Here is a 72,089-nt window from a genome sequence, read left to right as displayed (position 1 = left end):
AAATGGGACAGGAATATTAGACCCTGAACAAGCAGACTCAGGGTGAGTATTTACCTAAGGCTGTGAAAGCAATCCCCCACCCCTGTAGTCAAACACTCACACCCCCTCTCCCTGCAGAACTTTAGTGCTGATGCACTATAATTTGAGCTTTCTTGGCAAACTTTCTCCACCAATCCTGAAAAAGTGTAATCCTATTATATAGAAATGAAATTGTGTGGTATTGTAGTTTATGCATGTTCCCAGTGATAGTGGTGAAATATGTTTAAGCATTGTGCACATCTTGATACCGAGCTGATTCTAGCTAAAGCTACTGTGAGAGATGTAACTCTAAGCTTTGCAGTAACAGTTGAAACATTGTTATCAGATCATCTTTACAGACAGGCTTGCAAAAACAAGATATGACAGGAAGCACCAAGCTGCAAGTAAGTTTAGAATAGCTTACTGGTCGTCTTATAATGCAATGACAAAGAAAACTGATAATCATACCTCTGTTTAACTTTTAAATGAATCATACATTGTTATGTGATGCTTTTTATGCTTGATTCAAAAAGGTAAGCACCTCAATGTTTTTTTATTACATTAGTACTAGAAAAATTCTGCCAGTGCTCATAGTTATATTGATCATTCTTTTGTTACAACTGCAATATTTATAATGCAGTCATACTGTCCACATGAATTTGGGCCTGACAAAACAGTGTCCTTTCCCATCAAAGCTGATAAAAGTGTTTTAGCCTGCCTAAACTGGCACGAAGTATGACTCAAAAACAATAGTATACAACATCGAAAGAAAATTCATAATCCCGCTCAAAATGATTCTTATTAAAGTTAGAAGAAATAAATAAAGGAACTTAAATACAATAGTAAAAGGTTTCTGCAGAACAAAGTTGTAAGTCAGGGCACTCTGCAACTGAAGCCATTTCCTGGTGGTTGACTGAAATTAACCTTTGTGTTGGTTCCAGTGGTTAGGGGCAGGTTTTTTTCATCTTTTTTCATTCCTTTGTATTAAAGAAGCAATCGCTCGTGGCCAAAACCTTCTCATCAAAATGTGTGAATGAGCATTATGGGTCATTTGGAATATACAGAGCTTGACGTGAACAACAGCATTGTTGTGAAATTAAAACTCTGCTGTTTTTTGACACATCTATTTTTTTGTTGTTGCTGTGAAACTGTTGTGACATTTTGTAAATTGCAAGGTCTTGTCATGTTTTGAAGGTTTGTAGAACCAAATGCACACAGACAATACAAAACTTAGAGGAGGAGTGAGATTGTTGTCAGTTTTACTTTTAAACAGTTTTATGTTGTTAAAGCCATCTGGGGATGTGCATTGAAAATTAGCAAAGGCTATACATATCATAGTTGTCACTGTTTGTTTATACTTAATTCTTGCCCCCATGCAAATAAATAATAAAAAAAAAAAGAAAAGAAATGAAATACAGTTTATTGAACATTAGAAAATGACCCAGGGTCCTGAGGGAGAGTTTTTTGGTTTAGGAAATTTTCTAGTGGGAGGAGACTACAGTTAATGGAGGTCTGAAGCATATATGAACTGAATGTTTTGTTTGAATATGATCTTACCTCATGATTTTGTTAAATCTCCCTTAGAGAGTTCTGGGGAAAATGTGGACTTAGTCTGAAAATTTAAACAAGCACAGCTTACAGGTCCCACCCAACAAATTGGCAGTTTTCCTGTAACGTTAAGTTGTTTCTCCAATCTTGAGCTTGAACAATGGAATATGCTGTGCAGGTGAGGGATCTGAGCAGCAACCATATCACTTAATTTATTTATGAAGCAGGGAATTTTCACAAAGGGTCTCCTTTACTTTCACTTTGTTTGCTACCCTTAGCTCGCTAGGCATAGCTGGCCTCCAGACCTCTCTCACCGACAGATACTATAAAATTACAGCTAAGCTGGCCTCCAGACTGCCCTCCCCGCCGGACCTCGGGGTTCCTTGTGTAGGTGATCTCCAGACCTCTCTCACCAACAGACTCTAGGGTTCCAGTGCAGCCGGCCTCTAGACCATCTTGCCACCGAACGTCAGGATTCTTGTGCTGCAGGCCTTCAGACATCTTTCTTCGCCCTTGACCTCCAAGGTTCCTCCTTCACCATCATCCACCTGAACTATGTGCCTCTTATGGACAACCTCCAGGTCACTTTCCTGAACTTTGTTCCTCTTACGGACACCCAGTCACCTATCTTATTCTGGAGCTTTGACCTCCTCTTGAGGTCCACCCTGATTGGGTTTTTTTTTTTTTTGGGTTCCCACTCCTTTTTTACTTTTTTTCTCCCCCCTAGTTCCTCCAAGACCCTATTTTGTGCCTGGGCTGCAACTTTATTGTAGGATGGGGTGCGCTGATGGCTCAGCGGGACCCATGTATGGAGGCCTTAGTCCTTGATGCGGTCGACCCGGGTTCGACTCCGACCCGCAGTCCTTTGCTGCATGTCTCTTCCCCTCTTCCACCCCCCTTCCTGTCAGCCCACTGTGTTAAAAAGCGAGCCACTAGAGCCGCGAAAAATCGCGAAAAACAACAACTTTATTGTAGGTTTTCCTTGTTATTTGTTAAACCATTTCTACTGGTCTGTATCTCTACTTGAGTACTTCTGCCACCCTGGAAACAAGACAGTTATAGATTTTTTTTTTTTTTTTACATCTTGTGCATCTTCACACCAAGCTGATTCCAGATAAAGCTACTATGATAGATGACAATCTTGGGTTTGCAGACATGGTTTTCACACTTTTATCACATCATCTTTTACAGACACACTGCAGAACAAGATCTGGCAGGAAGCCCCAAGTGATTAGCTGCAAATAAGTTTGTCACAGTTTACTGGTCTTCTCTCATAATGCAATGACAAAGAAACAAAGCTAAAAAGAATGACAATTAATCACATACTTCTGTTAAATTGTTAACTGTTAAATCCACCAAATAATGGTGCTGTTTGTCATACATCCATGCTCGCTACACAAAGATAAGCAAGCTTCATGTTTTTTTTAAGAAATTATATTGCGTAGTACCAGAAAAATCCAGCCAGTGCGCAATCATATAGTTTTGACGATCACCATCATGTAAAGACTACAGTATTTATAATGCATATATACATGTTGCCTACATTCATAAATGCTGTCTTGTGTTGAACCATTGTGCATGGTGTTAAGTTATTTAATGTATAATACATAACTATCGGTGTGTTAGGTATTATCCGGTGAATATCAGCCCAAACAGCTGATATTAGGACAATATTTAAAAGGAATGTTTCAAGCACTGGCGTTCTTTTAACAGCAAAATCTGCACAGAAATGGAATAAATAAGTGACAACTTCTCTTCAAGTAACATCCTTTATTAACAGAAATAAATGAACATACATGGAACACCACTAAAAAATTTTGTTTATCTAAATTAACACTAAATTTGAATCAAAGAAAACCTCTTTACTAGTCTAGTAAAACTTAAGTAAGACTACTAAGCAAAATAAGATTAAAGAAACTAAGGAACTATGTAGACGCAACAGATCAAAAGAAACAGCTTAAAACCATCATGATAAGAATGATTCAGTGAATCTTGGGTTCACTGCTGGTCTAAGTTATAGAACTACACTTCATCTTAACGAATATGGAATGAGGTTAAATAAGCTTAACTAATGTTGAACAACATTTGATATGTGTTCAACCCATTCACAAAGCAACTCCAGGTTATATAAAACATTTTTTTGAGGAAATAACATTTCAAAGAATGATTTGCTAAATAAAAATCAATAACCTTTAGGAGACTTGATTTTTATTAATGTACTTATGTCTCCTGAAAATATTTAAGACTCGACTTGGTACTTTAAGAAGCTAGAGGGCACTGTAGCGGACGATTGACTAGAAATGAGGTTTGTCGGAGCACATCCGAGTCATCTCACCATTAACTTGAGGAAATAATCTTAAATAACACAAATGCACTTAAGTTGACTTTGTTCCCTATTAATGCTGTGTTAATGCTCGTAGCTCTATCAGATAATGGCGGCACAAAATGAGAGCAACCATTATGTTTAAACAAGCCACACTTGTGTTTACTAGGTTTAGTAGTAGGTTATTAACGGAGGCGAATGGCGAATAATGCTAGAAGACATTCAAGCCTAACTTAAAAAAAAGACTTTTAAGTTTGTTGTAATGAGCGGAATGGAAAACACAAACATTATTGTCTCATCATTGTATAAAACCCTTATAGAAATAATGTTTGTCATGACCATAAAACACCCAAAACACATCATCATTGCATTATTTCAAAGGTCACTAACTGGGAGCTTAGCCTGTTACATCATGGTCTTAATCTTTTGACCCCTGTTCTGAGGTGGGTCTGAGAGCAACTTGTTTTGGTGTGGTCTTTTTAAATCTAAAGGAGGCACATCACACCTGCTCCCCTCCAAATCTTAGAGTGTTCCACTTCACCCATGCAGTTCAGCCATCTTGTAGTATGCAGGCGGACAGCTTAATGAGCAATCAATGACTTATCCACCTGTAGCTTCGGCATTTTCAGCTTGGACTTCAAACTCGCTCAGACAAATGAAAATGAAGGGTTTGCAAGACTTAGCACTGTGTTTACTGTGATGTATATGTTCAAAAAACATAATAGAAAACAGAAAAAAACTGGTGTCTTTAATAATATGACTGAAAAGAATAGGGTTAAAAGATAGATAAAGATATCTATTTGGGTCATGGACAGACTACATTCCTACTCCTAGACACTAACCCATTAACCTGACAACAGCCAGCTGCATGTCTCGCTCCGCCTAGCTCCACTCACATACATCTGGGACACCGCCATAGGCATTGCCTTTACTGAAGGCTGGGCCTTATCAAAACTCCTTGCATATGATTGGATAAGCCACTTGTCTGTCATCTTTATCGACGTGCTATTTCAACCACTCACACCGAAGCTAACCCGTGACGCTGATGAGACCGACGCAGGAAAAAAAAAACTTTTTTTTTTTTTATGTGTTTGCGGCTCTAGTGCAGGGTTTCCCGCAGCGCTATCTTGGCGAGGCGGCCGCGGAAAACGTGTCGTCCACCCCCCCCCCCCCCCCTCCGCTCCGCGAGCCGGTCCGCGTAAAACGTGTCGTCCACCACCCCCCCCCCCCCCCCCTCCCCCACGCTCCGCGAGTCGGTCCGCCTCGCATAAGCAAATTCCTGCGGGAAACACTGTAGTGGCAAGCGTTTTATTGACAGTGAGCTGACAGGAAGAGGGGGGAAGACAGGCGGCAAAGCGCCGCGGGTCGGAGTCGATCCCGGGCCGACCGCGTCGAGGACTAAAGGCCACCCAATATGGTTTGCGCTAACCGCTAACCGCTTTTGCGTATGCGCCCCGGAAAACAAAACTTGCCAAATCCGGTCGGGAGAAGGGCGAAAACATGGTTTCCACCAACAAAAGCCTTCAGAGCCGTTCTCTGATGTTCTTTTAATGAAACAATATCAGGTAGATTGGACAACACAGAAGAAATAGCAGCATCAATGCTAACGCTTGCTTCCTCGATGCGAGCCGCCATTGTTGTTGGAATCTCACGGTGGCTTCTCCTCTACGTCACATCCATGAAACACCCGCCCTGCGTCCTGATTGGCCAGACCAAAAATTTGGTTGGGGAAATCACTTTCATTGAGCGATGTCCCAGATGTATGTGAGTGGAGCTAGGCGGAGCGATACATGCATCTGGCTGTTGTCAGGTTACTAACCCATGGCAACACAGAGACAAACAGGACAAACAACCATTAATAACAACAACAACAACAACAACAACAACAACAACAACAACAATAATAATAATAATAATAATAATAATAATATAATTATCCATCAAATAACACTTATATCACTTACGCATTTACTTTTTCAGCAATTCTCTACCGCTAACTTGCTTTTTTCAGCAGCAACAACATTGTATCTTTTTGTTAATTGTGGTATAATATTCTCCATATGCTTTCATCAAAGATTTCACTGATAAATTTGCACTTTGAGGCATGTTATTTCCTGCGGTTGCCATGGTGAATTGTGTTATCTGTGTTCTGTCGATAAAGGCTTCTTCCATGATCGTGCTCAACTCAGAGTTAATAGGACGCTGAGTTTAGTTCCTTTATAGCAGCTTTCTATGTAGGGCCATTCTTCCTGAAACGGGGCCCCGGTTTATGAATTCTATACCCTTTTACCCAATATTCTTGCATTATCCAAAAGGTCAAAAGTACCTGAAAAGTAACACACATACTTTAAAGACATGACAGGACTTTTTTCACGCAATATTTTTCATTTCCTCACATTTGACCTAATATTAGATGCATAGACAACAAAATAAATATCCGTGTGGCAGCAGCTTTTAATGTGACAACTTCTTGCATGTTTTTTGGAGAAGTAAACCTCACTGATAATTGGATATATGTTTAAACTAATTTTCAATATATGAAATGAGAGATCACCCCCCCCCCCCCCCGCCACACACAACCTTCAATATTTGACATTTTTATGACAGAATTTGTCAATGTACATTTATTGACAGGTTTCTACAGGTTTCTGTTGACAACATCTGGTGGGAATTTACGGCCCACAGAAACATTCAAAATGTGTTTGCTGAGAAATATTTGTGTAATCCTCACTTCCCTGTTACATAAAGAAGACCAACAATTATTCAAACTATTGCAGCAAACAAACCTCATAGACAACCCTTGTACATTCAGGCATAAAAATTCTCACGCGAAGAACATTTTGAGGGTCTTATCTTGGTTAAATCTAAATTCTTTCATGAGAAGATGATCAAAATAAATTAATTGGTTAATCAAAAGCTTAAAACAACTTTGAAGATAATGTTACAAGTTGTTTTCTTTTTTTTTTTTGGTTTATGCTCATTTAACCATATGTACACTGAAAAATAGATGTACCTGTCATGCAGGGACACTTGTAAATGCAGACAACTTTTTTAGAAGAGCTCCAATAAAAATATAACTTTTTTGTTGTATTTGAAATTTGTAATTAGCATTTTTCAACACATTTTGAAATTTAAAACCTAAATTGATAGCATCTACAATGGAAACATTTTTGGTTTAAATCTTGCATTCTGTTTAAAACTTAACAGTGTTTTTGCTTAAAAATAATTTTAAACCACAACTAACATTTTGATAGATCTGTGTAGATGGTTGCCACTTTTGGGTAGTCACAGTTTTTGTGTATGTTGTATTAATGGACAAGACACCGTGTACATACCAATTTGTGATATTGTGTGGAAACAAATAAGATGACTCTCTCCAGATGGATGTAGTTCTGCCAAGCTCTACACATCCATCTAGGATTGTTCCATGGGAGATGTTTTTCAGAAGGAGGGGCCTTATCAAAATCCTTGCATATGTTTGGATAAACCACTTGTCCATCATATTTACTGAAATGCTACTTCAACACATTGAAACCATCATCGAAACCGAAACCATGTGTCTCCACTAACAAAAGCCTTCAAAGCCATTCTCTGATGAAATAGCAGTATCAATGTAACCGGGTGACGAGAGTTACAGGCGAAGTGCACCAGCCCCTCCTGTGGGAAAACACTTACATATGATGCTGCAGCCCTTGAAATTGACACTTAGGATAATATTGCGAGGCTTGCAGCATTTCAACACGTTTTTTTCTGTGGTCGGTTTGCACAGTATGCCCACGAAACACTTTGATTCCTGAGAATGCAGAACCCGTCTCCTTCCTGAACGACACAAACATCTTTCATCATCTCTGACCTATAAGCACCATCTTGTGAGACGTAATAACCAAATTTTTCTCTGTGAGATTTTTATTGGAACACGTAATTTGTAATGAAACCTGTACACAAACAAATGAAAAGAAAGAGACTTAAAAGACACTTTAACAAAACAGCATTGAAAATATGACGGAGCGTCTCATTTTTGTCGAACATGCGACGTCTCTGAATTTGCTAGCACAGATTCTGTGTGTGTGTGTGTGTGTGTGTGGGGGGGGGTGATTTCTTTTGCCCGATCTGCAACGCCGACGGGGTGAGGAAGGTGCGTTCGGCTCAGCTCAGAAAAAAAAAAAAAATATATATATATACATATATATATATTATATATATATATGTATATATATATATATATATATATATTTCTCTAAATGCAGCAGTTCAGAAAACATGTTTTGTGTCCAAAACACCTTTGTGGCATCACTACAGAAGCAGTTTGTGGTTATAGTTTTTTTCTGTATATCATTTGACGCACTATTGCAACCCCCTATAGATGCCACCTGTAGTGTCAAGTACCTCTATGACTCATTGTGACATTTCTCTGTAAGCACAAACACAGATCTTAGAAGATGATATACATCTAGAAAAGGGTACTAAACGGATTGAGACTAAGTCTAAATCCTGCAAACCTCTAATATCAGAAAAATCAAATATTTAAGTACATTTTTCCAGGCATGGTGCTGAAGCAGCTGGATAGTTAGGTCATTCTTCCAGGGTGTAACTGTCTTCCTGTGAACAGAAATAACTTACGTTAAAAAGCAGACATGGCAACAACTGAACTATCTTTTTTGTATTAGCTTTTAAGAGATTCTGTGAGGTTATACCCAGTTCTTAGTTTTCTTTCTCCTTCTTGTTGTAGAAAGCTATGATCAATCACTGAATATGTAGAAAAAATAGGAAAGCTTCCCTTTTTTACCTGATTTTAGCAATTAAAAGCAACTTAGATTGAAAAAAGTTGAAAGTCATAGACTAAATCATTGTGTTAGACAGTATTAACCGTCTACACACAAAACAGATGTGATAGCAGCAACGATGCATGCATCCCCCTGTGCTGCCATACTTATTTTGGTTTGGCTTTGGTTTTAACACCTTTTGCTTTAATCACAGTTGGCATGTCCCGTCTTAAACCTAAACCATAAACAGAGTTTTGCTGCAACGCGACTGGCCAATCAGTCTCGAACGAATGAGACGGGAGCGGGACAAGATGGATTCTTGTGTGTTTAGAATACACAAATACTGCGAGAATTCAGCTTTGATGCAAGGGAATAACATTTCACTGCTGAAGAAAAAGTGTGTTGAAACTTATACAGTTTGCTGTAGAACAATTATAGAACACTGACTTACCCAAAAACACCATAACAACAGTGAAGTTGGGAGCTGAGAACAACAAACTCATTCTCTGGATTGCTAAACTGAAGGCCAGGTGACGTTTGTAGGACTGCAGCTATGGAGTGTGCAGAGAGTTGACCTCTGTGCACTTCTCTTCTGAGCATCCGCTGATCAATCGCTGAGTTTTTTATGGCCTACTTCTCCCTGACTAAGCTGCTGCAATTTCCAGTAGCCTCTAGTTAGTTAGAATCTAACAGCTGTACGTTTCCCACCTAGAGATGCTACACATGTGCCTTCCTATCAGTATACCACACTGTAATTCACTGGCCAACCAAAAGTGACCAATTCTTTCACAATGTTTTAAGCAGCACCTTAGTGCCTTGGTTCTTGATTTTCCACCCCTGTGGCCATGGATATGTTTGAAAATGAATTTGATTATATGGAGTGAATGAATATATTTAGTAATTCAGTGTTTACACAAAAGAACTGAGTTTGCTCAAGATACATGATAGTTAAAAAAAAACCCAGCAACAACAAAAAATACATAGACCACAGTTTTCAAATGTTTATTTTATTGCTGTGATTATATTATTTTATCAGAGAATTAAGTCAAATTGTTGGTTCACTAAAAGTTCAAAACATCATTGAATATTTATTAACTGATGGCTATGGGTTTATGCAATAATAATCAAATGTGCACTGAAAAACAAAACTGCATTACATGCAAATGCATTTTCCTTGTTTACTTCAAAACAAGCTAAAAATTATACATCTTACAAGGAATACAATACTGTTATTCATTTGGACATTTATAGTACAATTTGCTTTATGCAAGAAGTAAAACATTTTGCTATTTGGTATTAGCATTTTTTGCATTTAGGACCTTTTTCAGGACAACTTAAATCTTTAGCAACCATGAAAGAACACTTGCCCTTTCATTGTCCCAAAGGAAAGTCTTAATGTGGTTCAGTGAGAACGGGACAGGCTTATACAAGAAGTTTTTTTCCTCCTGCTCCTTTTTCACTTGTGTACGTTTAATAATGTAAGTGAGTGTGTTTGTGACTTAATGATGACATTTCTTAAATCAGTAGAATAAACTGATTGATTGATTGGTGGAAGTGAAACAACATGAAACAATGCACAAGTTTTAAAACACGTTTTAGTCCTATATCTTCTAATTAAAGAGCAAAGACAGAAAGGCCTCAACACTATATGAGATATGTAGCCTACATGTTGTGTTCCACTTAACATTTTTTTTGCTTAAGAACTTTTCTAATCCAGGACGCATATTTTGATACATCTGTATAGACCATAGGTACATCTGGGTCACAGGATCTGTTGAAAGACACAAGGCCTGTGGCAATCCCTCCGCACACTAGAGGTCCCCCGGAATCACCCTGTGAAGAAAACAAAACTTGATAAGTTCTCTATTATTTGACTCTTGTCAACAAACATTGCCGTATGAAAAATATTTTTACTTTTGAAAATGTATATACCTTACAGAATCCGGTCTTTGGGTTATGCACACTTACTGCACAGGTAACATTGTTTGGAAGAACAAGTCTCAAATATTTCCATTTATTTTTACATTCCTTTAGGTCAATCATGGACACTTCCACTATTTTGAGCACATTGGAAACTTCACCATTGGCTTTTGCGCTGCCCCAGCCGGCTAAACGGCACTTAGTTTTGGCTTTCAGTTTCATCTCAGCTCTCGGTATCTGGATCGGCGACACTCGTTCATTAAGCTGCGCTTTCCTAGACAGCTGGGGATGCAAGTAAAACACAGTGAGGGATTTACAAATTAAGCTTGTTCTAAAGTTTCATGATATCAAGTAAAATTTTAGAATGAAAAAAAAACATACTTACTTTGAGAAGCATAATATCATTGCCAGATGTGACATTTTTAAAATTTGAGTACTTGCACTTGGTTACATCGTATCTCATTGTGCCATCATTGACCTTCTTGAGATTGTGAGTTCCAAGAACAACGCTGAGGTTTCTAAATGTAGAAAGGTTTAGTTATATTAAATTGAATAAAAATATAATTTGGAGTAGTAATATTATTATTATATTTAATTATATTTGTGTTTAATAAACTACAAGGCGACCAAGGGCTGTTTAAAAGTAATAAAAAGTATGAAAAAACAATAAAATACCAAGTTAACAATATAAGCACTACAGTTAGCAATAAAAGCGCAACTTTATAAAACATCTAAGTATTGTAAGTATTTTAAAAACTCACGGTTTATCACAGTGTGCAGCTGTGACCACAAAGTCTTCACTAATGAGAAATCCTCCACACACATGAGCTTTGTTGTTCTGAACAGAGGCCATGTACAGCATCAAGTCATCAGGTACCTTTTTGCCATGTATGATCTCAGTCCCATGAGCTGCGAAAGTAAGCAAAGGTATTAATTAAATGTCCAGTTTAGCAGAGAAGAATAAATAAATTTTATAATATCACCTTTTTGTCTAGTAAGCACCAGAAAATAAAGAAGCATTAAGACCTGCGTCACCATCATGTTATCAGCACAGTCATCTATTGTCAATGGGGGGGTGGGGGGGTGGGTCGAGTTTTTTCCTTCTATAAAGCTTCCATTTTTTTTTTTTTTTTTTTTTTACGTGTCATTGTAGCCATATCCTGTCTACCTGTAGTCACTGTGTACATGTGGTCAGTGAACAAGAAGGGGTTCATGTGGTTTGAGTCATGAGTTATCAGAAACAGAATGTCTGTGGTTCTTGCATATGCTCGTTGCATTTAGAAGAAGGTGGGTTCAGCAAAAGCACATTAGCACAAAACTTGATGACAACTGGAAACCAATGTCTGAGGTTTCAGGTTTGATGGGCTCTTCGCTGTTACCCAGCGATTACCGTAAAGAAGTAGTTTTCATAAGTCCAGCCCACTGGCCTCCTTAAGGGAGAACCATGGAGCAAACAGTAATTCTATGAAAAGCCTTTGCAATTTTCTAACGTTCTGTTCGACACAATTTATCACCTTTTAGTCTGTTTTAGTATGCGTGACGTTGTCAATGGAGCTTTTTTTTTTTCAAAATCTTCCTTGCACAGGGCTTGACTAAAGCTAGCACCTAAAATCTGAAGTACCATTATGACTCACCATGGTATTTCTCTGAAACACAGATAGGCTTCTCTGGAAGTAATACACATTTTGAAAAGGTAACCAATCTCATAGGGTCAGTTTGATTACAAAAAACACTTCTAAAATCATACAAATCCAGCATTTGCATGAGAAGCATTTATGCTGAGTCATTATCGAGTAACGGGGCACACTACCCACCCGCAACACAACAGACGTGGGTAAGAGCAAAAGGAGCAGGGTTATGTCTTTGCACAAACCATGAATGGTGTTCACAGCCAGCTCGTGGTCGGTAACTGCTCTTCAGATCTTTAAGCCCTGCCCAGAGAGCCGACAGTAGTAACCACCACAGCTGTATGCATACCTGCAGGTCCTAATACCAGCCTTGGCCTGACCTATATTCATGACACCAGACCCTACCTACAAAACTGCTTTCAGTCGCTATTAATGTTTAAAGATTGTTCTTCCTAATTTCTCCCAGTATGTTAAGTGCACCAGAGATAAGAGTGCATTAGATCACTATTGGAAAAAATAGCTTTCAAGATTTTTACTGTCTTGCTAATCTAAAGTCAATTTCTAAAACAACAGAGAATGAATTTACCAGAAAGGCAACAATGAATTATATTGCACAGTTAGTGATAATATGGCATCTTCAATTAAAAAATAAATACTCAGGCTATGAAACTCTAACCCAGGTAATTTTCCGAACTAAGCAGCATTAATATATTTATATCAGCTGATTGTGAGTCCCCCTATGATAATTTGCAAACAACTGTTAGACCAGGAAAACCTCCCAACATTCAATATAATAGCAGACATGACAGTCTATCACAATATCCGAAGGATTATCCAGATCTTGGTAGACTCAGAGCAAAATGAATCCGAGGAGTGTTTGACTTGTCGGTAACATACATCATGAGTAAGCAAATCAGAAGCAGACAATCGTTAATGTTTCTTGCAAGTATGGATTAAAACTGTAATGAGTCACTGTAATAAGTTATTGTGGATTAATAACCAAACTTGACGAGTTAGACAAGTAGATGTGCCACACCTTGCAAATAATTATTTTTCTGAAATTGATTTCTTTCTTATGTCTGAATCATATCAAGTGATATTTCAACATTTCTTGAAAGCATAATGAGATCAGTTGTGACAGAAAATCACTAGATGAAAGAAATGCCATAGAGCGATGGATTTGCAACACTGCTCTGCTCCGTGCATGTCTGCAAGCTAAAGACTCTAGGCTCGCTGCAGCATGCATTGTATCTCTAAAGAAAATAGGAAAGTATACTCAATATCAAATGTAAACTTTCTGCCTACATTTTATAATAGCCATTAGTTATCTAATTTTTAGCAGCAACGAAGCATCCCTTTCAAAATAAAAATAAAAACTCCTCTTGCTAGCTTATAATTCAGCCTGGCAGCATGCATGTCAGTGCACAGTATTAGCAGACCTTTGTACTCTTAATACAAAAAACATTTGTATACTGTCAATACATACTTCCGTATTTTAGTAATACAAAGGTCTTATAATTTTTGGCTCACAAAATTTGCTTATTTAACAAAATTGATCTTGCAAAAAACCTTTGGGGGGGGAAGGGTCTCAAAAAGTAACTCATAGTTGCTTTACGTGCCTTGCAGTTTGTACAGAGGAAAGATGCTCCCCTTTTCTCTTTTAACAAACTTTATTTTCAATCTGTTAAGAGTGTATCTCCTTTCATCATCTCATTTATATCACGCCCCCTGTTGATTTGCTTGACTTCTCTTCATTTCTCACAGTATTTATCAGGTAGACAGAGATTAGATTGTGTGAGTCAGCAACCACAACACACAGCGTTCTTTGGAACTGATCTAGTTGACAAACGTAAAAACCATAATCTATCTATGTCATCTCATCAATGTCAGGAACCTCAGTTGCTAGCTTGTGATTTGAACATTGATCTCTTTGATCTCACGGTTGTGAAATTGAGCCGGCCGTCTTGCTCAGCCTCAGCATCTGGTCGTGCTGTGTTTTGCATCGTCGAAAATAAAACGCGCCGCTGGGTCAAACTCTATGCAACCTTGTTGTTTGAACTCTGAATGACATTCGAACGATTGTTCATATGGATGATTGATGACCGATTCCCTCCATGAAGGCTGCTGTTTGAGGGAAACATGTATATTCTGGGTAAGCTCCCTGGAGCAGGAACAGGTGGGCATTTAGCATCAGAGGGGTCGTTATATAATTTTGTATATTTGTGTTCTGCTGTGGAAGCCGCGCTGACTCATGTATCCCATATGAAGTTTTAGTCACTAGTACCTGTTTCTCTGTAGATTATATTTCCTGTTATGTTTTGGTAATACGGCTCCAGTTTATGCAGTGTTTTCTTTTCAGTTCTTCTTATCTCTTTTGTTTCACTGCTTCTTTTTTAATTTTTTTTCATTCATTTTTTTATTTTGTGACACTAGTGGCCTTTAGTTGAAAGTAGGCTGACAGGAAATGGGGTTGAGAGAGAGGGGGAAGATATGTTGCAAAGGTCCATGGGCCAGGACTCTATATAGGCGTGCACTGCCGAGATTGTGTTCTGTGCCATTTCTGGTTTCTGTGTATCTCTTGTTACTGTTCAGCAAGCTGTCCGATTGCTTGCTCCTACTTCAGATTTCTGTTTTTTCACTCAGCTACATCCATTTGGTTAACCCTTCTCACCTACTCCCTGTCCCAGTAATCACCTTCCCACGTATATTGCCCCTACTGTTGCTCATGGCTCATACTACTGCTTTATACAATCTCTCTATTAGCCTCACTATTGTGGATTTTTGCATGCATACTTCTTGGGTTTGTTAAATAAGCTTTTGGTAACATGATCAAGGACTTTTTAAGCATACTCTGCTGCCTCCCTCCTGCCTTTATCTTGTCCATTTAACAAACATGGCAGACAGCAGCATATAAATTAAAGCAAAGCCTTTAAAGATGTATTGCTGAGTCTAAAAGTACTGCCAAAATATGTTCAGTGTGCTAAAACCACATTTGCCATTACGCAAAGGTAGGTCAAGTAGCCAAAAATTGTACTCTAGTAAGAGCAGCACTACTTGAACATATTTTTTGTCAAATAAAAGTAAAAAGTAGCCAACCAAGAAATAACTTAGGTAAGAGTAAAAGCATGTTCAGTAAGAACTCAAGCACTGAGTAACCAGTAAAAACATCCCATTTATTATTATTTTTTAAATTACTTGGACAGACAACAAAACAATAAAATCATATAATTGATGGTACTTAACAGACTAAAATTTAAAAAGATCTATATAAACCATAACAATATAATTTTGTAACAAATATTACATAATTAATAACAAATTCAGGCAGAAGAAACACTTTTCGAAATTATTGGTAATTTATCATATAAAAATTATGAAACCAATACTACAGCAGTTAATATATATATATATATATATATATATACAGTATGTTAGAATACTGCAAAGTATATCCACTGACAATATCTACTGTTTACTGTATGTTTTTTCTTGACCTCTAGATGGCTCTGTGATCTCAGTAGATAGAAAATAACATTAAAACAACAAAGCATGTGAACAAACAAGATGTCCCACTTTAACATACAACTCACTTTAACATAAACTGTAAACTTAATTAAAGCATGGGCAAATAAACAGCCTTTATGCTGAAAAAACAAAACTGTTTTATAGTGCAATAAATCCTATTTTCTTGCCATTTTTAATACTAGTACTTATATTTATTTTTCTCATATGTCCTAGATAAAATTAGATTCTGGTAGCTTTCACTCTTTGGCCATGAGAGGGAGCCATTTGTCTGTCAGAGAAAAGTCTCAAACCATGCGCCTCATTTTAAGAAAAGCAGAAATAAAAACCCTGTCTGGTAAATTATTAATTGTTCATTAGTAAATGAAGAGTATAAGTTACTGTATGCAATCTGATAACAGGTCAGCGTGTCAGTAAACAATCTCAGGTATCATGATTCAAAGTTGACCTTTTTGAGAATGGAGCTAGAGTCAGTGAAAAGCAGGATGGGGAGGAGAATATTTCAATAAATCGAAACCACCTGTAAGCCAAATGTGTGTCTTCTCTACGTTTTGCATATTTTATGATGGCCTGCAATTTAGAATGCATTTCCTGAAATTATTTTGATGGCAAACTTCTTCATTAAAAAGTATGGATTTTGCTGTATTAGGACGTGTTTTGATTTACATCCAAGCAAACTTTGCAAGTAAGAGGAATTTATCGATGGTCATTAAACTTGAGATATCATTACAATTTGTGGTCTAATATTTTACTATTAATCTTGCATTCTTGCTCTGTTTTCTATTTATGTTTGGAATAACCATGACTGTGAATATAATGTACACATTGGACTTTTTTATGTCCAGCATACACTCTGGCCTGGTGGTCCCAGCATGCTACTCTTTGCTTTCAGTTCTCTAACAGTGAGTTTTAAACATTTTTCACCTTCCTCTTCCCCTCTCATTGTAATTGGAGGCAATTTAGACTTCTGGTCCATCTTCAGCCTTTCAGATGTGCATAATGTTGTAGAAAAGACACACTGTAATAAATATGTCATAACGTAATTTCTAAACAACAAGGATATGTGGTTAAAACTTGATATTTAGATTTGGTTAAAAAAATAACTAGAGTAATTATTAAAGGACACAGGAAGTCATGGATTATTAATCTAAAATTTCCTGTATATTCTGATAAACTTTGAAAATAAAGTATAAATGACAACAATGTTTCAGGGGTTTTTTTTCTAATGAAAATATGCATGCTACAATTATTGGCATTTGTTACTTGATAATAAAAATCAATAATTTCTTAACCTCTAATTGTATTACCTGGGGTTCTCCCACTCATTAAAGGTATTGGAATTAAGGTTAGATTTTTCCAAATATTTTTATTGTAACAGTATTTGACTGCTGCTATAGTAGAAAACAGTTTTTAAACACATATTTACTAGGCGTTCCAATAACCGAGGCGTAAGCCTGGATTTGACAAACATTGCCCTTGGACACTCATTCAGATGTAGAGGTCCTAAGCTTAGGTTTCCCATCCGACAACCCGACGACAGAACAGGAGGAGGAAACTGACATTTGCTTGTTGTCTGATTTTAATCCAATAAAAACTTTCACACCTGGTTTATTTCACCCCTACCCAAAACAAAATGGGCCGCACTTGACACTGTGCAGAAACGCTAAAGTCGACCATCCACCTGTTGATCTTCCAAGTGAAAACAAATCTCACCACGCTCGCAGTGACAAAACCCAGAGTTTGTCTGGTTTCACCGGGATAAAGAATTACTTCACATAAAGTGGGGCTCGAGAGCGCAGGGTGGACAGCCTTTGGCACAGCTCTGGCTTTGTGCGATGCCGTTCTGCCTTTGGTCTTTTCCAGCTACTAATGGCCAAAGACAACCTCGTAATGATGACTGGAACGGTGGCCAACACCCGGCTGGATTTCCTCAGCTGACCAAACAATATAGATGGAGTCAATTTAGGCTTCTGCTGTTCATTTATTTATTGTCTAAACATCTTGTTGGCAAAGACATTTCTATCTAAAATATGTAGAAGGTGAAAACTGCCTCTTGATGCGGTTTTTGAGGACAAGCATGCAGGTGAGTGCTTAATACTGACCCTAACCCAACTGAAACCAGATATTTACAATTATTTAAAAGACATAATGTTTTATGTCAAGGTCTGACTTTAAATAAGACTAAGCCTGTCTTGTTTCTGAATTACTATTGTTATTATTGCTATGAATTCATTGTATTTGCCGAATGCCAGGATAATGAGAGGATGTTTTTAAACTTTCTGTGAATTCAGAATTTATTTGGCTATCCATCCAAAAAGCATCAAAACAATAGCTTGCTGAAATTTAGGCTCATTTCTCCCGACAGAACTGGTGTAACCGGAGTCAGGAGTGTGGGCCACCTTGGTCGCACATGCCTTTTCAGCTCTACCCACCGATCAGGGTCATTGTCTGTCTGGAAGGCCAGTCTGTTCCAAAATGTTTACTTCTACGTTGATGTCATGAGATATCGCTTAAGTACTTCCAGAAAAGGTTTTTCGTAATGATGTCGAAACATCTGTTTTTCAGGTTGCAAAAGTTTGTTCTGAAGTTTTTAAAAAAAAAAAAACACACAGCATGATGTAGCCAGTTTGGTTGGTGTTTGTAGCCTTGCAAACTTCCCTATCTTTCCTCTAATGTATAAATGGCAAAGTATAGCCAAACACCTCATTTTAGTTTCATTAAACCACAGGGCAGGTCGGAAAAATTACGGTCGGGGTGCATTTGCACATTGCAATCTAGTTTTTATGCTGCGCTTGGGTTAATGGCTTCTTTCTGTCCAAGGGGCCTCTCAGCCCATGGTGATAAAGGACTTGTTTCACTGTGGAAACTAATACTCTCTAACCAGTTTCAGCCAGCATCTTTAAAAGATCTTCTGTTTTTGTTTAGGGATGGAGTCACACATTTTACCCCAAAACACAAAGTCTCTGGGACACAGAACCCCTAAATTGCATGATGGCTGAACATCTCCTTGCTGTTTAAAGTTGTTTATAACTACCTGAACAGATGAACATTTTCCCAAGGACGAACCAGACTTGTGGGGGTCAATAATTATCTTCTCAAAATTTTGGCTGATTTCTTTTGATTATTTCCACAGCGTCACATAAGGAGGCACAATGTTTGAGGCGTTGCAGTGAGAATATATCTTGCGGTGTGCTTCCATTATTCATGGAGTTTTAAAGTTCTTTCTAAATATCTGGTTTCAAGTGCGTTTTAAATGTTTAATGTCTGCTTCAGAGGTAGATGGAATTTGTTTCCATATTTCTATCTTATGATAGATAAATGAGACAGCGCCATCAATCTTGTCCCTCAGCGAGAAAGCACATTCTGTAATATATTCTTCTTTAGGACCTTTCCTTTCACAAAATCATCTCTCCACTCATCCCTCCACCTCAGTCCCCCCCTGCGTCTGGCACGACGGCAAGCATCCAGAGAATTCCCGGCATGGGGTTTGGCCGGTCGGCACCACACATACCTGCGGCGTGGTGTGGCAGGGACAGGGGGGAAACGTGGCGCAGGTGCCACTCAGCTGCCCCATCTCTACTCCACAAAGTGGCCTCAGACATGAACACTAATCCACTCAGTGATGAGACGCCCTCAGTCTGATAGCGCTAGAGCAGCCCGCCAAGACTATCAGCCTTAATCACAGCTTTGGAGGAAAGAGAAGAAAAATAAAATTAAAAAACTCCAGGGGGAACTTTTGTTTTCATGTTTCCTCAGAGAGTATTTTATGTGTGGGGAATCAATTTGTTCATGTTTTCTCTCAGTCTTATGAAATACTTTCCTTTGAGTCGGGACAGGAAAGTCTGTCTTTATTCTCTTTTTGCATGAATGGGGAGAACTAGAAAAAGATGTGACTGAGATAAATACGGTGGCTCTCCTTATTGACTTTTAGCTTTTAATTGATTAATTTGGCTGTGAAATTACCTCCTTAAAAATAAAACTACCCGTGGTGGATGAATACATGTTTTGTCTTTTGCAAAGGTACTTGCACCACTTGAACTTTTTCACATTTATTCACATAACAACCACAAGCTTCAATGTATTTTACTAGAAGTCATTGATTTTTTTACTGGAAGAAAATTATAGTTTTCAGAATTTTTCCAAAATAAAATCATTAAAACTGTGACAAGCTATTCAGTTCATCCCCATTTTCTTTGGCACTTTAAAATATTTCATATCAACTGCAGTAAGAAGTCACATAATTAGTAAATTGAATACACCCGTGTGTAATGAAACTCAGAATGAATGCAACTGTTCTTTAACGTTTAAGAAGATTAGTGAACAAGCAGCATTATGAAGACAAAGGAATGTGAGAAGGAAAGCTATAACAAGTCATGTTTGATGAATACCATAAGCCAAAAGGAGAGGTGGTAAAATTGTGAATGAAGGTGTTCTGGTCACAAAAGACCAAAGATTAATTGTATTGGCCAACATGCAAAATGCTGTGTGGGGTGGAAAACTGATGCTGCACATCACCCTGGAAAGACCATCCCCAGGGTTGTGGTAGCATCATGTTGTGAGGACGCTTTTCTTCCTTAGGGCCAAGGAAGGTGGTCAGAGTTGATGGGGATATGAAAAGAACAAAATACAGGACCATCTTTGAAGAAAACATGTTAGAGGCTTAAAAAGACGACTAAAGTGGAGGTCACCTTGCGGCAGGGAACATACCATGAACATCACCCAGGAGTGCAATGAAAAGGTTTACATTAAAGCATATTCATGAGTTAGAATGTCCAAAAAAAGTCCAATTGAGAAGCTTTGACATAACTTGAAAATTGATTGACTTTACATATGTGGAAAGGGGTGGTCTCTCATTGAGTATTCTGTAAAATCAATCACCAGTAAGTTTTAGCTTCGCTGTTTAATTAATACATTTCAAAATCTGCTTTCCCTTTCTTCTCGAATCTGAGAATCCGGCATTAATCACTCTCCTTCAGAAAATTTAAGGAAGCTCCTCCATCACACCAGCCAACTTGTGGAAGGTATTAGGAATATTTAGTTTTAGCAATTGCATCCCAAATCCAGTTTTTACATTGTTCTTAAGGAACTGAACTGTCTGTATATGCATAGCATGTACAGGGCCTTATAAAACTGTTCATTTGAGCATTACGCAGTGAGGATTTTTCATGTTTTGTTGCCTCACAACCTGGAATTAAAATAGATTTGGAGTTTGCACCATTTAATTTATTGAACCCGCTTACATATTTAAAGATGCATAATTTTTTTTATCATGAAACAAACAAAAAACAGGACAAAATAAGAGGAAACCTTAGTGTGCACAAGCATTCACTCCCAGCTGAAAGTGGCATTGGATCTGTCTCTAAAAGCCCCCCACATCTTGCCACTAGCATTTTTTCCCATTCCTCAAGGCTGAACTAGAGTACTTCAGCCTTAAGGGATAAGCTTGGTGGGTTTTAGGTTGTGAAGAGCAATGTTCAAGTCTAACCTCAGATTCGCTGTTGGACTGAGGTCTGTACTTTGACTAGGCCATTTCAACACATCTAATGTCTCCCCCTAAATCTCCCCAGTGTTGCTTTAGCAGTATGCTTCAGATCATTGTCCTACTGGAAGGTGAACCTTTGGGCCAGTCTCAAATCACAGACAGGCTGATGCATGTTTTGCTAAAAAGTATCTCTATATTTGGCACCATCCATCTTTCCCTCGACTCAGACCAGTCCCCCACTCCCTGCTGCTGAGAAAACATTCCAACAGCATGATGCTGCCACCCCTATGTTTCACTGTGGGGACGGTGTTCTTGGAATAATGGGATGTGTTGGGTTTACGCCAGACATAGTGCTTTCCTCGGTTCAACTTTAATCTCTTCTGACCAGAGCAGATTCCTCCATACATTTTGGGAGTCACCTATATGCCTTTTGGCAAACTCAAAACACTGCTTCTTATTTTAAATACAAAGTAATTGCTTCCTTCTGGCCACTCATATGTAAAGTTCAAATCTATAGAATGTAGGCTTATTGTGGTCCTATGAACAGATCACCCAGTCTCTGGAGAGCTCTGCAGCTCCTCCAAGGTTACCTTTGGTCTCTGTGCTGCCTCCCCGATCAATGCCTTCCCTGCCTGTTCTGAGTTCTGGTGGGCGGCACTCTCTTGGCAGGTTGTGGTACCATGTGCTTCTCATTTGAAGACGATGGATTTGATGTTGTTCCAGGGGATATTTTTTTTTAGATATTTTTTTATAATCCCACCCTGACTTGTACTAATCAACAACTTTGTCCCAGACTTGTTTGGAGAGTTCCTTGGTCTTCCAGGAGTGATGCCTCTTGTTTAGTGGTGCTGCAGCCTTTCAGAAAAGCTCTGTTTACACTGACAGATCATGTGACACTTAGATTGCACACATATCAACTTCATTTGCTTAACTTTTGTAGGTAATTAGTTGTATCATAACTTTTTAGAGGCTTCATAAAGGGTGCAATTTATGCTATTTTATGTTTTTATATTTTATTGTAATTCTTTTTTATTATGTTTTTCTCATTTCTCTTCACAGACATAGACTATTTTATCCATCACATAAAATACGATGAAAACAACATCTAAATTACAGGTTTGAATGTAACAAAATAGGCAAAAAAAATCAAGGGTGGTGAATGATTTTGCAAGGCACTCAACAGTGTAAACTACCTTGATAAAATACCCAATATTTGCATTTAACATTTTTTCAATGCTTAATTAAGCATGCATGCTGTACAATAGTGAAAAGCAAGTATAGTTACTATAGGAGAAAATACATCAAATAAAAAGCTACACTCACTTGGTTGCATAAATGTCCATGCTATTAAAACCAATGCTTTTTGAGGCAACCCCCTTCTATTGTTATTAATCTACTTAACTTTATATAAATTTGAGCTCACCTGGGATATTCTTGACATTTGCTTATTTGTATCCTTTAGTTAAAGCTGTAGTTTACAGAGAGGTCACAGGGGGAACATGAGGATCTCTTTGGGCAAAGGTATCATTCAGAGAAGGGTACCAAATATTCCTCAGAATTATATATACACCACTGCACAGTGAAGACAGTTCCCAAGGATTAAACCTTATTTAGACTTCAAGGACATTACAAAAGCTGACAATTTCTTCACATTTTTTGTAAAGGCTGAAACATTCGATGACAACCTTGAGGGAGCTGCAGAAATTTCCAACAAGTTCTGGTTATGTTCTACATGTGACAGCAATCTCCGTTATTTTTATTGTAAGTACTAAGGCTGTTTGACTGAAACCTTTTCTTCCAAAGAAAACATCCAAATTTCACAAAACCTTGTGGGCAAATGGGTCTGATAAAACCAAACAGGTTATATCAAACACACCATTATTCCAAATGGTGTGTTTGGCAGAAAAAATAACTCATATGAAATGGTAAGATGGCAGCGGTCGCATCATGCTCTGGAGTTGATTTTCTTAAGTTGAAACTTAGGTGTTAGTCCAGGCATATAAAGTTATGAATAGATCTAAATAAAAGTCAGTTCTGACCCAAAAGCCTCCCGTCCCTTCAAGACAGCTGGACAGCATCACAGTCAGCAATAGTACAAGATAGAAACCAGCGAAAGAAGGACTCAATGAGAGCAAAATTATCTGACAATGACTCTGTGGGCTCACCTGAGAGAGGGATGTCCTCAAAATCAAATAGAACTCAAGAACATTTATAAGATAAAGTTGTGGGAAAATATTTTCATTTCAACATGTGGGATGCTGATAGAATCCCACCATAGAAAACAGAATGCTGAAATGTAATCAAATGGTACTTCAACAAAGTTTTAGTTTCAGGGGGTGCACACTTATACATCCAGGTTGTTGCAGCTTTTTTATTATATTATTTTTTAAATTCAGTGTGACTTTTTTGTTTGTTTTTTTATTCATATTGTAAAAGACATCTATCATGTTACTGGAGGAAAAACTTTTGAAAAGATTTATCTTGGATTAATTTTTTTACATGACAATAACCTGATATTTTTCACTACATGTAAATTTACTGGAAATGGCTGAACACAGTGTATTGTTAACGTGAGCCTAATGAATTTCAGAAGGACAGTTAATTTTTTTTTTTTACTTATTTGTGCTTCTTTGCTTTTGTTGCTTTATTTTACCAGTTGTACATAATTTTTACAATAAAAGACAGCATTGCAAACAACTCTGTCATTGCTGTAACAATGTTTATATCGGTCCAGCTCCAACAACCTCCCTGAAAATATACATAATCTCTCATAACCAAGACTTAATCTATTTACCTGAACTTGATCATAGTGTAACTAAATAACCATACATGCACACATGCTCAAACACTCGCACTCCGACTTGTCCATCGCGTACTCCTCAGTCCATCTATTCAGTGTTATAGCTCAGGCTGTTTTTGTAACAAAACAAGCTCTAATCCTAAATTCAGGGAGCTGTGAATGTGCCTCAACAAATGGCAGACAAATGAGAAGGATTAGCAAGGGCCTGTGAAAGAGTGAAAGGTTTGCCATTGATCTACGGTGGTCCCATTCTCTTTCAGGGCCACTCGGTTTGAAAACCCCACTGAGTAAGAGCATACAGGGCCACTCCAGAGCCCCCTAGGCCACCGAGATCCACACAACAGCCACAATTAGTCTCAGGAGCTGTAATAGCAATTCAATAAGCGCTTTAAAATTGTGCCTTAGTCCGACAGACCCCCCCCCCCCCTCCCATCTCTTCCATTTTCATCTACATACATAAGATTGGTATTATGAGTGGCGAGGGGCTCTCTTTCTCGTTCCCACCCACCACAGTTCTTTTCAGCCGCTGTGAGAGAGGAATGACCACACAGGGTTTCAAAGGTTTCAGAGGCTGTGGTTTGTTGTCGCTGAAGCAGCATGACTTGTGCCCCTGTAGATTTTGGCAGAGGCCTTCAAAATGGGCTTCTATTATTACCTTCGTCTGTCACTCAGCTGCAAAATGAAGGTTAAAGCATTCAGAGTATCCTTTTCTAGAGACTGCTTAAGGTGATTTGTATAGAATTAGTCATGTGGAGTTTTGATAAATATAAAGACGTCTCAAGTTTTGTAGATTTAGGTGTAGATTTAGGTTTCCTTAAAGATTGTGAAACTTCTGCTGTGTCCACGCAGACCTACGAAGCTTCAACCTGCCACGCAGCTTACCAGATTCAATCTTTCACAAATCTGGGCTCAACCTGTGCGTGAATCACTTCTGATCTGATGTAATGCTGCGCAAACACCTGTGCTAGTGGCGCTAACGTGACACAGAAGGAGCTGTCCGATGCATCCACCTCAGCACTGTGTTTTTTGGGGCATTCCTTATTAATTCTGCACAGTGTTTACAGTGTTTCCTTATGCTCCCAGATCAAAGACTGAAGCCTTTGATGAGGACTTCCAAAGGATCTTTGCCAGAGAGCAGACACTGACAGGACAGTGGAAGAGCAATGATAATTACAGCCCCCATTTACTATGCCTGTAGCTGGCACCAAAAGTCAGTCACACTAAAAAAAAAAACAAGAGAGAGGGGAAGTTCTCGGATGGTTTGAAAGAGAGAGGAGAGGTAGAGGACAAAAGAGCGAGAACAACGACAACGAGGTGAATAAGTTCAAAGCACAAGCAGAAAATGAGATTACTTTGCACAATGTAGGTTCCAGTGTGTATCTGCTATGCCCTCATTATATGTTTCTGTCCAGAGGTATGCAGTTAGACTTTGCTTTCATGTAAATGCTAAACCTTATAAATCCAACATAGTCATAATGGGTAGAAAGAACAGCTAGGCTAGTGTGAATAATGTTCTGTGCTTGTGGCCACAATAAAAACAAAACATTGGAGGTAAATATGTCCTCAAACAGCAGTTTATGCCCATCCTCTACAGGCAGGGAAAGATGATCACTTATATAATCTTAAAATAGTAAGGTCATTGTGATCATTAGTTTAGAACTTTTAGTGCAGCTTTAATGAAATAGCTTAGACTTTAAAAGCCTTTCCAGGTCCACACATCTGCCTCCATGCACTACAACCTGTTGAGCCAAACTCTACCTGAGGCTGAGATCTGACTTGATCCGTTCTATCTGCCAACCCCTAAAAAATGGCTAGTAAACCCAGGACCGACAATCTGCAAATTCTACAAAAGATATGTGAAGATCACATATCTTTTCATTTAATCATGTTGCCATGATGTTAAAAATAATACTTCACATCCTCCAGATAGCAGTTTCAGTTTCTGCCACATTTATCTCTAGCAACAGCTGCATCTTTCATTATAACCTTAATTGGGCCAGACTGAATACCAATGACTAGTGAGAACCTTACTTCAAATCAAAATGTGATTGGCTGGTCAAGCCATCAATCAGAATTCACATTTCCATTCAGTTTGAGGCTGAGTGTTTTCAGACAAGGAAACCCCTGAATAGACGAAAGGTGCCAAGTAATCACAGACAGTAATTTCTGATTGGCCTGTTTTATTTCCTAATACAAAATTACCGTAATGCGCAGATGTCGCATGACAAAAAATTGCTAAAACTGATTGAAAACATCAGTCTGTGTGCAATTATTATGTATAATGTGTTTTACTTAGTGGATTGTGTTCTCAACAATATTATAATTTATTCTATATGATTGTATATCTTTGTCTGTATACACCTACCTCATAAATATGGTAGAACAAATAAATGTGTTTTATTTCTTCATCTTTAGACCCACGTGAAATTGATTCTTACGTACACCAACGTAATTAGCAAGGAAAAATAACAACAGCTTTAGTCAAAAAAAGAAAATACTTTGAATCACCACTAACCAATAATGTGGCAATAATATGAGCATTTGGACCAAATGATGATCTAGATAAATCCCTTGTAAATATATTAATATGTATGTCTAATGTCCATCTTACACTGCGGATTGTGCAGCATGTACATGATCAACCCAAGCAGGCACTATTCACTGTCGACTCTTCTTTCTGTTCGCCGAGGAGGCCAGTTGGCTTCTAATGGAGGGCTGATCTGTGTTTAAATGGTGTGGACGAGCAGTTGCATCATTCGTAATAAGGTAGCTTTCCTCCAACAGGAGGTCTTCTGCGTCAAGGCTTCTCCTGCTGTGAGGTTTGATCAAGATGAGGACGAGGGGATTATGTCACAGAGCTCTGATGGAGATGTTACAAAACATTTCACAGACAGGGGCACAGACCAGATAAGAAGTCCCAAGGGACATAAGGAAGTTAGCGTGACTCGTGAATTTTCCAGATTTTATTTAGGTTTACCAAACTTATCTTGCACGAAGGCACTCAAATGACTCAGTTTCAATGGATTTTAGGATTGTTTTCTAAGAACGTAACCTTATATACAACTGATTAATCACTGAAAGCTGTGCTTCATACAGTATGTGGATCTCAAATGTACCAATATCCAGTAGTTGTATCATAAAAACTGAGCCAACCATAAACTTGAATGCAGCTTTTTCCTTAAAGAACAACAACAACAACAACAACAACAACAAACAATACACATCAACTTGGACAGTTAAAGAGTAAAAATAGTGTTAAATATATTAAATGTTCTATCAGCAACAGTTGTGTTGTCTAGGGTTAGCAAGCCTTCACAGAGAGGCAGTATGTATTAAACTATTTCCTACTCAGTTTGAAAGTTTGTGGTGGTTTATGGTTTATTTTCTACTGACATGTGCTGTATTAAATGCTAGATAGGACACCTTGCATGTTTGCTGTTCCTGCTTTCTGAACCACAGTCTATGGACAGGGTATTAGATGAAGTCTGAAAGAAATATACAGAAGAATACAAAGCATATTATTAGATATCAGTGCTTTGATGAACTTAGATTCTGCTGTTCTCTAAGAGCTGCTGGTCTTTTGATCTCTTCATCATTTCATACTTTCACTGTTTTTGTTCCCGGCCTTTTTGGATACAAAACAGAGCCGTGTGCTATGGGTTATGTTGCACCAACTGCATAAAATCACACCCACTTTGACGATCTTTCGAAGCCACCTTTACAGAAGGTGGTATAAAGTAATTTTCTATTACATAGTCATAGTCATATATCCATACTCATGAAAATGTAATTATTTGAGTTTATTAAATGGTTACTTTATTTTGATTAGGGGTCATGATCTCTCAAATCTCATGAATGAGATGGCCCAAACGTTGATTTGAGGCACAAATTATTGAAATTGTTTCTAACAAAATCTTTAGACAAATATACGGAGGGTCAGATTATTAAATTGAAATTGGTAGAAATTAATTAGTGATAGATACAACTTTGCTGTAGGTATGTGTATACTAATTTAATATTTGGCTCTTGGTCTTTTTGTCAGTCCATACCCCAGTTTCATACTTGTGAGCAAACAATTTCATACCAATGTACTCAAATGGTTGCAATTTTTGCATGTGTATTTTCTAAAGATTTTGTATTACAACCTTTTTGTATTTATTTTGGTTCTTTACCCATTTGGGCCAGCTGACATGTAGAGCCTTAGTATGGAGGACCAATCCTGCTATAATTCAGAATACATACAGAAACAAATAAATTACTCAATACAAATAAATACAGGGCCAAAATATATCATTAAAGGCAACAGAAGGATAAATAAAAGGCCTTTATTGAATAGTTAATTGATTAATCAGCTACCAATGTATCTTTTTATTTTAATGTTAACTGCCACATTTTATGTTTTTGCTTTATTATACGTTGTTTATTTAAACCACTCATTTTCAGTCATCCTTTTATTGAACAATTTATTTTCTCCTTGTGTATTTATTAGAAGTGTATTTTCCCCACCACTTTTTTCTTTAAACCACGTATTTTAAATCATCAGTTTTTCTTGAAGTCTTTATTTACTCTTTTTGCACTTATTACGAATTTTTTCATAGACTCGTTTAATTATTTTCATAAAAAAATAAAACAAGTGAAGGAAAAAAATATAACATTTAATAAATACATAAAGAGTAAATACAGAAGAAAAAATGATGACTGAAAATTAGTGCTTTGAAAAGAAAATATAGGGGAAATATTACTTGCAATAAATACACAAGGAGAAACAAAATCATTTATATCATTTTGTTGCCTCTAATAGCACACAATTATATATTTTAGCTACTTTTTGGCCCTGTATTTATTTTTATTGAGAAATTTATTTATTTATGTAAGTATTCTGATTTATGACTGGATTGGTCCTCCATACATCTGGTCAGCCCCAGACAACTCTGACTTCCCACCTTTAGGTATTATTTATCAAAGTAAAAAAGAACCTTATTGTGGAGCATGAGTAGAATATAAAAACAGCATGCTTCAAAATGCCTTTGGTCAAAGTTGGTAGAAATATTCAGCTGGTGAGTATAAAATGATGTATGGTCAATATGAAGCATCAGCAGAAAGATGGTCCATATCTTTTATTACTTTTTTAAACAACCAAAATTAAAATACATGAAATAACAAAGGGGCAAAATAACCAGCACTGAACCCCTACAGTCAGAGTTTGTTTTTATTTCCATATCCTTTTATATTAAACTCATTCCTCAATCTTTTATTTAAAGTCATGTTTTGACTTAAAAAGCAAGAAATGATTTCAAATCATTGGTTTTATTCATTGGTTTACTATAGGTAAACTAATATATGAAATAGTGCTTAGCAGAGAGAACTTCTATGTGCAATATGTAAATTTACTTATGATATTATGTCTCTTTTGCATCATTTATTGCATGCTTTACTGTTTGATTTGATAATTTTTTTCACCTTGATTTGTATGCCCTACATTAGTCTAAAGACTTCTTTCAGATTAGCTGTTATGTGAAATTATTTTAATTGTTGGTTTGTTTTAAACACAGAGTATAGGGGGACGTAATCTCTGAATGACTCTAAAACCAATTGACTTATGTATGGTTCAACATTTTCTCGTGAATAAATCTCCTTAAAAAGGAAAAGAACAAAACGGCAGTTTCCTCGCCTTTCTCTCTGATTCAAAGCAATTTTGAAATTGCTTTATATCTTATTAGTCATCTAATGAATCAATGTCACTCATATTTTTCGATACAGTTTATAAGCACACATAGGTGGAAAAACTGCAGAAAGCAACAATGTTTTTTTTGTCAGGCTGCACTCTATTATATTAACCTCATTAAAAAAATGTAGAGAATAACTTAAGAAGCAGATTTTCTAATTCTAAAGTGTTACAGACCTTGGGAAATGTACATTTATGTAACATTAGGATGGATAAATAAAAAGGAAAGATTGTTGTCACATCTAGATCAGCACTAATGTGAGAGGGCAGGTGAGCCAAGCAGCTGCCAGCAAATGTTCAGACTCAGGCACGCCTAGGAGGGAAGCATGGGCAGGAAGTGAGTAGATGGGTGCCTTCGTCGAGCCTTGTGACCTCGTCGCGGTTTCCCTCGTCCGTTCAGTGAAACAAACATCTGCCTGCCACCATGCTTCCAGCGAAGAGAGGCGTACGTGTTGTAACCGTTTTCCTCAATGCGTTCCTTGAACTTGCAGCTTGGACTGTACTTCACCTGTAGTCAGAGAGAGGACCGAGACATATAACGGATATAAGTAGAAAGAAATTAGACCAGAGTGGATTTAGGAGATTTGTTTCACTCGATCCCCCTGAAGAGCAGAAGATCAGATAAAATGGTCTTGTGCATTTACAGTTATTCAATAAGGAACTTAGGGAGACTTCCGGAAAAATCGCCAACCCTAGCTTCAAGTTTGTATCCCCACTTTTTGAAAAATTAGCTGTTGCTAAGTGGGTTCAGGAACCTTAGATTCCACTTACCCCTGTTATAATGAGTAATCATTTGAACTAGTGTTGCCTTCATTTAATTTTAAACCAGTCTTGCCATTTCCCTTTGTGATAGACAAGGTATTTTAGTCTACAGAACTACACCTCACTGAATTTTTTTCTTATTTACAGAACATTTTCAATAAACCCATTATGATGATTTATGATGCTTGATTTGGACATCAGCAGGTCTTCTTCAGCACATATAGATACCTAAATGCATCGAGTGGCTGCCATGTGATTGACTGATTTGTTGTTGTAAATGTATCCAATAAAGTGACCGGTAAATATATTTCGCTATTCGAAAATTCCTTTGCCTAATCTGTTTTTTTGTCAGTGGACAGCAATAGCCTTTGCTTTCTTGTTACTGAGACTTGCCAATTAAAATTTTCATCGGAAGGGTCTTTAAAAACTAATCTACGACTGATCTCTTTTTATTGGAAGGACATTCTTTTAATTCATGCTCCACCTCACAGCAAAGCCATGTTTATATGGGTGCTTACTGCCTCGTATGATATTGCAAGACATTACGGTGTTATGTTCCAGATTGCTATCATGCTGCCAAAACAAGATCCTGGCTGTGATACCACCAGGCTATTCTGAACTATCCATGAATCTCTTGACGGTTCTGGATCCCTGTTGTGTTCAATGTATGGAGGGTTTCAGTGTTGGGGGTGTGTTTTTTTTTTGTTTTTTTTCTTATCAGTACTTGCTGACTGATATTTCTTTCAAGATGTAAGTGCTCGCTGTAGACATCACACATTTTGTGTGTCTGATTTTAACAATGAAAGGTGATTACTTTTGAAAGCTTGTAATGTGAAGCAACAATTGGCAGATAGCACGCAAGCACTTAAATGAGTCCAGCTGGCTCTTTGTCCCCGCCTGATGTTTTGTTTTCTTTTTTATCTCATCTATTTTGACAGTGTAACAAGCTTAGTAAGGCTGCAGGTATTGTCAGTCGTGGACCAGGTGTAGAGCTATGATGGAAAGCAACACTGTGACCTCTTTATGGACTTTCTTGAGGAAGGTTTCCCCACAATCCCTTTTGTTTACCTTTCTCATCCTCCCCATGACTAAAATTGGAAGTCTTGACCTCCAGAAACAATGTTGTAAGGTTGTATACGCACCGATCCAAAGAGCGTGCCTTTCTTGGACATAGCTAAGTACAGCCCAGTACTGACAGATTTGATGGCAACAACTCCCACGCTGACGGATCGGATTTCCATCAAGCCTGAAAAACAAAAGAAGGGACAAAAGTCTGGGTTAGAAGCACTAAAGCCTTGTGTGTTTCATCATCAAAGGCTTCTCTGCCATACGATGGAAGAATAACCGGGAGGTAAATTCTCTGAGGACGCAGCAAGATACCCCCCACAGTCTTCTCCCCATCACTCAAGGGGATATGCACAATGGAAATTCTTGATGTTATGCAGATTCTGTAGCACAGACACACCTGCAGCACACCACAGTCTGAACCTGCACATTCCATGTCTGCCTTGCAACACACATCACTAAAAACCCCGTTCCTCAGCATGTGACACTCCATCCTGTTCCTATGAAGTGTTGTTTACTGAAAGAAATAAAGCATATGTCCTGCTGCCACTTAAGTGGGCTCTCAAACCCTCTAAGTGATTTTAAACAAGCGCCACGTGGTGTCCTTTTTATCTCCATAACAAAATAAGGTTTTTGAGATTGCCTCCAAGCATACTGAATAGAAGTTGATTGAAGGAGATAAAGGTCTCTTTTATTTGCCATCTTTCTGCCTCCATTTCCTCTCTTAAGCCTTCAAAGACACCTTGATGTGGTTGCCTATATGACTGATGCGAAACCTTTTTTCATTACTGCATGTCATTCATGAATTTGCTGAAAAAATAGATTGCTTTCTGATGCATATTTGTGAATAGATTGTTTTTTTTTTCTTTGATTATATAGGTAAAGACAACTAAAGATCATGGAGGTGATGAACTGGGTGAACCAATAATGGTAGGAAATAGGTAAGACTTAACCCATTCAGTAGAAAAAAAGAAGCAAACACATTTCAGCTAATTTATCTGATGCGGAGCAGAAATTAATACACTACATTGCCAAAAGTATTTGCTCACCTGCCTTTACTCGCATATGAATTTAAGATAACGCCCATTCTTAATCCAAAGGGTTCCATATGACATTGGTGAAACTTTTGCAGCTATAACAGATTCACCTCTTCTAGGAAGGCTGTCCACAAGGTTCTTGACTGTGTTTATGGGAATTCTTGACCACTCTACCAGAAATACATTTGTGAGGTGACACACTGATGTCGGATCAGAAGCCCTGGCCCTACCTCCGCTCTAATTCATCCCAAAGGGTTGGGTTGAGGTTGAGGTCAGGACTCTGTGCACACGAGTAAAGTCATCCACCCCAAACTCTCTCATGCAAGTCTTTATGCACCTTGCTTTGTGCACTCGTGCAAAGTTATGATGGAAGAGGAGGGGGCCCAACTCCAAACTGTTCCCTTAAAGTTGGAAGCATTGAACTGGTCTCTTAGTCTGCTGAAACATTCAGCTGGATTTAAGGGGCTAAGCACAGCTCCTGCAAAACAACCCTACACCAGAATACCCCTCCACAAAACTTTACTCTTCACACCTGGCACAATACATTCAGACAAGTACTGTTCCCCTGGCATCTGCCCAATCCAGACTTGCCTATCAAATTTAGTTAAATACAGTATCAAGGGTAAGTCTTTTCTGAGTATGTCTAACAGCTTTTCCATATGAAGAAAAAGTGCCCAATAGAATTTCCGCCAAATCTGTTGTGTGCAATAGCTCAGTTAGATTGGATGGAGAAAGTCTGTGAACAGCAATGTTAAAGTCTTGCCAAGAAATTAGCAATTGGATTTGGATCTGGACCTTGACTGGATCTGTCCTGCTAGATATTAAACCTTTGCCACAATCCTCAGACTCAAAGTTTTTTGGTTTTGTTTTTTCATTAAATCTGCACCATCTACGTTTTGACCCAAGTAGTAGCCTGATTTGAGATAAAAAAAAAATCTGATTAATATACAGCACTTGAAGTGTATTGATGCTCCGTTGGCTGTCCTTCTCAAAACCTTGCTAATGTAACTTGAGAGGGTTGGATCTATTGCTGAATGGGTCACATGACCCATTCTAGGTTACGACAATCTAAGCTAACAATAAAGCATAACAGATATGTCCCTTACCTGATCAGAGATATATTTGGTTCTCTGATGTAGGATTTAATCTAGAGGCATGAACGCGGCCTTGTCGTTACCAGTAACTCCTTGACTCTGGTGGTCCAAACTGGTCTGCTATCAGATTCCAAAACATGGAAGAAGACTGTTTTATTTTGGACAGTGCAGTGTTGCCAGTGGCCTTCAGGGGCACTAACTCTGGAAGGTACATGTCTAGCGCCCCTAGTGGCTAAAAGTTACATAGTGCTGCTTTAAATCATGGCTTAACCTATATTTAGGTCTATAAGTCATCCCATCAACTCTGAGCCACTTACATGTCCCTGCTGAAGAAACCCATCCACACAGTAAAATGCTGCCACCACAATGTTTTGCTGTGGCGATGGTGTGTTCATGGGTATGTACTGTATTGTATTTTCCATACAGGGCAAAATGTTCAATTTGGTTTCATCTGCTCATCAGAACACCATCTTGCAATTGTTTGCTGTGTCTCTGATGTGGGTTGTTGCAAACTGTAGATGGGCTTTTTATGAGCATTTTTCAACAATTGCTTTCTTTTGACACAGTTTTCTATAATGTCAGGATTTGTGGACTGCCAGGCTAATTGTTGTTCTGTTGACAGATTCCACCACCTGGGTTGTACATCTCCTTTAAAGTTACCAGGACCTCTTAATCACTATTGTGATACTTGCTAACTTTATCCCTGACCTTTCTGCTGGGCATGCATGTGCTGTTTCTTCACTAATGTCTGCAGCCTCCATCGAACAGCTTTATCCATACATCCTTAGGGGAAGATACAGACAGACAGACGAACTCTGTGTACTAATTAGGTGTCCTTTAGGGCCCTCAGAAATGTAGAAAAAAAGCAGACAATTGCCACTCTCATTGTATAACCCTTATATATCATACCGTTTTCTACATCACTAGTTATAACCATGCCAATAATGTGAAGTCGTCTGCTTGAGCCACCCGCAAAGGATAAAAAGATGAAGAAGAGGAGTGAGCTAAGTACACTCAAACTCCTTTCTTCTCTGACAGGAGCGTGTAAATGATGTCTTGTCTCGGCTCGGACACAGCTGCAGGGAAGGTGGGAGTGCCTCGGTTTACTTCATCCAGGTACCTCCCCAGCTGCACCCCCATCATTCCTATGCTGCTTCTGATCCTCTGAGAAAACACTAACACTTAAAAGGGTGTCTCTATTTTTTTTTTTACAAGTTTTTTCTTTTCTTTATTGACACTGGTGGCACCTGAAGCGTGCGAAGGACTCGTGAGCAATAAGCTGAGGCTCAGTTGATAATTTAGGGTCCTGCAAGGAGTTTATGGGGTATGAGTCCTGGCCAATGAAAACCGCTGGTGCCTGAAAGTGGTGCCAGCAGTAATTGCCACCATTTGCTGTTTGGAGGTCCAGGATTCAATTGAATTTGTCACATCTAAAACATTTCAAGGATTTTTCTGTAAATAGTCACATTTGGTTATTTTAATGTGTCTTTTGGAGTTTGAAAAATAGAATAGCATGGAAAACCACTTGAGTTTGTTCTTTTAAAAAGGATGACATGGCAGATTCAAAATAATTGTAGTTTCTTTTAAGCTGATAGTTTTTGAATTACCATCTTACATATTGTTCTTTTCCACTAAGACATTTTGTTCATACCTGTTGCATTCATCCTGTTCAACTAAACGACTAAAAGATGTGAAGAAGCGAGAGGGGAATTTCCCGGTTGCTTAAAGGAATCACTTAGGCCCTTGACGCTTGACCACACATCTATAAACGGCAGGGAGATCCATATAACTCACAGGCCACCATTTGAAAAGTCACACCATTGTGTTCGGAGTGAGTTATTCCAAGCTGTTAAAGAGTTTTCCTAACCGTTGAGTTTCAAATATCCCTTTAATCTGGGCTTTACACAGACAAAAGGTGCAACCATGATAATACAGTTTTCTAAGTATCCAGGACAGAATCTCCTCTGACATTGTTGCAAAATTTCTGTATAGCCAAACTACAAATGTAATGAATGTTACAGTTTTTCCTAGGTAATTATAGAAAATGTGACATTTATAGGTTGTGGCTCAGGGACAGACCTCAATACTTGAACCAGTTGTCCCGATTTGAATCCCGACCTGAAGACATTGCCGCATGTCATTCTCCTTCCTTCTCTATCCATTTACTGTCTGGAAACCCCACTCTCCATAAAAAAGTTATCTTTATCCTGTACAGTTTAACAGATTAAAAGAAAATCTGAAGAAAGAAAAAACATTGTGTCCAAATACTTTGTCTAAAGACTTTTAGATTATATGCCAATCTTCTTTGACTGGAGTCAGAATCCCAGAATTTCACTATTTGCCTAAACTGTTTTACAAAAGATCTTTCCAATTATTGAGTAATCTTTTGTCTAGGTAACACTATCGGTTTTCAGTCAGATCTCATTCTGAACTCTGGCTTGGCCATTCACAAATGGTAAGTATCTTCCGGTAAAACCATTGTTTTATTTATGTTTTTATGTTTAAACATACTGTGGTGATCCAAAGTAGAATCCATCAATCAAGGGTCTTATTGAAACCCCTGGCAGATTTAGATTGAAAATTATTTTTATTCAACTAAGACATTTCTGAAAAGAGTTAAGATGAGCATCTGTCAAAAGATTGTAAAGCGATGTAAAAGAAGTATCAAGTTTGTTAGAGTTGCCGTCACCCTAAACATTATTTGCAGCCACAGAGTCTCCATCAGAGTCCAATCAAGACTCTTGCTCGACCTCTGTGAAATCTCAATATTATTCTAGTCATAAGAAACATGTTGATTAAAAAAATAAGACTTTTTTTTAAACCAAAATCTGCCAAGAAAAAAATCTGATGTTTTTGCACCATGGGGATCTTTTGATCCTCTGTAATCTTGCAGCAAACAATGGCAAATGTCAAGAAAAACCCACAGGAAGAACTGAACTTTATTAGTGGTTAATTAGAAGGAGCTTTAACAAAGTATTAGCTTAATGGCGTTCAACAGGTTAATGTCATTTTTTTTTGTTTTTATATTTTCCTATCTAACACTTTTTTATAGTTTATTTTATATAAACGACTTCATAGCTGATGAACACGATTGAACAATTATATGCATTTTGTACTGAAATCATTTATCATGGTTTGACTTTCATAGTCAGATAAATGCTGACATTTTAAAAGGTTATATATATATATATATATATATATATATATATATATATATATATATATATATATATACCCTTTTAAAAATATATATAAAGGTTATATATATCCGCTGTAACATATAGTCATGACTAGATGTCTGTGGATTCTTTTGAGTGCAAGCGTGAATGAGTATTTATTATACTCTAATGAAATCATGCTTGTATTTTGAGAAGGTATTACCATTTTTTAAGGTAATACATAATTAAGTTGTTTTGAACAAATATCAATTTAAGGAAGACCAAAGAGAAATAAACAATAATAGTAAAATAAATCTTTTTGCAGTGGATCTAAAGGTCACCATTTTGCCTCGTTCTGCAGACCAAGTATCAACTGGTGGCCCTATTGAGCAAAAGAAAAAAGACACTTTTGGCTCCCCACTTGCAACTGGCAAGATCTCTTAACCTTTGACATGTTTTGGCTGGGACTGTCAATGAGCTCAAGCTGCCATTACAAGCAAATCCTGCACTATACGTGTCTAGTCAACTGTGGACTTGCCATTTATTTCTCCTCTAAGGGATTTTTAAAGCAGAAAAAGTCTTTTACCCGGACTCCCTTTTACTCTTTCTTCTCTTTCTGATGCCCGTATTTTGGATGCTAGCCCATCGTCAGATCATTGAAGCCTTTTCTGACCTTGAAAAAAAAAAGACAGAAAGGAACGAAAGGGACACTCTCCCTGGGTTCCTTTTGTCAGAATCACAGTACGGAGATGGGGGAGGAGGGAGAAAGACAGGAGGGAGTAATGGCTGAAGGTGCTGGTTGGTTGATGGTGGGTTCGGAGATGGGGGGGAGGTTCCACCAAAAACTGCCCCCTATTAAGTCTTTGTTGCTCACCTGTGAGGTGAAAAGCTGGATGAGATCTAATTAATGGACAAGTGTTGTGAATGACGGGCACCATGGTGGAGCAAAATGCCTCCTTCTGTCTAGAAGGAGACTGAAATGTTTCAGCTCTTTCGCCCCTGTTGTCTTTCTTGCTAATTTTCCAAGCTCTTTAATTTCTCGGGCTGCTCCTTGAGCAACCCTCCGTCTGTGGCTTCTATCTCGACCAGAGCAAGGCCTGGGAATTTTGGAAATCCTGCTGTGTTCCTGCTCTTGATTAACATAACTTTTCAATTATTTCACAGTTTGCTTGCTTTTTAAACGAAGAGGGCCTTGTTGGTTTTTTTTCCCCTTCTGCCCTCCTTTTCAAAAAATAAGCTTTTCATGCCGGGTTGGGGCTGCCAGGCCTAATGGCTGTGACCAGCACCTTTGATCTGCCATGACCCCCTTGAAGGGTCTGGTAGTGGGCAAAAGAGCTGCCTATGTTTCCGCGCGGACAAAGGATGCATCACTCACTATGGCTTTAAACACCTTGAAAGATTAGCATGAGAAGCAGCACCACGTTAAGGCCTTCAAAGTGCCGTGATAGCATGTTAAACCTTTCATGTACAATAATGCCACAGAATAAGATTTGTGGCAAAGGGCATTTCCATAAATACATTTCTACTCTACACATTAAGCATATATTCACAATTGCAAGAAGTACTTTTGCAGTTATATAAAAGCTTGGAGACCTCAAACATTTTACCCAGTTGATGCAGTTATACCAGATACTGAGGAAGTTATACCAGATACTGAGGAAATGCATTCAAACATCTGACATCTCAGGAAAGTAATAATATATCTACAAAATTATGTCGGAGACCACGTCTCTCGCAAATAGAAATGGTTTGGGTTATCTAAGCTGGTCTAACACATGAAATGTTTAGTCTGATTTAATGCTAGACAGTGAAAAAGTGTACAATTTTAACTGTATCTCACTAAACCAGTGGAGAAGAGGCAGGATGCACCCTGGATAGGTCCCCAGTCCATCATGACACACAAAATCACCTTAAAGGTGCATAGCAATGTTTTTTGTTTTTTTTTTACATTTTATTTATTTATATGTCAGTCTCTGGTTGCATCCAAAGTTTTTTTTTAAAGTTTACCACGTCCAGCTGGCGTATTAGTTATTATTTTGGCGTTCTATGCTTTGTCTTTGCTCAATTTGTTAGTAAATATAGCGCTTTGTGATTATTTATAACAGCGGAACTACGACATTGCGCATCAGGAGATAAACCAGGAAGCAGCTAACAGGTTTTAGCATCAACCAACAAAGTAATGGAAACAATGAAGAATGGTCCAAGATCCAGTGAAGAATGGATCATTCCAAGAGGAAAAAGACAGTGTTGTATAAAGTACTGAAATCTTGGAGTCAAGTAAAAGTATAAGTACCTCTCCAAAATATGACTTTGGTAGAAGTCCAAGTCAATGACTGAAATGTTACTTAAGTAAAAGTCGTAAAGTATCTGAAATGTCTTGTACTTAAGTATAAAAATTACTGTAAAAAGAGATGTACTCAAGTGATGTAATAAAAAGTATAAGTAAAAAGTAAAACATAGCAAATGCAGTTTGAATGACATTTTTTAGATTTTGGTAAACTTTGAAAGTCAAATTCACTTAAAATAATATAAACAGCCAAGTGCAGGAGAAATTTAGACCAAGTTTGGACAGAAAATACAACCTTTTTGTAAGCTTTCAGTTTTCCTTCTTCAAGTAAGGTCAGTGCAATGCACTTTAAAATTATACACAACCAAGTGCAGGAAAAGGGGGTGTATACTAAGAACATGGTTAAGTGATAAAGTGATAGTTAACCTACAGGAAGTGGTAAACCTGCTATTAGATACACCTGCGGTTGCATATATCATTTAGTTAAGAAAATTAGGACTCTCTGCTATTAGATGCTCTACCTATACCACAAGGTTAATTTAACCTGATTTACCACTGAACCAGCTTCTTATCCCATTGGTGGTGATGAACAAGACCAGACAAGTCCCGACTTTGTCGCAGTGAATCAGAAGGTGGGGTCAAAACACTTGCGTGCGTGAGTCTCTCTCTCTTTTTGTAACGAGTAACTAAACCAAACATTGAAAATGTATTGGAGTAAAAGTATGCAATTAAGTTCAGAAATATAGTGAAGTAAAAGTAAAAGTTATCAAAAAATGTTATACTCAAGAAAAGTATAAAGTACTCCAAAATATACTTAAGTACAGTAGTGAAGTATTTTTACTTCATTACTATACAACACTGGAAAAAGACTTGAATAAAACTGGGAAAACAGTATGAACGTCAGTGTTCACTGAAGCAGAAGCTAAAGGTGCCATGGCTCAGATGTGACTGCAGAGTTGATTGAGGAGAGTATATGTTCCGATTTATTCTGTGATATTAGTAATAGCAATGCTCTTTTTACCCTCTACAGTCTAAAGTAAAACTAACATTATAAATAGATTGATTGGTTGTTACCTTGCTGCTATGTCCTTTTCTTTGTTCATGAACGGGGAATTAATTTCTCTGTGACATTCTGATATGAGGCCCTTAGAGTTCCTTTAATTTAATTTTTATTTAATTTATATTTATTGATTTATTTGTCACCACATGATAGTTCTGATAGTTCTGCAGTACTGCCGGTAAATGGCACCATGTCTGTTTATATCTGCTGATGGTGCCAGATGTGGTGGTTATTTTGAGGCTCAAAAAGGACTACTAATACACTATCAGGGTGGACACTTGGTGTATATAATCTCATTAATCCATGGATCATTAATCATTTAATAGATATATCAACATGGAATGATGTATTGTTACACACCTATTATTGGCTGATCAATCCAATTTATACAAGCAGGGCCCTCTGCCAGTTGTGTCTAGTAATGAATGGGGTTTATAACAATGGTCTCCTCTGAAAATTCAGACAGGCAATGTGTGCTAATTTATCATTGAGTCTAATAGATGTGAACATTCTGAGTTTGAGCTTTAAAAAGCTAAAATCAGCTAAAACATGGCGTCCATCTTCCTCTTTCTTCTCAAACCCCTGGTCAGTCGTGGCAGATGGCCTTTCATTCTGTTCATCCAGATGTTTTCCCAGTTGAAACAGAGGCTTTCCTTTCCTGTGTTAACACATAAGTGCCCAGTATGAAGGATTGCTGCAAAGTTAACGATTTGATCTGATGAACATTCCCATATCGCGACACGCCTTTTTCAGGAGAAGGGATTGCTGCAAAACTTCAAACCAGATCACATAGGCTGGGTTTCATTAAATTGATAGCCTATCTTTTTCTTTACCAATTCTAAATGGTGTAATAAATTTAACTTGATTGTATTGTATACTAATAAGGATTAAATTGGACTGCATTTAATTAAATGGAGTTTATTAATGGAATCCTAATCTGCCTATATAGCTGGACCTATTTGTCTTGTTAAGTGCCTTCTGGTAACACCTATTGTGGATAAATGCTTTATAAATTAATTAAGTTGAATTAAACTAAATTGAGTTTAATTGAACTGAATTGGATATTTCCAGTTAATTTAGTAAGGTTTAAAACCTAATGGTTACTGTCTAGGGCAGAGACCAACATTCACACTTCGACAATAAATCTGATTATGGTTGCCAGATCTTAGGTCAAAGTGAATTATGTTATGCCTCACATTCCTTTTTCCTGTTTAAGTATCATAGTGCATGTACAGGAAGCACAATATCCTCCATGCTCAGTCTAAAAGAGGCAAACAGACACACTACAGCTTTTCTCTTTATCTCAGTTTCCTTACATCTAAACACGTGTGTTCCACCATATGTTATGATACTGATGCTGTCTTTACTAACATGCAAGATGACTTCAACACAACCCCTGGATAATAGCTGCTTCGATAGGCTAAGATCATGTATTACACTTCCTTCCATACAAGATTTAAAACCAGATATTTTTCACTTGTTTGCTAGGTAAAATTATCTAAGTTTTAACAGTTGCCCCACAAAAACCTTTCCCCAAACATCTGGAACTCTTTGTGTTTGTTAAAGGATCACAAACTCCTCTGAAACTAGGGGGCAACTTATTACCTCCCACATCCGTCACGTGGGGCATGATTGTAAAGGTCCACAAGGCATGAAATGATGATCATCTTCCCACGTCTGTGTCAGAATGCCTTACAACTTTTACAAGCCTCCTAATTGTACACTTGCAGCATCCGTGCCAACAAACACGTAAATGTGAATGTGTTTGCCAAGCACGTCTGCATCTGACTTCTAAAGAATATCTGGAACGTTTATTTGTGGAGTAACAGTAAGGAGGATCTTCTTGTTTTTGTAACATTCAAGTGTTGTTTTTTTGTATCTCGTTCATAGCACTTCTCTGGTAAAATAAAACAGCCCCACATTCCCTCATTGTACTCAGAAAAAAACATACCTGTTATGGGGTGAAAAAGACAAGCACCAAACAAAATTTTGTGCTGCGTTCAGGTTGTTCAGGATTTAGGCCTCCCACCTGCAGAAAACCCTATCCTTTTTCTGTAAAGAGCTCCCATGCATATCGCATTTTGGACTCATAAAATCTGAGGCTCCAGATCTATAAAGAAAAGGGAAGAGATGCAGACAGCTGTAGCAGACAGACAGGCAGACACAGCCTTTAAAAGTCAGTCTCACTGTTAAATATTAAATCCGTGCACTAGGTCTATTTCACTCAAAACCTTTATTATTTTTAACGTCAAAGCCCAAAGAAAAAAAAACAAGCATCAACACAAACATTTTGCAGCAGAATGTCAAGTAGCTCTCACAATAAAGCCTTGAAAATTCATAGAAATTTTGTAAATAGTTGAATCTTATAGAACATTTTGGATGCTTCATTTTTATTGTATTTATTCAGAGTATTTTTCTGATAAATTTTAATTTAGAATATTCGATGATGATCATTTGATATACTGTTAATGTATTAAAAGCATGCACAATTTGGTCCAGTTCTGTCTGTTTTTCCCTAGTATTATTTTATTTATTCAATTTTATAATTTGAATTATCTTATTTGATCAGACATGTGTTGAAATTATAACAAAATAAATATGAAAGATAAATATATTGTTCTGTGTTTTTATTTTTATTATTGTTATTTTAATAATGAAATTTGCCCATGAGTGCCCTTTTCTTTTAGTTTTTTAGCACCTGCCCCAAAAATGTCTGTGCATGTGCCTGTCACCATTTTTTGTTATATACAGGGCCAACCACAAATGGATGTAAACACCATTTGTTTCTTGTTAAATATGAATGTTGACAAAATCATCAAATTATGAAGTTTTCTTGCGAGACAAATACATGTGCATCAATTATTTTAAATCTAATTATTGATGAAAAATGTACTATTTGGATTGCTATTCAAAAATATTTTAATTTAAAAGAAGCAAATCCTAAACAAATGTCACAGCTAGTATGAAGTTTGATATCTTTATTCTGTATGAGAAGTCAGGTACCCTTGGGGTGGGGAAGGCTTGCTGGCCTTAAGAAGCAAGCTCTAAGAATAAGTTTAGTTTTCTAGCTACCAACAATTTGTTGAATATTTTATTTATTTATTAATTTTTCTGCTGCGGTTGTTTGAATATGTACTTGTTCTTGTTGTTTTCCTGTTTTATTAAGTTTACTAGAGAAAACTGTACTGTACCTACTAGACAAAACATCCAGGCTAAGTTAACAGGAAACTGCTCTATAACCATATAAAACATTTCACTTAAAGATTTATATGGATATTATTTTTGCAAGAACTCTGCAACTGATTTCTAAACGGGCTTCAATCACCCTCTGGTGAATACTTTTATATTTTTTAGAAATAATTTCTTTTGTTTGTTTAATTTGGATTGATGTATAAAGCTTGTGCGTTTGTCTGTGTGATTGCAGCAGAGCCCAAAGGCAGCTGTTGGGTTACACATGTAACACCTCCACCCCTGACCTTGCCCTCTCATTCCAGGAAACTCTCCCTGTCTTTCTCCATTTTGTTCGATCTCTCATCTGTCAGCCTGCGTTCCACTGTCCTTACGGCCTTGTTGTGTTGTGGTCTCTGTTTCTGTCTCGTACTTCCCGGATGAGTTTTAACCTCTTCCCTCCCACCTCCACCCCACCCACCTGGAAATGCATCAAACCTTAGAACTGTTACAGGCCCAGGGTGATTTATTCATCCCCTAGCAGCAGAGGCAGAGATATTTCTGCTCTGAGCAAAGAGTGGAAAACTGCAACAACTTTATGAAACAAGCAGAAAAAAAGGACACTAATAAGATTTGCTGTACTTTTGTAAAGACCAAATCCAAATCCAGTTTATTTATAAAGCACATTTAGAAACATAAATTTACCCAAAGTGCTGTACAAAGATAAAAAAAATATATAAAAATCAAGACATAAGACAGACATGACAATACTCCTAAAACAGTTACAATAAAAGAGCAAATCAGTTCTCATTGTGTCAAACACTAATTGGAATAAATGTGGTTTTACAGAGACTTAAAACAGGAAGCGAAGAAGGCATTGAGAATTATAAAAATGAGAATGAAGAAAAGTTTTAGAAAATCTCTAAAAGCCTGTGAGTTCACAAGCGTCATCCAACAGATGTTAGTCAAAAGAGGCACATCCAGACCAGCATACAGACTTTCTTTCTCCTGTCATCTGATTCTGTTCCTCAGATTAGCTATGACTCTACAGGAGTCTGAACAGTGTTTTCTTCAACAAATTTTGCTCTAAAATTCAGGACAGTTCACAATTACTTAGCAAGACGGAGTCCGGGCTTTGATCAGAACTAATCAAATACAACTAAAGTAAATAAGAAACCAGATTACGTTTGCACCCCTTTCGGCTTCAGTCATTCTTTCCTGCATGCTTGACGTTTTACAGACATAAACAGGCTGTCACTACTGTAATCTCCCCATACACATGACTCTGTGGGTACAACAAAATGGCTACTAACCTAAAGAAGTAGGACACTGGGGTAGCGGTTAGCGCCTGAGTTAATTTCCTTGCGTGTGGCCCACCCTTTCAGAGACCTAAGGACGGATGACGGATAAAAAGAACAGGAAGACAGAGAAAAGACTGGTGGAGGATTGTCCCTCCCTGTCCAAGTATCGCTTGCTGTTCCCACATTCCTTTAAATCCCTGGAGAAGTGACAGCAAAGATGAGCCTACAAAGAATTTGTGTTTCCTATCCTGTTTTCTTTTGTTTGTTTATTTGTTTGGTTGTTGTTGTTTTGGCTTAATATCAAATTATTATTATTATTATTATTATTATTATTATTATTATTATTATTATTATTATTATTATTATTATTATTATTATTATTATTATTATTATAACATTAATCAAGCCACTAACAGTAGGTCACACCAACAAGACCCTTGTCATTCCCTAACTGGTTGCAAGTTGGCAAAATGTTTAAGTCTTTTCATATTGGTGGAGCAAATCTCACGCATAAGAAACCTTGTTCACATTAATTACAGAAAATTGCAGAATCAATTTCCAAAGCTGCTTGGTGCAGGTTTTTAGGCCACTCTCCCCTGTCATACTGAGCCATGTGAGAAGGTGTAAAGCAGAGACGGTCTACTTCTCTACACACAGGGGATCAGTTTTTTTTTTGAGCCTGTGAACAAGCCACTCAGCGGCGATCTGCTGAAAGCTGACTCCCGGACGCAGCCGAGGCTGTGAGGGATGACATTCTCTCACATCCAGGGGCTGGTTCTTGTCCCAATCCCCAACCCCCCACCTTTTCTCACGTGGTGCTACCAGGAGAAGCACTCCAGGGATTAGCCTAGCTAGGTCTTTCAAAGGCCATTAGAGCAAATTACAGGTATCCTGTTACCAGTGCGCTGTGACAGGCCAGGTGAGGGGCGCAGAGGCCAGGTTAGAGCGCAGGGGTCAGCTTGGGACAAAAAGACGAGGCCACCCTGGGCCCCACTCCATTGGAGTGTCTCCCTGGCTCCACATACTGGTAGGCCAGCATCAATGAATGGTTCACTTGATGGGACCTTAGAGACATTGTCTCGCAAACGTAACTTTAGCCTTTTTTTTTCTCCCAATGCTGATTTTCTTGTCTTTCAATCGATGTGGGCATCCGTACAAAGCGACTATAAAGTTTGAGCAAAGTCACTAGCGGCAGAGCAACAGAGCATGCCAACCTGCTCCTGTGGTTCCCAAGTACTTCATCGTGTTGCCCTCCGCCGTGGGTTTGAACTAAATTGGAAGTAAATTAACCATTTCCACTTGAAATTTAAATCTAAACTCTAATGAAAACCACACAATCATTAATGTATGGTCTGTCAAAGTCTCACTGTGCTGCAGGCATAAAGAGGTTGATGCCACTGATAAGTTGTGTGGATGGCCACAGGGAGTTCCGCATCCTGCCATTTTCTATAAACCACACACACACACGACTCTAGCCCAGTTGTGTCAACCACACTCACGCAAACAAGCGCGCACACATGCCTCACCCTATCCCAAACGGTGGATGACAATCTAGTGGCGGGTGCTGCGGAAGTGTTTCATTAGTCAATTACCGCTGGTAGATAAAGCCTGCGTTCCCACAGTCCTCAAGGCCGGGGGGTCAAATGTGACCAATTACCCCCCGTCCTCTCACAGGACAGATTAGTCTGTCTGATTTATCCCCAGACAGGCTGACCCGTGTACTCCACAATCACCCTCCACATCTGGATACCTCTGTGCGGTCCTGTGAGAGTGCGTGAACAATGTTGCAGGGTTTAAACACTGCTTTTCCTTGCAATTAAAGGGCTGCGACTATGAGCTTTTAAGAGAATCTCACTTAAAAAAAAATAAAGATTGTAGACATCACTCTGCGCTACCACACAGATAGTCCCCATACTTGTTAAGGTATCACTCTGTCTTTGTCAGTTTACACTCCATGGTTGGTACATTACTAAAACACAAACCTCCCTAGTCATGCTGAGTAGTGATTGCATGTTAGAGAACATCAATCAGTTTTTTTGGGACCTCCAGGATGTTGAATCAGACCCCCCACTCATCAAACCCCAAATTTACAAGCCCAGTGGGGTCAAACCATCCTGAAAATGTAACACAAGAGGGCAAGTTGAGGAAGTGGGTAACCAGCAGGGCGGAGGGTTGCTGTAGTAAAGCTTGGGGATAGCAGAGGTGAAAAAGGTTAACGAAGTCGTCGCTCTGGATTCCGCCAGCTCATCTGTGCCTGCATGGTTCTGAGGGGGCTGGAGTCTTACTGATCATTAAAGCTTTTCTTTAATCAGGCAGGGAGAGCAAACCGCCTCCAAATCATGCATCACATCCTTAACAAGCAGACAACTTGCTATCAAAGGTCTTGAAGATAGTTACCAGCAGATTTGCCTCCAGCGGGCTCTATAAGTCACAATGTCTGGGGTTTCCTGTATGTGGAATAACGATGTTGGGATTGTCCATGGCAAACTGAGGTCACTGTGAAACTAGATGTCAGTGACCAAGTCTGCTGTCATTCAGAACAGAGTCAGTCACATAGAGTGAAAGATAACTGTAACAATGCCTTGTATTACTCCTAAAAGTAATCCAAACAAAACATCATATTGTTCAATTTGCTTGCTAGAGTTTGGTTAAAAATTGGCCAAAATCTTGTTCCATATCGACTTCAGGCCAATTCACGGCCCAATTTTGTACCTACTTGCTATTTTGTTCCCATACTGCCTTTGTTACCTGTGATCAAACCATGCCATGCCCATGTTCCTAAACCATTGCATAAGGGTTTATATTTCTTTTGAGTTGAGTATTTTTATGAATCATTGAGATACATAGCAGTATAAAATTATCAAATATCACATACAACTCAACTTCATTCTATAAAACATATAGAAAGTGGCTTTAAATATTGACTGTCAAAGTTTACATCCCTTTGGTGGGTATGAATGGCTGTATGCTTGGTATTAAACATCCAGCAGAAGACAGATCCATTTTAAACTCTAAAAGGTTGTTTATGAAATGGCCAATACAACAAAAGGCCAAAAATATCCATAAAAAAGAGGACCCAGTAAAGATTTTATTTTTAGAAGTGAAGTTTAAACTATTGTAAATGTGTCTGCAAAGGTCTCAAGTGGTGCAGCAATGTTTGGACATAAATAAAGAAAACTGTCAGCCTTGTTCACTTAATCATTACTTTATGTGTATATTACAGTGTCAGCTGCATTGTTAAGAGATGCTGGATTGTCTTTTTCCTCTGGCATCATGTCTTCCTTCACAAGAGAAAGAAAAGTGACATGGGCATTAGTGGGACAGGGGTCTTATTCGCAGGAAATGAAAAATAAATGAAAAATAAAATTAATTACTTATATTGTTTTATGTAACAGTCACAACGCTTCATGTTTTTAATCTATGTAAAGCGTTTTCCATCACACCTGGCTGATTGATTGATTGATTGATTGATTGATTGATTGATTGATTGATTGATTGATTGATTGATTGATTGATTGATTGATTGATTGATTGATTGACATCATTCCTTTGTAGTCTTTAGGAAAGATACCTTTGGTCACAAACTCAAATTTTCTCATGAAATGTAATGCACTGAAATTTTGTTTTGTCTTTTAAACCTTGAACTAGATTATAGACTAAAAATCATATAAACTACATATATAAGATGGATCTGTCCACTATGATTAGCGAAATTAGTTTGTTTTTGGAACCAGCCCTTAACAGACATGAGCCAAATGGCTCTTAAACCAACAATGACAGTTTTTGTGTCATTTTGGATTTGTTCGCACTTTGCTAATATTCCCATGAAGGTCACGCCATTGCTTTATTAGCTTTAAACTCTGAAATGTCATAAGGGTGTTTCAATGTATGCAGTAATGTTCAACTGCTGGCAAAAGGCAAACTAAATCTGGTTAAGGTTGCAGAGTCCTGCAAACCCCATCAAACTTTAAGTATGCACATGTGTGGCCCAGGTGCGCAGTGAGTTTCCAGTGAGTGAGCACCAGGACACAGAATATTCTCTGTGGCCTGAACTTGCCCCATATTTACATTATTAAAATGAGATAGGCATACACCAGTTGACAGAAGGCACAGGGGTGAAATCAGGTTCCTGTCAAAGCTGTCATTTGCTCCACTGGCCAAAGGGCCCTGACCCTAATCCTATCCACTCCAGGGGAGGAAAGCGGGGAATCGGAGACAGTGGAAGAAATGGGGTGTCCGTTCAGGTACAATGCGTTGCAAAAGTATTCATACCTCCTGATTTTTTATTCTATTTTTGTCACAATACAGCTACAATCTTCCATATTTTGTTTGGGGTATATATGGTATATCACAAAAGGTATGATTCATAATTGAAAATAAAAGGAAAATTGTTTTATTTATTTGTTTATTTATCTTAGAAAGGAAAATATTAAAACTGTAATGTGCATATATTCTACAGGCACCCTGAATCAATACCCTGAGTGAATGCCGCTGCATGTCTTTACAGAAACTATATATCTACGGTAGTCCATTCTTTGTGAAATGGTTTAGCTAAGTCAGACTTGATAGATGATGCATTTTTAAGAAATTAATCTCACCACATATTCTAAATCATATTTTTGTCTGGACTTTGATTGGACCATCGCATAATAGGATTATTCAAGCAGAATGCTGCTCTGGCTACCACAGTTAGGCCAAACATATTTTGAGGCTTTGTACCTATATAAATCCTGGCTTAACACCCAACCCTTGATGATTGTCTTTCTTTCTTTTTTTTGCTTTTAAGGTATTATGTACAAACTGAAGCCAAACATTACAGGGGAAGGGGAATAACAAGGACAGAGTAAGAGAAAGAGAGAAAGGACAGAGACACATAAAGAACATACCGACAGAAATTACAAGACCAGACAACCAGCTGCTACAAAAAAAAACTTCCTACGACCACGATGGGGAAACTGGTGCAAGACTAAGAAAAAAGAAGAGTTTTCTGCTAACCTTAACGTCTTGCATGTGTTGGTTGCTTTCTCTCAGAGTTTTCTTTATGTAAAGTAGGTAAATGAGTGAAATGTCACTGAAACTATTGGGTGAGAATTAACAAAGAGCTTAGAAGTAAAGTATACCATGTGCTGCTTCTGCTATGTCACTGCTCCGAGCCACCCTCTGAGTTGTAATGAGGAGCATGGCTTCCCAGATGAGAAAAACACCCATGTAAACACAGGCTTGCACGTGTCAGCACACACACAAACACAGAAACACGTATGTGCCTGAACCAAGCCTATGGTAAGGTCTGGTTCGTATTAGCCATTAGGGAACAGTACATGCACATCTTTTTCAGTTTAGGGTCTACTTCATGCTCCCGCAATGGCACAAGTATAAACACAGACACATGCATTCAAAATGCACAAGCACTCACAGTCTGTGCTCTGACATGATGCTCACATCCTGCTCATGTTAATTTGGTGAAATGGCCTCAGAGATAAAAAGCAGGTATGTCTGGGATTGTGTAATCTGGTTCAGAAGTCTGTTGGTGTGCCAGGACTTGCATTAGACTGGCTGATCCTTATTTTCGCTCACAAATATGTTACAATGTCATTTGTTCATATTAAAGATGGGGAAGGTTTTAAATTATGAAGTAAGCACATATAATGTAATTTATGTGATCCAAATGGAAACTGAGTGTCCGAAGGATTTTCTCCATTCTTGATTTAACACATGCTCATGTACTCCTGGAACAACACTGGCTTAAAACACATGTTGTTTTTAGTTGAACTAATGGCCGCTCCACACAGGCATCATGTCACTTAGTGGATTTTACAGGCTTCATTTGTAACGGGATAATTTGTTACACAGAACCATCAGTGGAGTTTTTCTATGAACAGTTTCAAAAGGGCAAAGAACTTTCCAGAAATACATGGCAGGAGGCCAGATGAGGCAATACTTTTTTGTGTCAAAAAAAAAAAACCTATGGAAAAACAGAGTCAATCAACAAATCAGGACCGTGACCTACAACCTTAAAATTGAAAACAAACTGTTTAAATTGTTAACTCGAAATTGACTGGTAACCTGCCTTCATAGCTGTGATAAGAGGATTTTCGTTGGCTTTGTCACAAACCAAATGCCTGAAGCCCAGCACTGTAGATTGCTACAAGTCTGTCCGTGCTGGAAAAGATTTGGTAAGCATTTCAATTTGTGGCCACATTTTGCTAATCTGTTATACTTTCAGTTCAAGTAAAGGCTTCTATTTGTTATTTATTTCTTCAGAGCTACATAACCCGCTACTAAAGACCTTAATTAACCCTATGCTGCCAATGGATTTTTTTTATAAACAGTGTATGGCAATAGGTAAAACAATCTGTGCAAATTACAATAATCAAATAAAATACGATTAAAACAAGGTTTAAAAAAGTCAGAATACAGTTAGATAAAGAAGAGAATATTTGATTAGTGCACTCAACACCTTTGTTTTTATAGAAGAGTGGGAAACAGAAAAGCATAATTGAAAGAAAGCTATAAAAAAGCCAAGTCTGGGATGGAACAAATATGGTGTACTCTGCTTGGACAAACATTAAATCCATCTCTTTGGCATCCATGCAAAACACAGAAAACAGACATTTTACATAACATTGAAGACTATCCTCACATTGAACCATGGTGATGGCAGCACAATACTGTGGGAATGCTTTACTTTAGTAAGACAGGTAAGTTGATTAGTATTGACAGCAAGATGCAGGGATCTAAATATCTAAATACAGGCTATTCTGCCAGAAAGCCCCTCGAGAAGGGTCCAAACCATGCAGTTTTCGTCGTGATAACCAAAATGATTCATCAAAGAAAATCTGTGGTTATGAGCTTAAAATATGGTCTTTGGTTGTTTAGTGTGGCAGATTCCTAGACCAGCAATTTAGCTGTCTTTTGACTAAATGTGGCATATGACAAACATGAAGTCCCCTCTGGTGTGTTTTTCGGGAAAGCCATGCTGTGTGGCTGCTGTCCATTAAATTATTTTCCTTTTTTTGCCTAGACATAAGCGTTTCTACCACTGTTTCCTGGACCTCCTCAGCCTATAACGCTCTCCAGGATTAATCTTTAACACTAAGTCCACTAACTCACCTAAGTTGATGTCCATTTGATGGACTGATATGTTTGTTTTATATATGTTTTGTCTGGCGTCACTCTGCTGCTACAATAAGTCATGCTGTGTGACGGGAGTTACTGTCATATCCCACTGGCACAGTGTGACATGTTGGTCAAATGGCACACTGTGGGAGAAAAAAAGGAGTGGTTCGGACTCACCTGAATGCTACTTGTGAGAGTTTGACTTAATTTTATTTCACTGACTCCTTACAATGTGAACTATATAATGCGGTGAGGGTTAGGGGGCTCCCGTTGAGTAAAAGGTAAAACTCTCTCTCCTCTGTCTTTCAAAACTTACCCCTTGGCTGTCACCATGCTCAAAATTATATTGCTCCACTGTAATTAGCAGTGGCTCATTACACTGGCGTTTAAAACACCTAAATCGTTAAGGCAGCTGCTTTTGAATAGAAAACAAAGTCTGCCCATGTGGGAACAGGCTGTAAGGCAGAGGCAGGCTTACAGGCTTGTTTTCCGTCCCTGACTCAAAGAGTGAGACCTCCGTCTTCCTCTGTTCTACACTTTATTCACTGACATTCACATTAAATTGTGCATTACAAGTGATTGTCTGCTTCTTACAAGCTTTTAGAACATCAGTGCAAAAATCTTTGATCAACAGCTTTAAGGTCAGAGTAGCTGTGTATACTGGCAATGTGAGCCTTTGTGGTAACTTTATAACCACAGGATATCCATGGCTATGGGTAACGTTATAAAGAAATTAGCTGCCAGAGTCAGACTCTATAAACCTGCTGATGAACCCATTAAATTCAAGAGAGGAGCCAGAGCCACGGTTGCTAAAGGTTGTTAGCTACTAATTGCTACATTTTGTGAACCCATTCAGGATATAGAACCCAGTTGGCACTGATCGGGTATCTTTGGCTAATTAGGCTGACACTGACACACTTGTCCTGCAAAGTTCCCAGGAAAAGGGATAACATATGCAATTGTGCAAAGGTTTTCACACTCCTGCTCAGGAAGCATACACGCGTGATTAATGTGTAATATGATTAATATGATTTGATTCAGGTTCACCATATAACAGCTGTCAATTCTGGAACTATGAAAAAAAAAGCACAATTTGTACAAGTTTACTCTCCTGCTGGCATCTGAAATGTTCACAAATTCCATCACGGCTGAAACAACCCAGAGGAAAACCTTAATACTAATGAGCAACGGGAAACACTCCAGCGCTCTTCTAGCCTTTAAATTTCACCTCAATACAGAGCAGAGCACACCCCAGTCCTCCATCTAGCCTCATTAACATGCATATTCCCCTGATTTAAAACACGACAGCCCTTTTTTTCAGCCAGGTGCTTCCCTGCTTTGCTCCGAGACTGTTGTTTTTGAGCCACAGAGCTACACCAGAATTAACATTGCAATATGGCAAGCCTGATGAAAGGCCAGCCCCGAGTAAACCTCTTTGCCCCGTAAAAATGTTAGGAAGCACAAAACAGATATTTTGTACTATGAATAGCTTTGCTTAGTGAATTCCCTAAGCCTAACTCTAGCCCAGTGCATATATGATATATTGGATAAAACATTAGATGAGGACACAAAGTGGTGGGCATGGGCTGGGTGCTGTTGTCAAATTTTACCACAATTCCAAAAAGTTACATTTTCCGACTTACAAAGCCATGACTTGAACACTAAAGAGATGCCACTTATAACTCGTTCTAAGTCAGAGCTCTTCTAACCCCTTAAGCCCAAAGGGTTTCAGGAGAAATTTCTGCCTGAAATTACATATCATATATAAATCAAGTACAGCTCCAAAGTTATAAAGAGTAAATGTAATTTTTTGTACTTGGCTGACACTAAGGCATTAAATAATATTTTTTTCAAGTGGAACCACTATTACAATGTCACTATATCTGATTTATAGGTGATTAAAAAAAGAAAAAGGAAAAATTTCAGAGCCGCGCATAAATATATTTCTAAATAAACACTGCAAAACTGCATGAAAACCTTCTTGAAAATATAAGAGAAGCCTCAAACTTTGTATACGCACATCTTGACAGTAGCTGCAGCAAATCCTGACTGAATCAGCTGAAGCATATTTGTATCACAAAGATTTTAATATACAGTGTGTCAGGCGGATCTCTGATTTTGGCACAATTTATCTAAACGTACCTAAAGTGTTCCAAATGTGTTTTGCATATGAAAGGGAAGCAGGTCAAATAAAAGTGCTTATTTCCATTGTAGGACTCTTTCAGCGCATGAGAAGCCTTTTGTAATATGATTTACCCTGCGTTTCATCAACTTGTACCATTGTGCATAAAGCATAAATCAATAAAATGACGAGAAAAACCACAAATCATGACTGATATCTTTTTAAAAAGTTCCCAGAATGCCTGTTCACTCCTTTGCATTGCTATGGGGATAAATGTTGAGAGAGGAAAAAAAACATTGCTGAAGAAAGTTACATTAATTGAGGCAACTCATGAGAAAATGCCTGTGTTGCACTGTGCTTCACAGCAGCAGAGAGTGGCTGTTTAGTAAGATCAGTTACACACTGGTATTATTCAATCACCACAGGTGCGACAGAGACATGCTGTATCTTGTTTAAAAGGTAGGACTCTCTAGTTTTTAATGATACTGACCTTGCGGGGGGGGGGGGGGGGGGGATAAAGCATGAATGCACAGTGAAGCATTTTTCTGAGTAAGTCAGCAATGTCTGATAGACAGGTAAATAGCATTATGTGTGCTTTGTGCTGTAAAAGCGAAAGTATTTGTGAAAAAAAAAAACTATTTTTAAAGCCTGATAAAATAGGCTTGGCTCTGCTGGGACCAAGATCGCCCAGACAGGCTTAAAAGGTTAATAGTACAGTAGTGGAATAGCATATCCATTAAGCAGACCACTAAAGGTTAGCTACCAGAGCAGATAGCTTGACTAATTACTAACCAGCCAATTATGTTTCACCGGTGTTTCACTATAAATAGCAAATGGTAAGGAAAGTATGTTGTTCTATGGAGTTCCCTATTAACATGAAAACTAAAAGATGTTTATTCTATACTGCAATATCGTCTGTGCATCAAAATCAAAATAACAATAACTATATAATCATGATTATACATATATTTTACCAGGAGCATGACTATGAGTATGAGTATGACTAAGGTACACTTAAAGGTTCTGTATCGTGCTCTTCTAAGCCTTCCAAAGTCATATATATGACTTTGGAAGTCATATATATGACTATATATGACTACATATATATATATATGTATATATATACATATATATATATATATATATATATATATATGTATATATGTATATATAAGATGACCCCTGTACATAGAATGGGATAGGCCACTCGTTTTCCAGGACAGGGAGGGGCTTCATGAGGATTTGTCAGACATGCATTATTCAAGCAAAACACAGCTAAAGGCATAATTTTGATGAATATAACATCGTTAAAAGCTCGCGAAAGTTGATTTTGCATGATATAGGCAATGCAATAATAGTAATTGAATTTTTCTGTGTAAATTGCAGAACGTGATCTAAATAAATTTTTCTCTTCTGCAAAAACCCTGTGCAAGGCAAGCAAATAACTTTATTTTCTTTCTTTCACTTTTTAACTAGATTTCTGCCTTTTGAACCACTCTGAGTTAAAGCCGTTGGTAGAGCCATGCTTTTGTTAATTTCCTCCCTTACTTATTAAGGCTCAGATTCACATCAGTCTCTCCTTTTTTCTGATGGACAGCTTCCCCCCATCGACAACGGGCTTGAAACATTTCCACAACATATTTCAGTGTGGTGGTGGTTTTTCCTTGGGGTTTCATTCCAAGTCAAACATGCTCAAGAACTCGGAAAACTTGTACTTCAAACAGGAACACGTTTCACATCACGGGAAAGTCGGTAAATACAACACACCCCAGCTGTGAGAGTTGCACAGCTGCAGAGGCAGAAGAGAGCTAAAGTAAATCCATGGCGACTTCTGCAACCTCTGTTTTATGGGGACTGGAAGCTTGTCCAGAGTTCAAAGAGGCCCTAGACAGAACTTCCTTTGGAGGCCAATCTTTTCTTTTTTTTCTTTTTTGTATTTCCATAGCTTACTGTAAATTGTTTTAATGTCAGAATATCACATAAAGGTTGCCAATAGGTTAAAATTATCAAACTGGATAGTCCTTTGTGTCCTCCATGTTTATAAAAAGTAAATTTCCAGTTTTAAGAGTTTATTCAAATCAATTTAATTGGATTTAAACTGTCCCGCTGAAAATGTACAGTTGGAACCAGAGATTTGTATATTCTGTTTAACAATATAAGTCGATTTGTTGTCTTAAAGTCTGACATGAAATCAAACAACACCTTTGTTGGTTTTTGGTCAGTTGGGATTACAAAAACAGTTTCCATTTGCTAAATGCATCAATAGGACAGAGAGACTTTCAAGAGGTTTCATAAAGCTTTCTTGAAATTCAAAAGTTTACACAGTTTTGGTATTGGTAGATTAATCTTCTAGACTATGAAACTTGGGTCAAACAGTTAGCGCAAAGTCCTTCCACTGGCTTCCAGCAATCTCCTCCTGACAGATCTGGTGTAACTGAATCTGATTTGTTGGCTTCTGTGTTTGTATAAACCTTTTCTGCTCTGCCCACAATGGGGTTGAGCTCAGGATGTTTGAGGGCCACTCCAAGACCTTGACTTTATTATCCTCAAGCCTCTTTATAACTAATCTGTATGCATGCTGCGGATCATTGTGCATTTGAAAGTTCTAATAGTCAAACTTTAGCTTCCTGGTTTACTATACAGTTCATTTTTATGCTGCTTTTGGAGTAATGGCATCTTCCTGAGTCACTTTTAGAACATTTTGGTACAAGATTTGTTTAGTTGTGAATAATGGCATACTCTGGTTCCAACCAGCATCTTCACAAGGTATTTGCTTTTTTTTCTGGGGTTGATATTTTCACACAAGCATCTGTGGGATGCAGAAGTCATCTCCTTCCTTATCCATATCATGGTTGAATAGTCACATATTGTTTATTCTTCACACACAGTGGGTTAAAATACGTTTAGAATATTTCTATTGATGTGAAATTCACACCAGATGTGTCCAACTTTTAAAGTAATCTGCACATAGCAAGACAGTCTATTTTGAGCTCTATTCAGAATGAACAGTTGTAGGGCTCGGCCTTTTTAATGCAAATAAGATGTAACTGGCCACGCCTCGCACTTTATACATTTGAAAATGACTGCAAAAAGATGTACAATGGTACAGCCGTATATCTTTGACACTGAGTCAGACCCGGAAGCAGGGCGTCCTGTACAACCAACAAGGATCAGGTTAGTCAAAACAAAATTAATAATTTTACACATACCATAATATCACAGGACAGTTACCCGTTGGTGGTGATAGTTGTTGTTTTTTTTAAAGGTGGGTGGCACTTGGCCCTCCTTCAACTCAGCTGTTGTTAGTTGTAACATACATACTCACTCTGTCTACTTGGCTACAGTAATAACACTCTACATACAATATTTTTTAATCATTCACTGGGGACATGTCTGGGGACAGCTTCTGCTTTGGAAAGTTGTCCAAAACCGCAGCTGTATCTGAAATGTTCAAATAATTCCTATAGCTCCTGGTCCTTGACCTTTAATGAGGTCAACAGTAAGAATGCACATAGATGATGCGAGTCCAATCCAGATCTACAGCCTTCCGAAAATGTTCTCTCCAGACATTTTTATTTATTTCTGTGAGGTCGGCTATGCTTATATGTCATGTCACGCAAAGGATTGTGGGATTCCTTGTAGCTCCTTAGCAGCGGTAAGGGACATTGCGAGGTTCCTGTGCTAAAGGAGTTATGAGAGGAAGCATACAGGCTCCTTTTCCTGCCTACTTTCCTTACTGACTGCACTATTCTGACAGCACTTATCATGGTGATAGCTGACGCACTTCCGCTTTGACTATAGAGTCCTTACCAAAGAGAGATTTTCGGAAGCAGCTTGAGACTTTCCCCAGGAAATGGGGATGTCTGCCAGTCACCTTAGAATATCAGTAGCATTAGCGTTAGTTTGTGCTAAATGATAAATCCTGTTTATTCCGAACAGCAATGCAAAACAAAGTATTAAGTAAGACAAAGTATAAGACAAAGTATTAAGTACTTGCATCTCCATCATCAGCCGATGTCCAGCAAACAGTAGGGACAAAACTTTCCTTCATTAGATGTCTTTTGGTTAGTCCTGCCATGTACTGTTGGTAGTTTTCAAAAAAGGTCCTTTCTAGGCAATATCAAGGAAGGTTGTCCCTAGCTGGGATATTGCTGTCAGAACTAGAATAAAGCCATGCACCTCTGCTCACCAGACCAAGTGTAAAGTTTGCAGGCGGGAACACCATGGACTGTCTTACAGTCTGCAGTATTGGCAGACTTTACACGCCCGAAGGAAGGATGAACAGAATATGTACTGGGACATCTTTGTTAAGAATGTGAAGCTGAAACAAGTTTAGATATCTAAGTCAGACAATAATCCTAAACATACAGCCAAGGAAACTCTTTAATTTTATCCAATAAAAAAAAATCTATGGAAAGGACTGAAGATCAGTGCACTGAAAGGAGCATCAGAACCTTCAGGATTTGAGAACAGTTTGTGAAGAAGACCGATTCAAAATTCACATATGAGCAATGGATGTGATCAGTTTCTCAATATATAGAAGAGGTCTTGAAGATGTTATGCCAAAAAACTTCTGCAAGTGTGTGATTCCAATTTTGTTAGCCTATAGTTTCATTTGTTGGCTAATTTGCTTGCTTTCATTTCTTTGTATTAGTGGATTATCTGAGTTGTTGCAGACATGTGGTGTGAATTTCATGCCAGTGGCCCCCATTAGAAATATTTAAACTGAGGAACATGTCGACTCGTTCAATATTTGTTTTATTTGCTGTAAATTATTGTTTGAACCAATGAATGTGGCTCCCTGGTCAATCTTCCCTATGTGAATTTAAGATTTGATGGAGACCCCATTCCAGCGCTCTGGGCTGGCCCTGGATGAGTGACCTTATTTCCTAAGAGTGAGACCTTACCTAACGATTTTGATGTAACAAGTCTTTCACAACCAAGTGCAACACTCCATCCTTTCAGATGTGATAAAAAAAGCAGAGGGACATGTCAGAATACCCATATAAAAAACAGAGAAACAAAATTAACAACAACAAGCCAGAGTTTCAATTATGAAATTTCATCTGTCAGTGGAACTTGACTCAGCATTTGCTGTTGCAATTGATTTTGAACCAGTCGCTGGGCGTGCCAGTGCAGCTGTTGTGTTGCAGCTCAGTCTAATTAGCAGCCTGTGACCGATGACCCTGGACAGGATATGATGTGTACCTGCTGCCTCTGCTGCTTTTCTAAACATTTGGGTGTGTTTTTCCTCTATTGCGTCGTAGCCATAGGTTAAAAGAAAACATGTTTCAGTCCTTCTTTTTGGACCCTGAAACAACTGCACTTTGTGCCCTCTGAAGGGCTATTTATAGTAACTTGTATGATAAAGTGGTTCGTAATATTAACGTGTGCTATAATCTATAATTAGCTCTTCTTGATTTTTATGTGTTTAGTTTTCTTAACAAACACTTTACGATAAATAGGTTTACAACCGGCCTGGTTCTGATAGCACACTTCAGAAATGGCTATCTGAGGAATAAGTGTTTGTGTTTTAGTTTGTGATTGTGTACATTTCCACATGTGAGCTCTCAGGGCAGAACATTTTTCTTGGAACACTTTGGAGATTTTACAAATGTTAGCCTGTCCTCTCAGTTTTTTTCTTTTTTTTTTGCGACGGTGCTGAAATGTCATCACTTTGCAAGAAGAGTTTCCAGACTCTCCTCTGTCCCCTGCCTTGAGTGAATTCTTGGAAGACCTTTGGGCTGCTTAATTTCAAATCTAACACAATCAAGAGCAAACGTTCTGCTGGAGTCAAACTGAAGAGCTTTAGACAAAAGCACACTCCTGTGTCAAACAAGTTTTGCATATCCCCTTTAACCGCGTCCAGGTCTTTAATCCCTCCATCCATCTAAGTCAGCCTTTCTCCCCTCTCGTCTCTTCCCTCAGCTGTTCCATGCCCCTGCTCCACTGGGATTGATACAATATTTTCCACCCTCAATTAGCCGAGAGCCTGTTGACTAATTCCAACTGTTTTTGCACCTGAGAGGGCCCAGGGAGTTGTTGCTGGAAAAACTGAGTGGGGTGGAGGTGAGAGGGTAATGTAGTTGTGTTGACAAGAGTGTGAGGGCAACCTCAAGACTTCTAAGCAGTGACACTTGAATCTGTAGTGGTTTTGAAAACCTCCCTATCGGCCTCAAACCAGATCTGTCTCACTGAGAGGCACAACCACAGAGTTACCACAAGATCCATTTGGGTAAACATCAAGCAAAGCCTACATGACCACTTGTTTGGCACCGTGCTCAGCTCGCGGTGGAGCTACACACCCTAAAACCATGTGAGCACAGAAAAATCTGTTCTTTCCAGTCAGGGAAATGAAAGGATGATGGATAAAGCGCACAAGCACATTGAATGTGAGCAGACAAGAGTTCTTGTCGACTGCAACCTCATAAGTGTAAATGATTTTTGGAAGAGAAGCTGTGAACTTTAAAATTTGGACAGCTTTTCTTATTTCTCCAAAACTTTTGACACATTTCTTCCATCTCCCAGCGCTAACTTCTCCCAAACTGTTACAATTGTTTCTAAGGGTCGGGTTAAACTATTTCCTACGGTAGCTGAAAGGAGTTCACTTTGATGAAAGAAAAAATGTCACAATTTGCTCCAAAATTAAGACAGGAATAATTAATCTCAGCTTGAGTTTATGCAATTTTGGAATTTTGACGGCTTTCCCAGGTGACTGCTGCTGACAGGTTAACAAACCTCTGCCAGTCTGCTCGGTGAAACAGTGGGAGCAGACTGACCGGCCCGTCAGCTCAACCCAGCAACAGCTCTTCCCCCAGTAGCTGAATGGAAAAATGTCTGACTCACCTACTTGTATAAAAAGGCAATAACGACCAAATACATAAATATTACCGTCAAAGGCAAAACATGTCTCTAAGGACTATCCAGTCATTCGGTCAGCAAGTGACTAATGGAGAGGGAGGTCAGATCATGGGCAATTTTTTTTTTTTCATCTGGCCTTGTCCAGCTTTTAACAGACTTTCATTGATGGGTTTTCTACAGATGAACAGCTTTTTGTATAATCAAGCCTTTAGCAAAAGTTGATGAACTGCAGAGTGTGACTGGTCGCTGGTCATTTCACTACTTTGCCACTCCTTACTTTAGAGCTTTTTGGTAATTTTGCGTGTGTCATTTTCAGGTCTAAAGTGTAACTGCTGAGATAAGTGAGAGGAGGTAGGGTGCCACTTTGACAACAGATGGTTTATCTAAGATGTTTGTTATGTACTTATAGTATTGTGTGGCTGTGTGATCCCCATTAATATTGTCAATCAGCAAGAAAATCATTGATAGATATTTGGTTTGATCAGCGGTAATTATCTGTCATGTTTTACACGAGTTAGCTGGTCTAGTGGAGGATTAGTACCACGGGTGATGGAAGCAGGGTGACATCTAAACCCTTCAGGAAGTTATATAAAGTGGTGTTAAATTTTGTATGAAAATCTGAACAAATCCTTGATTATCCACATAGTTTATCAAATGTACCAAGTGAAATAAACAATGCCATTCATTGATGCAAAATAGAAAAAGGAAGTGACAAAATGGAAATGTGAGGGTGTTAAATAGGGTTACAAACGGGCACAGGGTCAAAATGGCCTGGACCCATACTGTATAGACTTTGATGCAAAAGGTATCTGGAAGGGCTTTCTTATCTTTAAGTCAGTCTGTGACTAAAATAGAGATGTTGGATCCTGGCTGGTTTTACTTTTTCTGGCTATGAACAGGCATCCATTGATTTGATGTTTTAAACAAACCATGCTACCAGAGGGACATTTGGTACAATTTTTATGTTGAATTAACTAAAGTAATTTTCTATAGACTGATCCCGCATTTAGTGAGTCTAACAGACATTATTTGCCAGCAAGAGTTTGAACAGCGGTAACAATCTGTAATTTTTTTGTTAGACTCAATCAGTCTATATGAGAATTAGAATTACAAATAATAGAAGCAGGGTGGAGCATCTCTTTAGGAAGCAGTATGCACTTATAATAAAGTTTACATCAGATTTAAGCATTTGATTGACATCTTTGGTATTTTTCTCCCAGTTTCTCCAAAATATCTGACTTTTAAATTATATAAACTGACACATACATGGTGACAGAAATAGAGAAGGTCAAAATTAAAGGGTGCAAAAGGGGAGGACAAACTGGGGCAGATTTGAAGTGACCAGGAAACATATTGCACCTAATATGTTGAATCTGGGCATAGATAATGAAGATGCACATTAAATTTGCTGATTTGTAGTGTTTCAGGAATCTGAGCTTTTTGTCGGAGGTTGCTTGCAAAATGCATTTGTTTGCACTTGGCTTTTGTTTGCACTTGCACTTTAAGACTTTAAAGTCAACCTACACGCACAAATCAACCTGTTTATCCACATGATAACATGTGAACTATAAAATATAATCTGCATTTCATGAAACAAAAGCCATGCTGTGGTTTTTAACTGCTTATTTAAGGCCTGATGCACTTTCACCACATTTCTGACAAGCGAACTGCCGGTGACACGGAGACTTTTTTTTCAACCCTATTGTACAACAACAACTGATGCTGAATGTCTTTCCTCAGCATCTGCTCTCCCATTAGTCCATTTCCACACAAGGGTATTCCAATTCTACTTAGCAACGCCTCTCTCATGATTCAAACACAACAAAAATAGCTCACTGGTAATATAACCCTTTGAGATTCCCAGGAACTATAAAATGAATTAGATGACAAAGTTCAGCACTAAAATCAAGGATGTCACAGGGTACGATGACATTTATTTCACATACACAGCGGCTACTCACTGTCAGCGTAGTTTTTTCGCCGGGTGCCATCTACTTTTCCCGTTTTGTCAATGCAGAGGAAGAACTTGTTGGCAGAATAAAGCCGCCGCAGTCTGACGTCTCCTTCCAGGTGATTGTAACTGCGCGTGTGCCTTTCCAAAGTCCATGAACAGTTGCTAACACTCCCCAGCCCTGGAAGGGGTTCATGCCCTGCTTGAGGAGGACAGGCTCCTGTGGCCCTGCCAGCGGTGACCAAGAGCAGGGTGAGGCATATAAGGGTAAAGGAGGATGCACTGGGCAGGGGGATGAACGTTCCAGCGGAGGCGGCAGCGGTGGTAGTTCTGAGGGTACACTTAGGGCAAAGGTGAGCTGCGGATGGCGTCCATCTGCACATGGTGGGTCAGGCTCCCAAGGTGCACCTTGTGCAAGCTGTAGGCATGCTGGTGATCAAAAGATGTCAATCTGAAGGGTGGGAGTCCTGGAGAGAGAAGGGAGGGGAATGGCAATCACAGCAGCTCCTCTGGATGTCACTGATATGCAGTCTCCTCTTTGGGATGAAAGAAGGCTGTTCCTATGGAATCAAAACTTCCAAAGTCTCTCTGGGTGTCATCTTTGGCTCTGGACTCACTCGTTCTGCTCCTCGCATGAAGTCCACTTTCTTAAGTCCATCCTTGATACTGCTCCTTCCCGCGCCTCCCTGGACAGATGTGCTCTTCACTGGTCTGTAGATAAAGTCCTGGGATGTTTAAAACATGCGTGTAATTTTTGACGGTTTTGTCCAAATGGATGAGCGTATGTCTGTGTGTTCGTATGTGTGTGTTTGTGTGTGTGCGTGTGTGTGAGTGTGTGTGTGTGTGCGTGCGTGCGTGTGTGTGTGTGTGCACCTTGCGATGCTCTGCTCTTTCCAGCTGGATAGGAACAAGTTGCCTGTCTGAGCTGCTCACCCGTGGCTGAGAGGGAGTTGAATTAGAGTTGCTGGTGACTGACTCTGTGTGTGTGTGTGTGTGTGCCAGTGTGTGTGTGTGTGTGTGTGTGTGTTTGTGTGTGTATGTGTGTGTATGATACTGAGAGAAATAGAGAGGAAGCAAGTATGGGAGGGAGCAAACCAGTGTAAGTCTGCAACAGTGAGAGAGAGAGAGAGAGAGAGAGAGGCAGTGAGAGTGTGTGTGTGTGTGTGTGTCAGAGTGAGCAGCAGCCAGTGAGTCTGTGTGAGCGCTAAGCTACCGGCCTCTTGCTCTGCGGTGTGCAGTCAGTCAGCCATCTCCCCTGTGCCGGCACTGGCTGAGCAGTCCTGCATTTTATTCTGGGCAGGGCCAGCGTCTAGGGGGGGTTAAAAGAAGGGGAGGTGGGGGGATGGGGGCCACTTTGCTCATTGCAATTTCAAACAAATGAGAAAGTTTGCACCAAGAGCAGACCCCTCTCTGTAGTCTCCACTCAGAGAAGTGTACTCTGTGAGAAACAAGTATCGTTGCACTTTCGTGGTCACAGACACCTGGAAAAACTTAGAGAACCTCTGTTCCATCCTATGACCTCTGCTGTCTTTCCGCAATGCGAAGCATTTTGTAGCAAATCAGCTCCATTACTGTCTTGCACCAGACCAGCTAGGAGGCAGCTTTTTTCACACCTTCCTGCTCGTTTCTTCTCCTCGGGCACATGGGACAAATTAGGGGAAGGCTTTGCTTTTCTTGAATGGCTTCTGGTTTAAATCATCAAGCAGTCAGAGACACCAAGCCTGTTGCAGGTTGAAGAAGTGTTGGCAGAGCTATTCCAGAGGATGCTGAGAGACTTTTTGATCACCTGTGTTAATATTTCAATGAAACACCCTCTCTGATCTTTACCATTTAATTTAGGTGAGCAGGATGGAAATGAGTAACACATTTTTTTGCGACTTCCCACACTCTTGTCTGTCTTTTTACAAGCTGTGTAAGGATCCTGATTAGGTAGAGGCAGTAATGGACAGCCAGTCTGTTTAATGACGTTAACTCTTATGTTATCTTTCTAAAAAGAAAAGAACAAAATAACCTTTAAGTTAAAAAAAAGTTTGGTTTCCGATTTCATTTGAAACACAGCTCTGTTGCTTATAGTTATCAGACAAGACAAGAAAAGGAAAACTACACATGTAAATTTTTCTCATGTAATAAAACAGCAGAAGAGATGCAAAAAATCTACAATCAGCTTTGCGAAGCTCAAAGCTTTTTTCTGTAATAGGAGGCTTGTTTCAATTACAAGCACCACCTTTGGGCCCCATTTATTCAGCACTGGAAGTGTTTTTGAGAACTCTCATGCTCATCAAGTTTGACAGCAGCTTTACATTCTTTGAGCCTTTAAAACCACTTCCGCAGACCTGTTGCTGTCCATTGTACACTGCATTTAAACTTTTATCATCCATAATGAAAAAAAAAAAACAGTCCAAAGAAAGAGCCCAGAGACTTGTCTTCTCACATATGTACCTTTCTTCTTCATCATTCATCATTAAGTTTCTTTTACAACTTATAATTGTTTACCCTTGATGAAAGTGCAGTTTAAACATGTTTTTCCTCTCACAGATGTCATCACACTTAATTGCTTCAGATCATTGAACAAATGTTAATATTTAATTAATCTAACTTGAGTAAAAAAGGAATTTTTAAAATGATTTCATGATGATTTCATTCATTAATGTGTGAATGTCAATCTGGCCTCCACTTATTTCATTAATCCCCCTCCACTTATTTCATTAATTGACTTTAACCTGCCATATATTTTGTAAAGCTGTTCAATTGAACCTGTCTGACAACACTAAGAAAGCTGGACAACCTTAAAAAGCTAAACATCATTAACCTGGCCATTGATAACGTCTAGCGCTCTAGTTCTGCACATTATCAATCTGGGACTGCTACATTGGAATACATTTGGAGAAAGGAGGGAATTTCAACAGAACTCTACAAATTGATTGGGAAAAGCCTCACCTTGTGCCCGCCTACCAAAGATTGGTTTTAGCCAATCACAATATCAAATTGAAACATAAGCAGAAGGCGTTATGAGAAATCACAAGAAGGTAAGCTAGTCAAATCACTTCTTGCTCTTCTACTGTCGACAAACAAATCGTGGATTCTTACAAAACAGATGTGATAGCAGAAGCTACGCATGCATGCTCCTGCACTACCATGTTCATGTTGGTTTGGCTGTGGGCTCAACCGCTCATGCTTTTGTCACACTGGTATGTCCCGCCTTAAACCTCAGTACTGCAACGTGATTGGCCCGAACCGTTTTTGGTTCGGAGTCAGACACAAACATTTGAAGCCAGAGCAGTACAAGATGGATTCTCATGTGTTTGTGAACACACAAATACCGCAGAATTCATCTTGCAAGCAAGTTTAAAACATCATGTCCCGATAAAAAGAAATAAAAAAATAGACGAGAACCCAAACACGTGACATCTGCCAGTCTCCAAAGGGACGCATTAAGCCATTTCTAAGGCTCTGGGGCAAACTATTGTGAGCCACTATCCACAAATATACAAAATCTGGAAAAATGGTGAACATTGCCAGGAGTGACAAGCCTACCAAAATTACTTAAACAGCATATCAAACACCAATCCAGGTCACAAAAGACATCAGAGCAACATCTAAAGCACTGGGGGCTTCACTTGTATCAGTGTTCATGAATCAACAAGTAAGAGACTAAGCAAAAATTGGAGCATTAAGGTCCAACAACCCCACTGCTGACCATAAAGAACACAAAGGCTAGTCTCACATTTACCAGAAAACATCAGGCAAGAAGCAAACAGAATTCCAGAAAAGGAACACATATGCTGACAGCTAAACATGGTGGTGGGAGTGGAATGGTCTGCGGATGCTTTGCTGCCTTAGTTCCTGGGCGACTTGCTGCTCGCTACTAGAAAATCCTGAAGAAGTATATCCAGATATTAGGTAATGTCCTTAAGCGCAAGCATAAAGTAGTGTGTGATGCAGCCTTTAACGGCTGATTATACCCTAACTATTTTGGTTTTGAATGAGACCCTTCTCCTGATCATCACAGGCCAGTTGACAAACGTCTTTCCTAACCCCAAAAATTTTAAAAGGGCCCAGGCCAAAAAAACAAAAAGACTTGCTAAATGTGTTTCCAGGCCATCAGTGAAGTTAACTATTCCAACTGAAAGTAGTATTCTGTGTTTTAAAGCAGAACACATTTGACACACACACACACACACACACACGATATAGATATAGATATATTTTATACATTGTATATATATATATATATATATATATATATATATATATATATATTGCCACATTTACAGTAGGTAAAACGGGAATATCTGACGCCATAACATGACGATGCCCCCACCCCGCCTAGAGTTACAGTATTTTGTAAAAGAAAAGAAAACGTATCAAGCCAAATGAGGTATAAAATTACCTGTCACACCCTTCATGCTTTGTTTCTGAAAAGAGTTGTATTCAGAAAAAAACAAAAACACATCAAACGACACAAAGAGCGACAGAATAAACTGAGAGGCAAATGCCGCTGAGGAAGACCCAGTGGTTCCATCTTTGATAAAACTTTCATGTAATTGAAATCAGGCAGTCCTTCCATGTACTGAGAATCTCTTAAAAAGCTGGAGAGCTTTCTGAGGTCACCAACAAAGCTTGGGCCTCATGCGAATGTCAGATGTGGCAGCAGATTGCATTGTGGTGTCTTAGAAGCAAATGTTTGGGCTCTGAGCTCAGTGCCAGAGCACAGGCAAGCATTATGTGTCTATTTTCGCTTAATGTGTTGACAAGCAATATCCTGCTGTTTTACAGGGTTTGATGCTGTAAATAAGAGCCCTTCACTTAATTTCATGGTCAAGGCATGTGGTAGTTAACATATATATATATATATATATATATATATATATATATATATATATATATATCTTGTCAAGTTCACATCATGTTTGGTGCAAATTTATAATATGTAATAAAATTGATGTCATAATTTGATTCCTTGTTTTATAACTTACAAGGAAATACTTTTTATTGAAGGTAATGAAAATCATGTCTCAGAGCTTGGGGGTGGTTGTGGTTTTTTTAAGATTAAATCATCTTTGAGACTAATGAACATCAGGCTATGTGACATCAGACTAAGAAACTTGGTCACAAGATCATGTTTGATACATTAAGATTCTACAATGATAACCTTACCAAAGTCTGCACTGTAATGTGTAGCTGCAAAATGTTGCATATTATGTAGTGCAGTGTAACCATGTTTCTTCTTATAGCATGTTGATGTTACAAAATTATGGTTGTAGACACGCCCGCTGACAGGGGGACAAACGGGTCCACTGTCCCAGACCCAGGACAGAGGGGGGGCACAAAACTGACACTCTGACCATTAAAATACAGGCAAAAGTAATTTTTCAGAAAATATTGATGTGAAAAGTATTTAATATTAGAGTAACTAAATATATATACATACACATCCAAGATAACATCATCGGGCTAATCATGATCCAGCTAATTGGGTTCTTTGAACACACCTGTTGTTTATGATTAGTATGGCTGGATTGAGTTATCTGAGATAACTGCGCATTCATGCGTTGCTTTAAAAAGAGGAAATGTATCGATAGCAGAAACAATGATCAGCAACACTGCTATTGGCTGTTCAGCATGGCCAAAGAATGCCCACAGTTTTTCTCCCAAGCAGAACAAGAGCTTTTAATGGAAGGTTATGCTGAATTTGAGTCATTAATTAAAACGACAGGTAACACCTCAAAGTCTGCTAAAGCCAGGAGAGAGGGCTGGCAAAAAGTAGCAGACAAATTAAATGCATAAGTGCTGTCCATGGTAGATGTTTCTATCACTTTATACAGTATGTATTTTTGCATTTTAATAATTTCATATTTACTTTGTTCTTTTATATCAGAGCCTCCACAGGACCCACTAGAAAATGGGGACAAGTAAAAGTGAAATACAAGAATATTCTACAAAATGGTAACCTTTAATTATTATACTTTATTTTAAAAAGCCACTTGTTATGGTAACAGATCCAATATCGGTGTCATTCCTTAGACACTAGAAGTAAAGGACAAGTTTTTCTAATACAATATACAGCTAGACAGGAAGCAAGCCTTTCAAAGTAAAACTAAACTTCACAATAAAATGGCCTGAACAAATCTTCTTACTGAATATGATAAAAATATCATAATATAAAAAAGCAAACCATCATACAAATAACTTAAATATTTTCTATTTATGGCTCTAACACCACCTTTTCCTCTTTAAAAATCACTGTTAAATGATGTGTTTGTCTGTTTATAACAGCCACCAAGAAAAATCTCTTTACAATTACACTGTCACGCTACGCTAAAGGATTCTGTCTATTGAGCAATACGCGATTAATTTGAAAAGCTCTGAAATTATTCTTGCACCTTCCACAACAGGTTGCTGTCGTAAAAATGGACATGGCTACGACAGACTTCCCTATCTCCTCCGCTTATAAAGCTGCGATCTAATCCTGTTTACATGAAATAAACCTGCTCGCGAGCAGGCTTAAGCTTGCGCACATGTTGCTATGACAACAAGTGCAGGATGTCTTTCGAAGAACCAAACGATCCAAGATCATGCCAAATCGTCAACAGTCAAATCCAGCTAACTGAGTAAGCGACGTACGAAGAACGGGCCCCAGGTCTAGGAACGGAAATGCAGAGAAATGATGCCAATCCAGAGCCAGGTAAGAAGCAATGCTTTTATCAATGTACATTTAAAGTATAGCATCCGCTGGCTAGTGTAGGGGGGGGGGGCACCTTTTCTTTTACAGAAACACTTAAGCTTAGCGCCAAAAGAGCAGAAAGCAGAGAGAGGGCAGAGGTCCAGGTGCAGTCTGAAAGACAGAGCGGAGCAGGAGAGCCAGCTGAGGCAGGGAGCGGGAGCTGGGGGGGGGGGGGGGGGGGGGCGGGGGGGGGGGGGGGGCGTGTGTTTGAGAAGGAGACAGAGAGAGCCATCCCTAGCAATAACAGAGAAAGTGCAGGTGGAGAGGCTTACTGCCCGATCGGATAGTCTGAGCATAGTCGCTCAGAGACAGAACACAGCGTTAATTTCAATGATCCCGCGTTATGGCCAACAAAACCGACTGATTCTGATCGAATGAATGTTGTGCGTTTAATGCCAAAAAGGAAGCCTTTCTCAGAGATGGCAAATGAACTGCCAGCAGATTCAGAGGGTAGAGAATTCCCAAAGTATCTAACATATTTTACCTCCTGCAATGGAAGGGAAAAATTGTTAGGGACTGGCTAATATACAGCATGTCCAAAAAGGCACACGCACGTGTGTGTGTGTGTGTGTGGTGTGGTGACGGCAGGTGTGGAGGGGGGGGCCAAAAAGACTGTGTTGTCCCAGGCCCTAGCAAAGCTGTCAGCTGGCCTGGTTGTAGATATAATCTCATTGCAAAAAGGTCATGCTGCATTTTATTTTATTTTTTTCACAGTTGTATAACATATTGCCTTATCCACACAAGAATTTCTCAGTAGATCAAAACTTTTGTTGGGTACTGTCCAAAACTACTCATTAAACACAGAAATATATAATGATTGATTTGTTCAACTAAGATGTGGTTTTATTGTAAATTGGAGTCATGTATGGTAAGTTCAATTATTGTCTGTAATTCTTTAATTAAACTTCTAATGCTAAAACTTCCCATTTGAATAGAACCTCAAAGATTGTTGTAGATCTATGTTAGAATCGTAGCTTGTATATCACAGACCTTCCATTTCCCGTTTAACATTTTGCAGATGACATTGTTGAAAATAAACGCTATTAAGTTGACATATGCACTGGCATGAATATGTCTCGATTTGAACCCTCTGGTTGAGTTTTTTTCTCTTAAAAGTGAAAGAACAGAAATATTTAAAATATTTGCACTTTCAAATGTTTTCAAATGTTTGAAATGTCCTTGCCAAAAATTGGTTTATAATAGTAACTTTAGGAAAATTGTAGAATAGGGCTGGACGATATAGACAAAAAAGCTTATCGATAAACAAAAATGCATATTGATCGATATCGATAATTATTTAAAATATTTAAAACCGTATTTTATGTGCAGCTCTGCCTGGACATTTTATGATATTGCTAAATGATTTAATTGTAATAAAAAACACAAACACAGAACTCCAATTAAATCTTTATTTAACCAACTTTTCTAACCATAACATTTTTTTTTAAAGAGAAATAACTTAAGAGACCTGAGTTATGTTATTAAACATGCCGCTTGGACGCTTTTTCATTTTATCACAAAGACGGGAGCCCAGTTTAGCTGCTGTACCTGCTTTGTTTTGGAAGAACTTCCAGAAGATTCCTACAAAGACGCGGAGCGGCGGCGGGGCTGACACAGCTCGCGCTGCTGCGGGTGTGAGCGGCTTACGTGATGAAACACGTTGGTTGCGTTACCAGACTTTGTTTTTACCGGTTCCTTGCAAGTTTTACAAATCACTGTAGTTTATTTCTGTTAGACTGGTGAACTAGTAAAACCCCGTTTTGGGACTGTTTCCTCCGCCGCTCCTTACTGCGACATATTCACATCCTCTGTGTTGTGGTTTGAGAGGGCGGCGCTTTGTGACGGCGTGCCTGGGTCCGCGAGTACGATTGGTCGAGCGTAAGTAGTGACTGTAGCATCAACTAATATGATAGGCTGAAAGGAAGGAAGGAAAACTGTCTCTATCAAACTTTTATCGACTCTTTTTTTTCCTATCGCGCCACACGTCTATCGATCAATATATATTGTTATTGAATTATCGTCCAGCCCTATTGTAGAATACACGTCAACTGACACTATATTACCTATTCTATCATGCATTAACACAATGAAACAGCCATTCAGCATCTTAGAGTATTTACCCATCCAGATGAGGTTAAGATTGCTTACCACATGTCAAACTGAGAATCAGAAAGGGGAAGAAATCCAGTTTAAGAGCACAACCATATCTCAAGGTTTAAAGAGACTGTTCTGAAAAAAGTGAAAAATATGAAATGAGTGGTAGTTATGTGCTACAAAAGTGCCCTGTTGATATTAGAGGGCAGATTGGATTGATACTATATAGAATTCAACAGTAGCTCAATTAATCCCTCACTACAACTGAGGTTTTCAGAGTACCCTCACTAAAACAAAAACATGCTGAACTTCAAAGCAGATGGGCTACAGCAGCAGAAGGTGTCAGTGCTTCTGTTTGCTAAGAACAAAAACCTAGACAGCAATTTGCTCCGGTTCACCAAAAACACACAGGAGCAGAAAAACAATGCTTGGTCTAATCAGTCTTAATTTCAGTTGCAACATTCAGACAGCAGGCCCACAATTGGAATAAACAGAAAAAATAATGGGTTAATTTTGCCTTGTATCAATGGCTTAGTCTGGTGATAATCAAAATGTGTGGA

General features: G+C 38.5%; 2 protein-coding genes across 3 annotated transcripts in view; both read right to left on the bottom strand.

The window, feature by feature from the left end:
* LOC105932450 (transmembrane protease serine 9) overlaps window positions 1-11,628 on the bottom strand; it is a 17,107-nt gene extending 5,479 nt beyond the window's left edge. The window contains exons 1-5 of the mRNA XM_036141673.1: window positions 11,556-11,628; window positions 11,334-11,481; window positions 10,958-11,090; window positions 10,585-10,854; window positions 10,349-10,485 (exon numbers count right to left, since the gene is read on the bottom strand). Coding sequence (XP_035997566.1) covers window positions 10,349-10,485; window positions 10,585-10,854; window positions 10,958-11,090; window positions 11,334-11,481; window positions 11,556-11,613 — 746 coding nt within the window. The 5' untranslated portion in view covers window positions 11,614-11,628. The remainder of the gene's footprint in view (window positions 1-10,348; window positions 10,486-10,584; window positions 10,855-10,957; window positions 11,091-11,333; window positions 11,482-11,555) is intronic.
* A 17,058-nt stretch (window positions 11,629-28,686) lies between these two features.
* Window positions 28,687-63,962, bottom strand: fgf22 (fibroblast growth factor 22). Of its 2 annotated transcripts, none has more exons than XM_036141355.1 (4): window positions 63,585-63,962; window positions 62,722-63,436; window positions 31,634-31,737; window positions 28,687-30,237 (listed from the first exon to the last, which is right to left on the bottom strand). In XM_036141355.1, exons 2-4 carry the CDS (start codon window positions 63,092-63,094, stop codon window positions 30,043-30,045), a joined length of 672 nt encoding a protein of 223 aa, XP_035997248.1. In that variant the 5' UTR covers window positions 63,095-63,436; window positions 63,585-63,962; the 3' UTR covers window positions 28,687-30,042. The 2 variants fall into 2 exon arrangements, with proteins under 2 accessions (XP_035997248.1, XP_035997247.1); XM_036141354.1 differs by having other exon boundaries at window positions 62,722-63,422.
* Window positions 63,963-72,089: the final 8,127 nt, after the last annotated feature.

This window comes from Fundulus heteroclitus, chromosome 9 (genome assembly GCF_011125445.2).
Source record: "Fundulus heteroclitus isolate FHET01 chromosome 9, MU-UCD_Fhet_4.1, whole genome shotgun sequence".
In the NCBI taxonomy this organism is placed as follows: domain Eukaryota; kingdom Metazoa; phylum Chordata; class Actinopteri; order Cyprinodontiformes; family Fundulidae; genus Fundulus; species Fundulus heteroclitus.
Note: the sequence above shows the minus strand (reverse complement) of the source record. Positions and strands in the feature narration are given on the sequence as shown.

Coding starts and splice junctions, on each gene's coding strand:
- fgf22 (XM_036141355.1), bottom strand. CDS start 63,094: ATGTGCAGATGGACGCCATCCGCAGCTCACCTTTGCCCTAAGTGTACC. Junction 31,738..62,721: donor GCGAAAAAACTACGCTGACA/GTGAGTAGCCGC, acceptor TTTGTTTTTCAG/GCTTGATGGAAATCCGATCC. Junction 30,238..31,633: donor AAGGCACGCTCTTTGGATCG/GTGCGTATACAA, acceptor CTCTGACTACAG/GTGAAGTACAGTCCAAGCTG.